Below are 63,067 nucleotides of genomic sequence, written 5' to 3' on the forward strand. Positions count from 1 at the left end.
TTTTTGTACTAATTTACAAGGAGATCCACACATCTATGTAAGGAATTTGATCCGGGTATCCCGGGAGGCCATACGCTATGGCTCGAACTCCAATTGTGGGGCCCATTTCCAGGGTCCTCTCAGCCAGCCACTTGACATTAAAAGTGGGTCACTATAGTTCACAAAACTTCCTTAGAGTGAAAGCATCTACTTGGATGCCATATCTGGCCGCCCTGGAAGAGAATTCTGAAAAGTTAGTTACCAAACACTCCAAAGGGGACGGTCTTTCCACCCTTGACTGTCCCGCTCCCATTTTTTGCTTGCGCCTGTTTCACTAGCACTGTTTGTTCCAGAACTGAGTAGAGAAAGAAAAGAGCCACACAAATCCACAGAAATAGAAAGACACTGTCGACAGAAAGACCATTGACAAACACAAATTCACAAAAATAGCAAGAGACACGACAAAACCTGAGTCCGAAGAACAGCCTCTCCCATCCAGCAAATGAACACTGTTTATGGCCTCTCCCATCCAGCAAACGAACTCTGTTGTTGACAAAAACCATGGCAGAACTTGAGTCCAGACTGACAGACCTGGTTCGAGGGGTGGGTTTCTCTCACCTCCCACCCGCCGAACGTCTGAGGTGTGGGCCTCTCTCCCCTGAGATTCCGAACTTGCGGGTCACCAGAGCGACGTGAGCTATTTCAGGACTTGTGGGTTAAACCTGGACTCTCGCATGCCAGTGGCCTCCACCCGAGAACCCAGACTTCCACACAAGCTGAATCCAGGCGAGCCCCCACTTCCTCAGACACCTGGACCTTGGCAGTCGTCACTGCCGCGGTCTTGGACTGGAAGTTATGCAGCGTCCTGCCTTCCAACTGTCCAATTTAAAAAACCAGGGTGCACCAAACAGAATACAGATTAACCAGTTATCAGGCCTGACTTACCAGGTAGGAAGAATCCTATAACAACGTCACAGTTACTCCGTTGGCCAGCGATCAGGGTTTGGATGAATTTAGGGAGATCTCGCTGGGGCCTCCAAATGTAACGGAGTGAGTCCCCAAAAAGATCACCGAGCCAATTAGCTGAATTAACAAAGTTTATTTCGAGTTCGAACCGGGGCTCCCATGTGCTGACACAGCAGCATCCACCCAAGAGCCCCGAATTGATGTCTGCCCCTCCTTTTATACCTTTGCTACTCCCCTGCCCAACCATACACGCCATGCATGATTGGCCATCCACAGTAGTTGGGGTATTTGTCCACCTTCAATTGGCTAGCCATAGCTCAGGGAAACAGTTTGGAAACCTATTTGAATCTTATCAGTTACTTCAGATACAGGAATGTGGAAAAATCCCTTGTGCCCTTAAAAAGAAGAATTCCACTTTATGGCAGTTGATCAATCAGGGTGGGATTTACCACAGTTGGGGGTTGTTTGTTTGCTAAAACCCACTCAAGCGGGTGGGGTGGGGTTAACTGTACTTTACCAGAAACTGAGTTTCTGATACCTGGCCCTTTCAGTTTTCAGCATCACAGCAACCTCGAGTTACCTCTGTACAGCAAAGCACAGAGCAGTGCTATACCACCTAGAAGAATGTTTTTTTTTGTGGTGGAGGTGCCGGGGATTGAACCCGGGGCCTCGTGCATGCAGAAGAATGTTTGACAGGAAAACAATTTGAATCTGGCTGAGGGCTGCAGGCCCAAGGGCCCTTTGGGCTTAAAGCCGCCTCCTGGCTCAAACCCTAGGCCCAGGCTGGCTAGCCTCGCTCCCGGAGACAGAGCAAACCTGCATGTAACAAACACATGCCCGGCTAGACAGTGAAATTATTTGACTGTATTTTGACATCCCCCCCCCCCCCCGATCTTGCAGCAGAGCCAGCCACCAAACCCTTCTGGCCCTAAGTGGTCACATCTAGTATTAGGTGGCTGAGCTATGAAATCTCTTCCAGCTCTAATGTTTTATGAGCTCTTGGAACTCTAAACTCTCTGATAGGTTAGAACTCAGATCAGCTTGCCAGAAATGGCCCATTCCTGGCAAAAGTTAAAAGCAGCCTCTTCCTATCAGCAAGAGAGAAGTAAGGAGGGAAGGCTCAGAATTCAGAGGACAATGTGGAGGATGTAATGGAGACCCAGAATTGGCTGACCAATTAGGACCCAGCCCAGGCAGTGAAAGGGAGGATTCTGAGAATGTCAGCTCTACAGATAAGACCTGATTATTCCACCCTCTTTGACAAAGCAATACTGAAGGAGTGAGTGTATTTACTTTGTTCTCAAGTACTGGGCTATTTTAATTTCTACTTTAGCAGACATATCTCAATGTCTAGTAAAAGCTCAGATATGAGTCTGAGTCTTCAAACAATTCGGAGATTGATCATAGATGAGAAAGGATGTTCTGTTATTTGACTACACCCTCACATTATGAGGCACTCTAACATTATGGAGGACGCTATAGCAGCCTACTGGGCAAGGAATTGTGCTGCCTACCTGCACTGCAATCCCAAAAGGCACGAGGTTCAAATCTGCCAGTTGCTCTGGATGGACAATCTCCTCCCATGTGATTACAGCCTCTGAAAACTGCTGGAAGGTCAGCTATGGGTCAGTTCCAACTTTAGGGTCCACAACACCACCATCCAAAGTCAGGTTCAAATTCACTAGCTGCTCCATGGGAAAAGATGAACCATCTGCTTCAGAGTGATTTCTTGCCTCTGCAAACCCACTGGAGGGTCAGCTCCAAAGTGGCTGCACTGAGAGTTTTCTAGTCACAAAAAAGGTTAGACTCTTTTGAAGTACTTTCCAATAAACAACTCTTTTATCTCGTATGGTGTAAAAGAATTGATCCATTCTACTTTTAAGAAGAGTCTTACAGGGCAATCCGTTAAGCCTATTTCTCATGTGAGATTAAAAACAAAGAAAAGAAACACACACAATTTTTTTTTAATTTTTGTTGTTTGGTGCAGAATATAAAACAACCAGTTCCTGTCAACTTCAACTTCATGGTGACCCAATGTGAGTTGGAGTGGAACAGAATAGGAATCCAAGTGGCTGGTTTTATAGAAGCAGCTCCCTTGGTTTTCCTTTTTGGGGTGTCTGTGAGGAGACTCGCATTTCCAACTTTTCAGGTAGCTATCTAGTAACATACCATTTTTAATACCCAGAGACTCCTGGTGCAGTGCATAATAGCTTATATTTCCAGCCTTGCTTTTAATAAAAACCATGAGAAGCCATAATTAGCCCTAGAATAAAGTAGACCAAATTGCTATAAATATGAAACTACCTATAGACAAAAAAAGATAGCACATTTTGAAAAATACTAGGGAGTTTGATATTGTTTTCACTTTCCCCAAAGCAAAACCTCCCAAGCTAAAAGTTTCACTGCATTTGTGATCTAGTGTTTGCAGAATTTGTGGCGGAATGGTTATCTCTTCTTTCGGGATGAAGAAGAATCCTGGTGCCACCGTGCCTAAGTCCATTGCCAGTAACCAAAAAGACCAGTGGTTTGAAACTACCAGGTAAAGACTTCTGCCTGCATGAACATGTCTGCTCCCACAAAGATTTACAACCTTGAAAATATGATGGTGCAATTTTACTTTGCTCTATGACGTTGCTAAGAATTGGAATCCACTCGATAAAAAATTATTCCCACCCCCCCCTTTGATTTTAGGAAGCAAAGCAGGAAGCAGATCATGAAGCTGGAACTCTAAGGCAAAAGTAGCATTAAACTCACTACCTTTTAAGTACATAAAACATTTGGATTTCAGAATATTTGATTATAAAGAAAATAAAGTCTCCAAAACCATATGTAATAAAAACATTTCTCAGTGAGCCTTTTTCTTCTTCCTCCAGATCTGTGACAAAGAACGTACTTCATAGCATAACCAATCCTGCATACTCTGTTAATTGGGGTGAGCAGTAGATAATTAAAACACCGAGATGAAGGATCTCTGTTCTCCCGTCTGAACGATGGCCCTTTGTCTCCTCTGCGCTCTGCACATCCTGTCCACTCAGCTCAGCTGCTGGAGATGCAGATTGATTGTATAGGCTCGTAACCCTCCATTCACCACCCACTTCCTGGAATGAAGATGGGGGTTGTGAGTATCTGGAATGAAAAGGCAATCCTATAGATTAACTTTATTCTGCAATGGAAATAATATTCAAAAGGAATTTTTCTTCTCATTGACACATTTCTCAATCTATGGAAAAATGAGAGGGGGTGTGAGTAAATGTTTCTTTCTTTGTGAAATTTAATCCTAAACTGTTCTCACAAACAAACATACACAAGGTTGTTTTTTGGTTTTTTTTGAAAACTTGAATGGACTTCAATTTAACCATGAAATATGTCTAAAGAGATTCTTTTTCTAGTATTTCCCATTAAAGGTATGCTACAATGGTTTATTTAATATGGCTTCTATAAAGCCACCATCATTGTTATTTTCACCACATGATTGGGAAGGACCATACAAACAATGTGTACAGAAAACAACACTTGGTCACTTCTCTGACTAGTGCGTAAATTGACCTACCTGAGAGGCAGGAAATAGGGGTCTCACTCTCATTAAGAAGAAAGAATCAGAGGGCAGAGCATCCTTTGGACCTGACATCTCCATGTGAACCAGAGAGGGAGAAATGTGGCATCAGAGAATTAGAGTGAGACCAAGACATGGAGCAAGACGGAGAGACGGAAGGAGACAGACAGTGAAGAGGTGGCTGCAGAGACAGCAGAGAAGCTGGGGCAGTTGAGGTGGCAGACAGCTGGAGATGGTGTGAGGCAGAGGTGTGGCTCCCAGCTTAGAGGCATAGATGATGAAACATTGTGTCAGGACCTCGGGACATGTCGACATGTCGTCAGGTCCTGGACAAAGACATCATGCTTGGAAAAGTGGAGGGTCAGAGAATGACAAGACCTTCAACAAGGTGGATTGACACAGTGACTGTGACAATGGGCTTGAGGATATCAGAGAGGGTTAGAGTGGAGCAGGATGGGGAAAGGTTCAGATCTGTTGTTCAGAGGGTTGTTATGACTAGTACTCAGCTCGATGGCACTTAACTACAGCCCATGAAGAAAAAGGGTTAAGTATCTGCTGGTGAAGTGAGGGCCTGGGGGTGCTTGAGAAGGTGGGGGGGGGGGTGGTGAGATCCAAGCCCGTTCAGGCCTGGGTTTACTGGCAGAGTGGGCATGGCACTTAACTGGCAAAACTAAGAGAGCTTTTGGACACTTTCCTGAGCACACCAGAGGCCAAGGCTATGAGTCCAAGGGTCAAAAGGAGGCCTGCCTACGAGCCCACCTGAGAAGAGACCATTCAGCTTAACTTATTATATCCTGAATGTGCCTGTAATTAAACTGCAATCTATCACTTCTTTACTAAGGCCCAAAAGTGTGAGTATTGTCTGTTAGTTCTCTGTGGCTTCCACAACAAATTAGTGAGTCCACTAGAGAAGCAGTGAGAGCCCACTAGAGAAGCAATGAGAGCCGGAGGAGGGACAGTTGGTGCTGGGTGTATCTGACCTCCCGGGACCAGCTCTGTGAGGCTGATGCTGTTGGCAGGGGTTCCTCACCTTTAGGGAGTTGGTGGAGGTCATACTCCACTGCCCTCATGTAAGCCACACTGTTTTTCCGAAGCAAGGTGGTGGTGGTATGCACTGTAACTATACACAGAACTGACCCACACCTGACCCTCCAGGGGGTTTTCAAAGGCAGTTAGTTACATGGGAGGAGGCTGCCCATCCCACCTCAGAGCAGCTTGTGGATTCAAACAGTGTTCTTTAGGACCAGACCTCATAAGTAGGCTATTTCTACTCTCTCCTACCTCATGAGGAGGTAGCTATGGTGGCTGAGTGGTAAGGAGTTGCACTACTGACCCAAAGGCACATGGTTCAAACCCACCAGCCTTCTAAAGGGATGAAGACCAGAAATGCCTCTGAAAATCCACTGGAGGGTCGGTTATGCATCAGTTCCAATTCGATGGCACACAACAAAAACAATGCCTGGTGTTCCCTTGCTTCTTTCTGTTAATGAACTGCCAAGAAAACAAACAGATCCATCCTAGAGAGGGTTAAACCAGGCTACTCCTTGGAGGCAAGGATTCTGGGGCTCCATCTGACATACTTTGGACATCATGCTTGGGAGGGTGGAGGGACAGCGCAGGAGGGGAAGACCCTCTATGAGGTGGATTGATTCAGTGACTGGGGTAATCGGGATGGGAGTGTCAGAGGCAGTGAGATTGGCACAGGATAGAGCACGGTTTAGGGCTGTTGTACATAGGATCGCTATGAGTCGCAAACGACTCGACGACACATAACAACAACAACAACAACAACATGAGGGGTCACCAGATAAAAATCCCTGATATACTAAGAGATTAAGCCTTCAGTTTAGCATTTAATTAGAGGGGCTAATGAGTGAAAAATGAACCAGACACTCATCATTTCCTTCATTGTAGGGAGGCCTTTAGGAAGAGACAGCCAAGACACAAAAGGAGAGACTTTGGGCACCTGCTTTCCCTCTTTTCACACCCTTGTTTGGGTTTTTGTTCGAAGATATGGCAAGCAAGGGGTCTGTGTAACTTCATGTCACAGTTTTGCCTCAAATTCCAGCAATTTAAAAACAACCAACCAACCACATACACAACAGACCCAGATTCCTGTATTATGTAGAGAAAGCGACTGACCTCTGCAGTCCTTTCCCACAGTATTATGTGAACTGCCCACAGAGTCAAACTTCACCGATTCCTCTCACAGCTCTCCCCTTTTGTTGCTTTTGGCCCTTCTGCCCACACTGGTGTCGACTGTGCTGCCAGCTGTAGTGGGTGAGGCAAGGCTTCCATGCAAACCGGTTGGAGGCAGCCTGAGGAAGCTGGTACAGGGGAAGCTGCTGGAGTGGTGGCTGCCTGGTTCATGTTCCCAAACACAGAGACCTCCAGACAAGAGCAAAGAGGAAGTGATTCGGAGTCCCTCACCTCAGCCCTCTGGCCGGGTTCCTCTCCTAGGCAAGGCGGTATTCTACATAACACTTCTGCCTGCCAAATGATCTCTGCTCTTTCTTTATGAGAGAAATGCCTTGGAGACACTGATGAGTAAGCTGGAATGTTAGGGGATGGTGATCGAAGACGACAGGGAAGACATCTCTCAGGAGACAGAGAGCTGGAGTGAGGTCCCTTCTGGTTGGTATTTCATTTCCCTTTCCTGGGCCCAGAAGCTTCTCAATTAGAAAGCAAACTTAAAGTCAGAGCTATCATGGCTACAGCCTGGGGATGGGGGTGGGATCCCAGCAAGATCTGTAAGCCCTTTACCATACAAAAGGTGGTGTTATTGATTGTCATAAGGAAACCCAGAGTCTCTCAGACAGAAGAAATCTTCACTGGTACAACCTATCAAAGTAGCATGGGAACAATGTTAGATGGATTTACAGAAAAATGGTTAAAATGTCATAAAAACAGACCCTCTTTTCAGGTGGTGGAGTAGAGAATATCCACTCTCTCATTTAAAAAAATTGTTTATTATTGTTTTTTTTTGTGTGTGTACCGTCAAATTGGATCTGACTAGTACAGGAGGAGACTGTCCCTCCGTCTCCAGCAGAGTATCCAGTGGATTCGAACCACGCACCTATGGGATTGCAGTGCAGCTTTTTGCCACTAGGCCGTCAGAGCTCCCCTCCTTTCTCTCATTTAAAAAAAAAATGTTTATTTTATATTGATTTACTTAAAAGTTTATATACAAAAGAGTATTTCACACTCTTCACTCACATTGTGTTTCATACAATCTTTCCCATTCATTGTTTTATAAGATTAATAATCATTGAATTATGTCCACCACCCACCATTATTACCCTGGCTTTCCAGATCTCTGTCGGATCTTTCCCATTTCCTTTACCCTTTCCTTCCTCCACCCACCAAATCTTTCTCTTCTTAAAAAAGAGGCAAATGTCCCATCAACAAACGAACGGATAGAGAAGCTGTGGTATATTCACACAATGGAATAGTACGCTGCATTGAAAACAAGGAACTCATACAATATTATTCAAAATGGGTGAGCCTGGAGGACAGTATGCTGAGTGAAATATCTCAGTCACAAAAGGACAAATATTGCATGGTGTCACTGTTGTAAAATGGGACTGAGATCAGGGTTGGAGTAAGACTGAGAAAAACTGGATAAATTGTGTATACTGCACTGAAAAAAAAAACAAACTTACTAGCTGCAACTTAGTTTGGCTTAACAGAATTTAAGAATGAGCTAATAGAAGAAATTTTACTTTAAAAAAATAAACTGAGTATTGAAGACAAAAAAACAAAACAAACAAACAGGCAAATGCATAAACTAAAAAGGGGGAACAGAGCAGCTGCTGTGGGGTCAAGCCTGACTCATGGCAACCCCATGTGTTGAGAATAGAATGGTGTTCCCTGGGGATTCTCAACAGCTGCCAGGCCTTTCTTCCAAGTCACCTCTATGTGAGTTCCTGCTGCAGCTCTTTGGTTAATAGTTGGGTCTATGATCATTTGCAGCACCCAGGGCCTCACACACAAATATGTGTGTATGTGGATACACACACACGATCATCATCATCGTCAACTTTTGATTTTGAAACCCAGGTGATAAGTAGATTTGCTTGTTTATTCACACATTCAACAAATCTTGCTGTGTTCCAGGCTCAAAGTACTTGGAGAGAAGAGCTCAGAAAAATAGTCTCACCCTCATGAAGCTTAATTCTAATAAGTAAATAAATTCTATAGGAGTCTTTGGGATTCTGTGCATGACTTGTGGGGCTGCTAATCATAAGGTCAGTGGTCACTTCACCAAAGAAGACATTCAGATGGCCAACAAGCACATGAAGAAATGTTCAAAATCCCTAGCTCTAAGAGAGATGCAAATCAAAACAACTATGAGATATCATCTCACCTCAGTCAGAAGAGCAAAATGTAACAGAACAGCAAGCAACAAATGCTGGTGAGGTTGTGGAGAAACTGGAACCCTTATTCACTGTTGGTGGGAGTGTAAAATGGTGCAACCCCTGTGCAAAGCAGTATGGTGCTTTCTCAAAAAGTTGCAAATAGAGATACCGTTTGACCCAGCAATTCCACTACTGGGAATATATCCCAAAGAGACCATAACTGACATCCACACAGATATATGCACACCCATCTTTACTGTGGCTCTGTTCACAATAGCAAGAAGTTGGAAACAACCCAGGTGCCCATCAACAAACGAATGGATAGAGAAGCTGTGGTATATTCACACAATGGAATGCTATGCTGCATTGAAAAACAAGGAACTCATGCAATATTATTCAAAATGGGTGAGCCTGGAGGACATTATGCTGAGTGAAATATCTCAGATGCAAAAGGACAAATATTGCATGGCGCCACTGTTGTAAAATGGGACTGATATCAGGGTGGGGGTAAGACTGAGAAAAACTGGATAAATTGTGTATACTGCACTGATACAGATGAGGGAGTGAATAATTTAAAAGCGATGTATGATAGGGTCTTATGGTTATCACAGGAGTCCACAATTAAGGTTGCACAGTGGAATGTACTTGGGGTGGTGGGAGGGGTGCAGGGGGATTATGTACCAGGGAGGGAGTGTTTCTTTTACTTCTGAAAGGAGAGAAGTGCAGCATGAATGGAAATCCAAAATCTCTGTAAATGCTCATTAAAATTACTAAAAAAAAAAAAGGTCAGTGGTTCAAATCCACCAGACCCTCTACAGGGAAAAGATGGGTCATCTCCTCTCTTGCATACATCCTTGGAAAACAAAGGGAAAGTTAGACTCCACAGCAATGAGGATGTTGAGGGTGATGTGTGCTTTGGAAAACAAAAAGGGGAAGAAGTATAGAGTAGCATGAATCCAAGAGTTGATGGGTGATCAGGTTAGACCTCAGGAAAAGCTAAGAATTTAGCAAACATTTTGTAGGAGGAGAGAATTAGCCAAGTGAAGATCTAGAAGAAGGGACTAACGTGGCCAGTTTTTTTCACATTCAAAGCAGAGGAACAGCTACAGCAAAAGTCTTTAAAGTATACAGATCTCTGTTGTTGTTGTTAGGTGCCATCGAGCTGTAGACGACTCATAGCGACCCTATGAACAAAAGGCCTGATGACTGTTCATAGAGTTTCCAGAGGCAAGCCATTTCGGAAGTGGATGTCACTCCTGCTTCCAATCTTGTTTTAATTGGGAAGCCCCACCAAACACTGTCCACCATGGGTAACCATTATCACATTTGGCACATTAGTGCCGGAGTGTTCAGCATCACAGCAACCACAAGTTACCTCCCTCTGTACAGCAATGCACAGACCATTGCTATACCACTTAGAAGAATGTTTGACAGAAAAACAATGTGAACCTGGCCTGGGGACCACAGATTAAAATCACCCACCTTGGGCTTGGTAGTATAACTTTCTGTCCACTAGGCCAACGTAGCTCTACGTCATCGTTGTTACTGTTGTTGGGTGCCGTCGAGTAGTAGACAACTCATAGCAACTCTATGAATAAAAGGCCTGAGCACTGTTCATAGAGTTTCATAGATCTTTTGGAGGTTCAAAGGAGACTTTGGTGGCATCGTCTGTAGGGAGTTGAGCAGCTAACCACGAAGATCAAAATTCTCTGGCTGTACGAACCCACCTAATGTCTACTGGAGAGAAAGATGGGCATCTCCTTCAACGGGAATGACAGCCTCAGACATCTAATGTAGGGTCAGCATTGATCTAGATCTGATTTACTGCCAATGAGTGAGTATGTTTAAGGAACAGCAGGAGGTCCATGTGCCTGGAATAGAGAAATTAGTGTGGGAGGGGGGAGAGAGAGGAGCAGAGAAGGTCACAGGTAATAGAGATCAGATCCGGAATAACCTTATGGGCCATTGCAAGAATTTTTAACTTGTACTTTGATTAAAATGACGAACCACTGTAGTGTTTTGAGCCAGGAGGGAACACAGTCTTACATTTTGAGGGAATTACCTTTCATGCTTGTCCTTGAACTTGTCCAAGAGGCTTTTAATGAAAGGCTTTTCCATGAAAGTGATGATAGTAGTTCAGATGCGGGTAGTATCTGTGGATCAGTGAAAACAGATTGCACTGTGGACACATTTTGAAGCTAGAGAAAACAAGACCTCTTAATGAATATGACATAAAGTGTGAGAAAAATAGAGAAATAAGGAATGGTTCAGATTTTTGGCCTGGCCAACAAGGAGTTGCAACCGGGCAGGGAGGGATTGGTGTTAATGAGCTTCCAGCAGGGGAAAATAAGAAAGAAGATGTGAATTATATCATTGGATGTATTAATCTTGAGTTCTAGTGGGAACTCTGTGTCTGGAGAGGTAAATTTGAGAGTCTTTATCTTATACACGGAATGTAATGTATTAAGGAGACTGGATGGGATCACCAAGGGAGGGAGTGTGGACAGAGAAGAGGGCAGGAGACTCCGACTAAGTGTCAGGGACATGAGGAAACCACAAAGGACGAGAAGCGGCAGCCAGTGAGACCAGGAAAAACTGAGAGACAACGGTAACCAGAGAGCCATGTGAAGCAGCAGCAGCGGCAGCGGCAGCAGCAGCAGCAGCAGCATTCAGGGGAGGGAACAATCAATCGGATCACGTGCTGCTGGTTGAGGAAAGACTGAGAATTCATCACTTGGTTTAGCATCAAGGTCATTGACGACAATGATAAAGGCAGTTTCTGTGTAACCATAAAGGAGAAAGCCTGACTGAAGTGGGATTTATAAGCGCTGGGAGGTGGGGGAGAAGAACTTAAAGCAGCAAATAAAGACAATTCTTTCAGAATTTTGCTGTTAAAAGGAGGAAGGGGATCGGGCAGTAGCTGGTAACGAGTGAGATTAAGGGAAATTTTTTTTAAATGGGGAAAATGAATACATTCAAATATTAATAAGAAAGGGTTAGAAAATCAAATGACTTTGCATTTCTCCATTGCAACACTAGAATCTGTTAGGCACAGGAGTAAAAGGCCTTTCAAAAACGAAAGGAAGATAATTTGCAGCCTAAGAATTTTATATCCAGCCAAAATGCCATTAGGTGAGGGTTGGTTTTTTTTTTTTCTATAATTATATTTTATTAATTTTCATAAACATTTAGTGAGGGTTGGTTTTGACCTGATGGTAGTGAGGGGTGTTGTGTCTATTTTGTCCTTTTCAATAATTCAAGCGTTTAGTTAGAACTACTTCTACTTTGGTATAAAAACTAATATGACAAAAGAAAAGTTCTATTTCCAAACAAGATCACATCCATAGGTACAGGGTCCAGAACTTCAACACATTTTTTTATAGCTATAGATATAGATATATAAAGAGAGAGAGAGAGAGAGAGATATGAAATTTAAATGTTCTGATGAAGAAAAGATGATTGAAGGAATAAAGTCTATATAGCAAACCCCAGAGAAGACAAGCTATACTTGAGGGCTTAAAGACCTAGACAGTTTCTACTGGAGACCCCAGTCCTGCTCAGCTTGCCAGAGACTCCCAAGATCCACTCAGGTTTCTCTTCTAAACACAAAACCCACAGAATAAAGGTTTCCAGCCGCAAGACTTCCTTGGTGCTAGGAATTCCAGGAGTTGGTAAAATATTAATGGTTTGAAAAGTAAAAATACATTATTACTAATCATTCACATGTAGAGCACTCAAGATTTGTCTGTCATTGTCCTAAGCCCTTTTACATGACTCATCCTATTGAATCTCTGTGGCTGCATTAGTTCCTTTTGTCCTTATTGTAACCCGAGCCTCTGAAATGTCAAGTAAGTTGCCTAAGGTTACATAGTCAGCAAACTGATACAAGTGGACTTGAACTCAGACTTGACAGTGTCCAATGCCTTCCAGGCTTCTGACTGCAATGTTAATGTATCATAAATATGTAGTCTGTAGCTATGCAATTTTCCACCAGTGTAACAGATCAATTCATGGATTAGAAAGGGGCCCTCTCTTGAAATGATAAGAGAACAGAAGCCTGAGTGTCTCAAGCGATTATTTCACAAGGTGTCCACTAGGTTAGTCTTGACATCATAACTCTTTCAAAGTGTGGGAATCAGCCATTCAAATATTCAATAGGAATTATTTTTGTGCTTCTTTTCCATATGTGGTTAAAAAAATTGGCTGCTAACCAAGAAGCCGGCGGTTTGAATCACCCGTTGCACAGCGAGGGAAAGATGTGGCAGTCTGCTTCCCTTAAGATTTGCTGTCTTGGAAAGCCTATTCTATCCTACTGGGTCCCTGGGACTCCATGGAAGGTGGCTTTGGTGTTTGGATTTCCATTTAGGTCGTCTGTGACAACAACGTTTGTTGGAAGTGTTGAATAAATGTTGACTAGATAAATGGAAGATTCAGTGTGAAGTCTTTCCAAATCACATGCAGAGCATCTCATTCAAAACATCCAAACTGTCAACTCAAGCCCTGCCAGCATTTTCTTACCAGGTTTATTCTATTTCCCAGCTGCTAACTTCCTGGGAAAAACTGTTCAAGACGCCGCTTTAAAAATGCGGAGGAGAACACCCAGCAGCCCTGGATGATCGGAACCCTGTAGATAGATGATCGGGTTTGAGAGTTATCTCGGTGTTCATTTCACCCAGAGGCCAGCGCTGCCCGGAGGTGCTGGGGGACCTGCGTCTATGCGGGCAGTGCAGGGATTGCACACTCGTCCGAAGGGAGGCAGAGCGGGCGCCCGCCCTGGAGCTGCCAGACCCGCCCTGCTGCGGCCCCGGGGCTGCGGGCGGGGCAGCGGGACGCGCGTCCCTACGGTGAGATCAGCGAAGCGGGGCTGCGGCACGGCGGCGCGCTCGCCAGTCTACGCAGGCGCCGCCCCTGCCCGCCTCCCCTCCGCCCGCGCGCAGCGCCTGCGCAGTGCGCCTGCGCGCTCCCTCCGCACTCCCTACTGGGCCCGGGCACCGCCCCCGTAGGCTCCGCCCCCTCCCGTGCGCCCCATATCCGGGTTCCCGCCGCCGCTGCCGCCGCCTCGCTCATTGAGCTTCGCCGGGCGCGGTGTGATTCCCGACCAAGATGGCGGTCGCGGTGCGCGTCGGCTCCTTCGGGTCCCCTCCGCCGGGATCAGCCTCGTCCATGGCCGGCGAGCTGGCGCCGGGGAGCAGCGGCGCCGCGGGCGACGACGAGGACGGCCAGAACCTCTGGTAACCACCCCACCCTCCCGGCCCCGCGCACGGACGCGGGGCTCCCGTGCCCGCCGGGGCTCGGCGCCGCCCGGGCCGGACTCAGCCTGTGCACTTTGCTCCCCGGCAGGTCCTGCATCCTCAGCGAGGTCTCCACGCGGTCGCGCTCCAAGCTCCCCGCGGGCAAGAACGTGCTGCTGCTGGGTGAGTGGCCCCCGCTCCGTCCCCGGGCCCCCGGCCGGAGCTCCGCTCGCTTTGTGCGGCCGGCGCGCCCCGCCCCCTGTCGGGGGAGCCCAGGGCTGCGGGTTCGAGGCCCTGGACCCGCCTGCCCTGCCCCGCCCTGCGTTCCCCGGTCCCCTGCGCGGGCAGGCTAGTGCATCCAGGGCCGCCGACCTCCCCACCCAACAAGCACGGGCTCCTTTCCTAACAGAAATGGATGGATGGCGGCTCCCTGCGGGCGGCTCCCGTGCAAATGGCCTGCCATTAATATTTAATAGCTGACTGTAATAATTGACAGAGGAGCCAGCGTGGAGCCCGGGAGCCGGGATGCGGCTGCTGTTTGATTCAGCATTTTCGGATGCAGTGCTCGCCTTGCAGCGGCGCGTTCCGCTCTCCCTGGGAATCCTGGCATCTACAAAGGAAAGGAGAGCACCTTGCTGGCCCGGGCCCTGCAGCTCGCTGGCTGGCGTGCGGGGGAGAAGGCTCAGATGCCCCAGTTCTCCTGACTCTCCCGTGCATGTCCCTCTCTGTTCTCTGACAGTTGAGTTTATATTGTGTGTCTCTACTGATGGCGATGGAGGACTGTGGGGAGAATATGCCCCAGGTTCATATTTTTGCAGATTGCACCCCTCAGTTATTTCCATGAGCAAGATTTCTTCATATTTAATTAGGAGGTTTTGGAATGTAGCGTGCAAGCTGGCTACATTTTAAAATTTAGGTGCCAGTGTCTCAAGAATATTTTCTTTTGTTTTTTTCCCCTTTTCTAAAAAATTTTTATTTCTTAAAATTTTTATTTTAATGAAAGTTTACAGAGACTTTGGATTTCCATTCATTCATTGTTGCCGTATTCTCCCAGCTCAAGAATATTTTTACGTAAATGCAAAAGCAAACACGAAAAAGTCAGTTCCTTTAATTCTTTTTTAATAGGTATGCTTTAGTGGAAATGACTTCTTTTTCACAAACAGTTCTCAGTCACAATAGATCTTTAAGGTTATGTGGAGCTGTGTGACAAATTAGACCTTACCTTTTGGGTTTGGTGTTGAAAGCATGTCCTGCAGATGATTCTGGACTCAGTAACAAACTAGCCCAAGATAGTACATTTCTTGCTGTCAGCTTCGTTTCTTCTTTAAAATAAATCCTTATTCCTGACTCTTGAGATTGCAGAGAATGTTGAATGAGATGATGTATTTAAAGTTCTTAACTACAGTGAATTTTTGTGATGGTTTAAAGAATATTTGTGAAGAGAACTCTTTAAAAGTTGAGTTCGGTTACTCAGTTCTTTGTGATGGAGAACCAACTCAAGGCTGACCGTCCCTCCAGTGCTTTTACAGAGGCTGAAAATCACACTGGTGGAGATTGCCCATTTTTTTCCTTTGGAGCAGCTGGTGGATTTGAGCCGCTTGTCTTTATTTTTTACCCACTAGGCCACCAGAGCTTCCCCAAAATGGAATTTAATAGTCAGTGTATGCACTATTTATAGGGATAGAATTTAGGATGCAAAGCAATCCAGCAAATGTTTTCAACTTGCTAATTTAAGTGAATTGTCACTTAGTACTAAACTAAGTTAAGACCCTCTGGTATCATTGAGATGGGTTTTGTAAGACTTCTTTGCAAATACTGTCATTTTCATCTTATAAATTCCCTCAGCTTTCTGTGCCTTAGCCCTGCCTTAGATGGTTTTGTTTGCAGTGAAATAACACATGGCAGTTTTGCTTCTAATTTCCACTGAGAGGTTTGGTAGCTTAGTGGTAAGGAATTTTGCTGCCAGCACAAAGGTATGCAGTTCGAATACACCAGCTGCTCCGCAGGATAAAGGACACCTGTAAACCTATTGGAAGGTCAGCTGTGAGTTCTGACTTGACAGTACACAACAATTTGGACTCAAGTTGCACCAGGCCTTTTTTTTTCACCCTCCCATTGACAGTGGCTTATGCCGTGTGGTTGTTTTTAAGGCAACCCTCTCAAACTTGGAAGAAATTAAATTTCCTTTATTATAACTTTAATGGTGCATAAAATTCCATCCACTGTCTAATTGTATGAGCTTAGAATTAAAGATTTTTCTTTTGGTCCTGTTGGAAATTTTCATTTTTCTTTTTCAGCTTGGGAAGACTCTAGGAACAGATTCACTGCTAATTACATACATTTTTAATTTACTAAATACCTCTAAGGATTTCTTGGAGTCATTTTGCCTTTATTTATTGTGGCAACATTCAGGCTGTGCTGGAGGAGGGAAGAAATGTAGAATAGAGATTGTAGTTTCTTAATGAGTGTGAGAATGTCAAGTCAGAAGGGAGATACTTCACTGTAATATGTCTTTCATGAGTTACAGTGGTGTCTGAAATGATACTATTTTGAGGTTAAAAGATCTGTGTCCTCCCCTGTATTGTTGTGTACTGTGGAGTTGGAACCGACTTATAGCTGACTGTCCAGTGGGTTTTCAGAGGCTGTGAGTCACATGGGAAGAGATGACCCATCTTTCTCCTGTGGAGCAGTTGGTGGATTCAAACCACACGCCTTTGGGATTGCAGCACGCTTCTTCCCTCTAGACCACAAGAACTCCCTGCAGTAGATAATGATAGAGGCCTTTGAATCCACCAGGCAGATTACAGTTTAACTGTAGCCTTCACTTGGACTCACTCGCAGTCCTTCATGGGAGAAAGGGTCAGGACCAGGAATGTGTATGCATGAGCTCTTTTCAGGGCTTGCTCATCTAGATCTCATTTTATCTGTCCCCTTCCTTGTCAGCACTAATTATAGATGAGGCAATGAACTTGAGACAAGGTTAAGTTGTCAATGGACTGGTTTTCAGTGCCTTTGGCTTGACTTCCTGACTTAATAGAAGGTTCTACAAGGAATAATTCCAGATACAAAATCCTGCCTATTACTTAACTTTAAAAACAACAACAACAAGGAAGACTGTCTTTCAAAAGTAGTTTTTTTTTAAAGGAAAATCGAGATATTTACTGAATTCCTTGGAGTACCTTACTGAAGAACAACACTGGTTTAAGCAGTCTTTCCTGATCCTGTCGTGATGACACCCGGGAGGAATTTAGCATTAACTTTTAGTCATTCTCTTTGTGGAAAGATGTTCAGAATGGGCCTCAGGGACATTTGGTTTTTAACGTTAAGAACAAGACCTCTGGAGCATTTAGGTTAAGTCAGATTTCATATATTCTCATCTTGACCCCTTCCAGTTGGTCTCTAAGTTATGTGTATCTGACTTACAAGCCTCATTCTCTGCCAATTGGAACCTACTCCTAGCTGACCTTCCATCAGGTTTTCAGAAGCTGTGCATCTCACAAGGTTGCCCATCTTTCTCCTGAAAAGCTCCTGGTGGGATTGCACTGCCAGAGAAGTGCTGTTTGGGTCCGCAGCACAACTCCGGATGGATTACACCACCAGAGCTCCATGAGTTACATACCTATATTATATAAGGGGCTGTAAAGCCTGTTCTGTTACTCATTTGAGGTACATACCCTGATTCATGTTACCAAATGGATGCTACTTTGTAACATGTAGCAAAATGTTTTAGTATTCTATGTTGTGTCAGGGAGCTCTGGTGGCCTAGTGGCAAGATACCGCTCTGCAGTCTTCAAGGCATAGGGTTTCAGTCCACTCCCTGCTTCATGGGAGAAGGCTGGGCAGCCTCCTCCCATGCGATTAACAGCCTCTGAAAACCCTATGAAGGGTCAGTTCTGGGTCGGTTCCACCTCAGTGGTACACAACAACAGTAACAACATAATGTGTTGAAGATGTTTTAACATATCTCGGGCTATTTTTAATGCATAGAAAGGTAAATTAGATATCATATACTCAAACATAATTCGATTAACTAATACTAAATATGAATCATACATAACTGTTGCAACTTACATCAAAATTATTCTTGAAGACGGACTTAGGAGCAGAACTTGTTCGTGATCTGGGGACTGCCTGCATATCTAATAGGGTCCCTGGGTGGTGCATACGATTAGGATGCTCAGCTGTGAAGTGAAAGGGCACAGGCTCTAGTCCCCTCAGAGGTGCCTCAGGAGAGAGCTGGCTTCCTTCTCAGTAAGTCAGCTTTTGAAGGCCCCAGGGAGCCTGGTTCTTATGTGACGTGTGGGCTTACCCAGAGTCGGAACTGACAGCCACCACCAGTTGTATATATATATATATATATATATATATATATATATATATATATATATATATCACTATATACTTTATCAATTTTTACAATGGTTATAGTTATATCTCAATAGCTCCTTCTTAAGCTCTTGATTATTTGTGTTTTCATACGAACACTCCCTTAGGAAGTTAATAATAACTAATAAAAGCTAATATTATTTGTAAAGCACTACATCAAACATGTGAGGATTGTTTATATACTCTGTTTATCTGCTGAAAGATCAGGAAACAGATACAGAGCTGTTAAGTAAATAGCTCAAGGTTACAAATACTAAGTTGTATAGCCAGTCTCCAGGCTCTGTTAACCTTAACCTCTGTTGTTAAGTGTGTTACTGTGTGCTGTGGAATTGGAACCAACTCATAGCTGATCCTCCAGCTGGTTTTTAGAGGCTGTAAATGCCATCTTTTGTTGTTGTTGTTGCCTGTCTTTCTCCCTTAGCAGAGCTGGTGGGTTTGAACTACCTTCCTCTGAATCAGCAGCCACCAGAGCTTCTACTCTTACCCACTGGAGCGTCTTGCTAAAGGGAAAGGGAGCTTTCTTAGAGGAATATAAAGAAGTTGCTTTACAGTTTTTAATGAATTTAGTCAGATTCTCCCACATGTGCCTGTTTCAGTACTGAGAAAGACTCTCACTGACTGAGATTCATTGGTTTTTATTCTCTGGTAAGAGTCAGTTGTAATCCTGCCCTCCAACATAGTTCTGCCTCATATACTCACTGCCGCCCCTCAGCACAGTTCTGCCTCATATATACCCACTGCTGTTGATTCTGACTCCTGTCATTGCCCCTATCAAGTTTTAGGGGATGTTCATCTTTTCTCTCTCTGAGTGGCTGGTGTATTTGAGTTGTTGATCCTTCAGTTAGCAGCCCGATGCATTAATGCAGTATATCACCAAGGATCCTTCTGTATCACTGTAGATCCTTGTATATCTGTATCATTTTCTAGATTTTGATCATTGAGAGACATGTAAACCTAGTGCTCTCTGCTCTGGTGACCTAGTCTGCAGGGAGTTGTGTTGCTAACGATGCCTCTGTCATGGTTTGGATACATGATGGCTCCCAGGGAGAAAGGTGAGCGGTCTCCTCAAGTGCCATGTACAGCTTCCAGGCCTGCTAGAGGGCCACTTATGACTTGACTCTGAAAAGCAGAGAGAGAAAGGGCATGCACATATACTGATCTAAAAGTTTGTGGTTCTCTGTCTTCTGCATGTACACACACACACACACACACACACATACATACACACCCCTGACACCTACAACACCTTGGAAGAAAGGTGTGGAATATTTTGATTCCATCAAGAATATACAAAGAAAACCTGGGGAGCAATTCTACCCTATAACTCGTGGCATCGCCCTGAGTCAGAACCCATTCAGTTGTTGATGGTAGTGTTAGGAGCCGTCGAGTTGAGCATGACTCCTAGCAATCCTGTAAACAAAAGATCTGAACCCTGTTCTATGCTGAGCCATCCTCACACTTCTTTTTTTTTTCTATATTTTATTAATTTTCATAAACATTTACAGAGATTTTGGGTTTCCATTCATTCCTTGTTGCACTATTCTCTCTACCCTCCTCCCAGTTTGTTCTTGTCCAAATGCCACAGTGCTTGTCAAAGCCAGTTCTGATTAATCTTCTTTGTCAGTGTGTCCTTTGCCATTCCCTATCACTCCTCCCTGAGAGAGACTTCACCCTGAGTCATAAGGAAAAGGGGATGGCTCCAGCGTTTCAGAGGCTGTCAACATGATGGAGGGACATATGAGCAGAGTTGATGAGATGGAACACAGACTCAGTGAAATCGAAGACAAAATTGTCACCACTGATCTGCTAGAGCAAAAAGCAGACTCAAAAAAGAAGAAAAACTAAGAATAATGTGGGACAACATCAAGAAAAATAACATGCGCATCATTGGAATCCCAGAAAAGGAAGAAGCAAGTAAAGGCACTGAAAAAGTTGTGGAAGAATTACTAGAGGAAAACTTCCCAGACATAATGAAGAATGAGAGAATATATATTCAGGAAGCTCAGCGAACACCATATAGATTCGACCCCAAAAGAAAAACATCAAGGCATATCATAGTTAAATTTGCCAGAACTAAGGATAAGGAGAGAATCCTGAAAGCAGCAAGGGAGAAACAAAGAGTAACCTATAAGGGAGAACAGATAAGATTAAGTGCCGATTTCTCAGCAGAAACCATGCAGGCAAGAAGGGAATGGAAGGACATATATCAAACACTCAGAGAATACAACTGTCAACCAAGAATACTGTACCCAGCAAAATTATCCATCAAATATGAAGGACAGATCAAGATATTCCCAGAAAAGCAAAACCTAAGAGAGTTTGTAAAAACAAGACCAGCACTGCAGGAGAAACTCAGAGATGTCCTTCTTACAGATATACCACAGAAAGCTCCATGGTCTAAAGTAACTAGCAACAACACCAAAAAGAACTCAACACAATGATAGCAATAAAACCTAACCTTTCAATAGTCACACTGAACATCCTCACACTTCTGACAACCAAGAGCCCATTGCAGCAGACACCGTGTCAGTCCACCTGGTTGAGGGTCTTCCTTTCCTTTGCCGAACTCTACCTTTCTGAACATCATGTCTCTCTCCAAGGAATAGCCCCCCCTCGCAACATGCCCAAAGTATGTGAGGTGAAGCCTCATCATTCTTGCCTCCAAAGTGCACTCTGGCTACATCCTCTCCACGACGTATCTGTTTGTTCTTTTGGCCGTCCATGGGATGTTCAGTGCTTTTCTCCAACACCACAACTCAAAGACATCAGCTTTTCTTCTTTCATCCTGCTCTCAGATACATTGTAAATGATCAGAAAGACCATTGCCTCAATCAGATGCATCTCAGTCCTCAAACTGGTATCATTACTCCTCAATAGTTTGGAATTGTCCCTAACTACAGACTTTCCTTGTGCAATATGTCTTTTGATTTACTGACTGCTGATACCAAATGTGTTAATCGTGGATCCAAGATGAAGTTGTTGACTGTTTCAGTCTTTTCTCCATCTAACACAGTGCTAACTATTTGTCCAATGGTAAGAACCTTTTTTCCTTGACATTGAGCTGCAATCCATATTGAAAGCTATGTTTGTTGATCTTCTGCAATAAGTCCTTCAAGTCTTCCTCACTTTCAACAAGCAAGATTGTGTCATCTTCCTAACACAGGTTATTGAGTCTCCCTCCAATCCTGATGCCACATTCCTCCTCATAAAGTCCAGCTTCTTGCATAATTTGCCCAGCATGCTGATTGGATAGGTATGGAGAGAGAATACAATCTTGGCACACTCCCTTCTTAACTTTAAACCATGTGGTGTTCCCTTGCTCTGTTCACTCAGCAAACTCTTGGTTTTTCATGAGCACAGTTCTGTGCTGTGGAATTCCCATTCTTGTCAGTGTTAGCCATAACTTGTTATGATCCACATAATCAAATGCCTTTGCATAGTCAATAAAGCACAAATAGACATTTCTTCAGTTATTCCTTTTCTTTGAGCCAGGATCCATCTGACATCAGAAAGATACTAATGGTACCATGGCATCTGCTAAATCCTACTTGAACTTCTGGCAGTTCCCTGTCTATGTACTGCTCTAGCCGCTCTTGAATGATCTTCAGCAGTATTTTGCTTGCATGTGATATTAATGATATTGCTCGATTCCACACTCTGTTGTATCACCTTTCTTGGGAATGGGGACAGACAGGGACCTTTTCCAATCCTTTGGCCAGACAGCCATCCTCCAGATTTCCCAGCATGTACCCACTCATTCAGTTGGCTCTATGACAAGCGAGTTCAACCTAGTGTTTCTTACCTGTAAATGAAACTGTTTGGATTTATTGCTCTATGAGATCCTGTTTGAGCTGACATTCTGTAGTTTTTTATGTGATTCTAAAATTTGTGAGTTATTAAAACATTTTCGAAGACAGTTGCAGTTGGATTTAAGTTGATAAAGTGCTTCCTTGTAGATGTAGGTCGTTTGATCAGCCTAGGAAGAAATCCAGAGTCTACATTGTGTTTGCTTCCAGAACGCACCAGCCCGTGGTTGTGTGCACCAGAAAGGTCCCTCATTGGCTGAGCGTCGTAAGGAAGTGTGTTTAAAAGAATCTCTTAAGAATGAAGACAGTCTGTTACACAAGTTATCGCATGTATGGGACCTCAAGATCTACACAGTGGAGCTAGAAGACGTGATAACTAGTAACTGTCGAGAGAGTGGTTGACTTTCTGTGTAAGGGCTGGCTTTAAAAGTAATTGGATTGTTCAGTCTGAAACAATGAATTGTGTAAGGAGTTGGAATTAAAGATCATCAGGGTTCCATGACTAGTGGGAAAATTTTTTTAAAAATTTTTAAAAATTCATTTTAATGAACATTTACAGAGATTTTTGGATTTCCATTCATTCATTGTTGCACTTTTCTCCCTGCCCACTCCTTTCCCCCCAGTTCGCTATTGTCTTTGAAAAGTAAAAGAAAAATTCTTTCATTGTTATACAGTGTCCCCCCTCCCCAGTACACTCCACTGTGCAACCTTCATTCTGGACTCTTGTCATAACCATAATACTCAATCATATATAGCTTTTAAACTGTTCTCTCTCTCATCTGTTTGAAAACATTTTTTACTACTTGAAGTATGTGAATAACGTGCAAAGAATTGAATGCTATTAAATGTGATAAACCCTACAAATACCAGAACCTGTGTAAGGCATAAACCTGTCAGAGGAGGAGAACTCAAATATTTCCTTCCAAAGAGAGTGATAGAAAAGTGAAGCCTGCACCCAGTCATAACTGGAAAACTTTGGAGACCTGGAAAAATGAGGCCGTCCAAGAAAGTTCAGCTCTGAAAGGTTTTCTTGTACACAGGTTGTACGGTATTGTAAATGGTGATTTTCAAAGGTTTAATACAAAATTATTGCATGTTTGTTAAGTTACTAGTAAAAATAAATGTACAGTATTTCTTAAGAGTTGTGTCTTGTAATGGCTCGCACTTTGGTTTATGTGATTATTATGAAATTTTGTTGTTTCAGTGAAGGTTTACACATCATACTGGTTTTTCATACAGTCATTCATAGATATTTTGTTTTATAATTTTAATTACCATATATTAATCAGATACAGTATCTAATGGGAGCAAGCTTCTTTCCAATTAGGCGTTGTGAGCTATGCTGTCCCAGTTACAGATAATGAACTCTTATCTTTGTGGCCCCCAAACGAGTGTACACAGTATAAAAAGGCATGAATACAGTGGTATTTCAGCAAAATTTTATTTACAAAAGCAGGAGACACCCCAGGTTAGGCTTGTGTGCTGAGTTTGTGGGCTTTTGCTTTAGTTTGTTGTGAGTATCAGTTTTATTATGAACACGGATGCCAGTTTAAAGATATGTTCCTGGTTTGTAGAATACAGTGTGAGCAGATACTAAGCACCCAGTAAATGTTGGATGAAAAGGACCACTTTGGATTTAGACAAACCTGGTTTTCAGTGCTAGTTAAACTGTGTAGTTCAAAAGCCTCAGCTGTAAAATTGTTAACAGCTTCTCACAAAACAGCAATATGCAAAGGAGGAAAAAAAACCCACACAGCAATATGCAAATTGATAAATAGTGGGGCATTGTATAAAAAAAGGGCATCACCTTTCTTCTGGGTAGGCACCTGTGATGTATTGGAAGTTTGCAGTATTTTTTAAAGTTAATTTTTATTTACTCCTCCATATACATTTTGTTTTATAACAAAATTAATTACAATTGATTGGTGCTGTTTATTGTAAGATACAGATAATCACTGTTCCTTGCCTTTCCCTTCACCCCAGCCATCCAGCCACTGGTCTCTGTTCCCTTCTCTCTCCCTCCCTATCTCTGTCTGTAAACCTTTCCTTAGCTCCCCCCACCCAGGTCCCCCTCAGTAACGCACCTCTTGTTCCGTGTCATTGATTACAGTGTACACAGTGTCTGATCACCCCTTCATTCCCCGTATGGAAAGGTGTAACCTTGGACAGGTACACGTGAGCGTTTGCTTACACTCATCCAGGGGGCACCTCCTGCTCCTGAGCCACCAGCCTCCTTACGCCTACCCAGGGAGGAGAAGCCACCTGAAGAGGACAAGCCCTGGGTGAGGTGAGGAGCAGATCTCCAGCTCCCTCCCCGGTCCTCCAGGTGATGCACAGATGAGATACAGAAGGCCGCCGCAGGAGATCTGGGCTGAGAGAGAGTTCCTGGGAAGAACCTGCAGCTTGTTACAGAGCTTTCAGAGAAATGGTGGTTCTTGCAGCGTGCTGTCAAATTGACTCCAGGTTACAGCGACCCTCTGCACAGCAGGTCTAAGCCTTGCCCGGTCCTTTCCCATCCTCAGGTGCCCCTGTGCTCGAGCCGCCATGGCAGTGCATCTTGCTGAAGGTCTTCTTCTGACTGCCCACTTTGCTAAGCATGGCGTCCTTTTCCAGGGACTGGCCCTTGCTGACAACGTGCCCATCTGGGAGACACTCTCCCATCTTGGCCTCTGAGGAGCCCTCTGGCGCTATTTTTTCTGGCATGGATTTTTTGTTATTTTGGTCTTTTGTGATATATTCAGTACTCTTTGCCAGCACCACAATTCAAAGACATTAATTGTTAGGTCTCTTAATTTTCAAACTTTCACATGGATGTGAAGCAACTGAAAATAGTATGGCTTAAATCAGATGCGTTTTAGCCTTTAAACTAATGTAACAAATGATGAATGAATTGAGAAAAATGGGAATTCCAGAACACTTAATTGAGCTCTTGAACACTTGGACATGAACAAAGAAACGTTGAAACAGAACAAGGAATACGGAATGGTTTAAAATTAGGTAAGCTGTGTGTCAGGATTGTGTCCTTTCTCCAAATTTATTCAGTCCAAATGCTGAGCAAATAATCAAGAAGCTGAATTATATGAAGGAGAATGTGGCATCAGGATTGGAGAAAGATTCATCAGCAGTCTCTGGTACGCAGATGACATAACTTTGCTTGCTGAAAATGAAGAGGACTTGAAGTGCTTTCTGAAGAAGATGAAAGACTACGTCGAGCTTTCAGTGTAGTCATTACTACTGGTCCAGTAATCAGGATAGATGGAGAAAAGACATTATCCAGGGTTTAACTTCAGTTGGACCCATAGTACCCAGGGAAGCAGCAGTCAGAAAGATCAGAAGACACATTTACTTTGGGAAAAATCGGCTGTCAAGGATCTCTTTCTGAGTCTTACAATCCGATAGGATACGACAAGTTTATTTCCATCACATAAGGCCAAATAAAAATGATAAACCTTTACGATGTTGATTTCTCATTTGGATGAGGAAGGGACTTGGCAAGCTGAAATTCCTTCTGCCGTGCTTATCCAGCAGAGGTATAGAAATGCCAGTCAAATCTCAGCAGGCAGTGGGCATACGGTAGTGGAGAGATAAGAGAACATGCCTCAGCCTTCCATGACAGGAAATTCAGAGGAGGGATTTTCCTTTTGGATTTAGAATGGTAAGTGATTTCCTTTTGGATTTAGAATGGTAAGTGAGCCTTAGTGTCCGTTATTCATGGTGAACAGAAGTTCTGTGACGTGCTTGAGTCCTGTACGTGGTTCACAGAATTAGCAACATCAGACAGTCATTGAGAGAACAGGGTTATTTGCTGTGGAGAATTTCACAGCCACCAGATCCACAAACTTCCTTCTTTGGTTGAGCACGTAGAAAAAGGATTCTGTTCATGAACTACTTTTTAATGACCTTCTAGCTAGAAATGGTTTTTATTTATTTAAAGTGTTAATGAGGGGTGAAGGGCACAAATAGATGCTCTAATGAGACCGTGTAAAGTCCAAAATAGCTGTTGAAAGCAGTCCTGCGCACAGCAGAGCAGCCTCCCTCCCAGTTGTATATTTGAGCCCTCAGCTGTAGCTTGTGGTGGGTAACGCTGTGGATCAACTTGGCTGCCCGTGGTCTCTGGTTTAGCTCTTAGGATCTAATCATTCCCGTGATGAGAACTAATATCATCACCTTAACTACATGAGGAGATCGGCCATAAACAGCCCATCAGTTAAGAGATTGTCCTCTGGGATGCAACCTGAAATAGAGACAGACAGACAGACAGACAGACGTACACACATTCTGCAAAGTTGTTTTGTTATTGGCTTGATCAGGACCTTCCACCTGGCTTGTCACCATCTGACCTTCACTTCTTCAGGTATGAGTCAGCGACCTGCCACATTGCCCTTCCTTCTTGCATTCATCACCACCTTCTCTGACCCTCTGCTTTACACCAAAGATTATGTCCTTCTCCAGGGTCTGGCTCATCCTGTAACATGAGGTTTATCCAGCCTTTCTAGTAAGGTACGTTCTGGCCGCACTTATAAGATAGATACATTTGTTCTTTAGACAACCCGTGGTATATTCATTATTCTTCACCAATGCCATGATCCAAGTTCATCAGTTCTTTGGTCTTCCTTATAAGTTTTTCAGCTTTGTGTACCCAGACTGTCACACAGTCCTCATCGGGTTTCCAAAGCTGCTTATCTCTTGAGGAGCGGCCAGTAGCTTCAAACCGCTGACCTTTCTATTAACAGCCCCAGTACGTTATATAGAATAGCGCCGAGGCTCCTCACACACATATAAGGTAATTGAATGTACTGTAGCTAAGGTTGGGGGCACCTTAGTCCTGAAAGTGCTACCTTTGCCTTTTAATATTTTGGAGTGATCTTTTGCAGATTTATGTAATAGCTCACTTTATGTCTTCTTTTTTTGTTCTCTTCATTGATGTTTATACAGCAAATGTTTCTGTTCATTGGATGATAGGCACATTGTCGTGTGTGTTGATTGTGACTCGGGCAGTGCTAGCTCCTTTCCCATGTCCATGCGGCTCTGTTGTCATACAGCCACTTCACTCTCTTCCAGGCCCTCGGTGCTCAGGACAGATGCTGCCCTGTGGGTCTCTTTGAGCTGACGGTTCTGAAGAGCATATGCTCCACCCCCCACCCACCCACCCAGTTTGTAGTGCTTATTTTATGGACCAGCCGGTAATTTAGCTGAGAGGTCATCTCTGGAAGTAGCTTCAGCTCAGAGTTGGCATTTGCCTTGAGGTAGTCTTGGAGGTTCTGCTAGTGTATCAGACCACCCAGTCTTCTTGGCTTTCTTAATGCCCTTCATTCTTTTCTGGTCAGAAGAGCTGGTAGTGGTTGCTTTCATTTGATTTCTCAAGTTCTGCCTCTGTGGACATTGATTGTGGATCCAGTGAACGGAAATCCTTGGCAGGGTCAGGTTTTTTTTTCTTTGTTTGTTTGTTTGTTTTTTTTTATCCATTTTAATGAACACTTATAGAGATTTTGGATTTCCATTCATTCATTGCTGCACTTTTCTCCCTGCCCACCCCTCCACTCCAGGTCGCTCCTCTCTTTGAAAAGAAAAAAGAAAAATTCCTTCTTTGGTACACAATTCCCCCATCCACCCCCACTCCCTGCAACGAGTACACTTCTCTATGCAACCTTACTTCTGGACTCCTGTGCTAACCATAATACCCAATCATATATTGCCTTTAATATGTTCTTTCCCTCATCTGTTTCAATACAGTATACATAATTTATCCAGTTTTTTCTCAGTCTTACCCCAACCCTGATGTCAGTCCCATTCTACAACAGTGGTACTATGCAGTATTTGTCCCTTTGTGACTGAGATACTTCACTCAGCATAATGTCCTCCAGGGTCACCCATCTTGAATAATATTGCATGAATTCCTTGTTTTTCAATGCGGCATAGTATTCCATTGGGTGAATATACCACAGCTTCTCTAACCATTTGTTTGTTGATGGGCACTTAGGTTGCTTCCAACTCTTTGCTATTGTAAACAAAGCTGTGATAAACATGGCTGTGCATGCCAAAGCCTAGTTTTAACCACAGAAAAGTATTAGAGAATTGATAAAATTTCAGGTTTTTTTTTTCCCATTTATAACGTTGCTTATTGGGAAGCTGTGAAGATTTTTGTTTTCTTTATGTTAAGATATAACCCATATTGAAGGTTTACTTGCCTCATGCATTCCATTATCTGGTTACTGATGGTTTACACAGCGATTTCTCCTCGTTTTGAGTTGAACTACATCAGTAGACAAAGGTCCCTTGCTCCGTCTCCATCGTTAACAACTGACGCCTTTGAGGAGGCACCGTATTACCAGACGGTGTTCTGCTGCTCCCCCTAAGGTTTTAACTGGCTAATCTTGATGATGATGGTGGTGATGATGATGATGGATTTCCAGGACTTTCTTCTTAGTCTTGGACTAGAAACTATGCAGAAATCTGTCCATCATATATATGGGCACAGCTTTCAGCATCACAGCAACATGCCAGCCACCACAGTTTGACAAACTGAATGATACATGTTGGGTGTGAAGGTAATTTTAAAGTGGTCTTTGCCCTGAGAGTTTTTGTTTTTAAAACACCTTTGAGATTGGTGGCATGGTTGGTAGAGAGGCAGGATGTTAACTCAGAGACTGTGCACCGCATCATTGTCGGCTCTGGAGACAGATGGACAGTCTCCTTCCCTCGGACGTACAGCCATAGAAAGCCGGCGGAGAGTCAGCTGGGTGAGCAGGGAGTGAATGAGTGCCGCATAAAAATGTAAGTTTAGAGGTTGGGACACGGAGGGAAGAACATGTATAATGCATGAATTTTTTTTTTTAAATGTAAGCGTTCTTTACTCTGCTTTCTTCTTTGTTTAAACAGGAACTCTTTACTCATATAAGTGTGTATTTACAGATCATTAACTATTTGGCTGGCAGGCTTAAAGATGGTATGTCTGTTTCACTGCCAGCCGGAGGCCAAGGAGCTGAGATTTAAAGCTTTCTTACAACTTTGGAAGATAGCGAGATGATTTTTTCAGTCTTGTGTACCAAGATAGATCAGTTTGTTCTTTTGACAGTCCATAGTATATCCATCATTCTCCACTGACATTGCAGTTCTTCTCTGGGCTACCAGAGGTTAGACACGCTGAATTAAGCATTTTATCCTCTCCAAGTGCACACACAGTACACCAGCGGCAAAGGGATCTTGGTTGGTATTTTAATACTTTCAAAATGTGGTTTTCAGCTTGTGATAAGGTTGTTGTTGTTGTTAGATGCTGTTTGAGTTGCAGATGGCTTAAAACCACCCTATGAACGAAAGACCTGAGTACTGTTCATAGAGTTTCTGGAGACAATCTAAGATTGGATAACATTTTTCTAAATTTAGTGGAGGAGGTATTCATTTTGAGTTTACAAAATTACTGTATCTGATATGAGAGATGCCACTTGATTATTTATAAATATAAATAATTCTTTGAATCATTTCTGGTCAGTACTTTGAGCTGTGGTGCTGAAGAAAAGTTTTGAATATACCATGGACTGCCAGGAGAACAAACAGGTTCAACCTAAAGAGGGTGAAACCAGGCTGCTCCTTGGAGGCAAGGATTCTGAGGGTTCGTTAGGCATACATTGGGTATGTTGCAAGGAGGGACTAGTCCTTGGAGAGAGAGTGACATCATGCTTGGGAGGATGGAGGGACAGAGAAAGAAAGGAAGACCATCGATGAGATGGATTGATTGAGTGACTGCGGTAATGGGGGTAGGTGTTTCAGAGACAGTAAAGTTGGGACAATATAGAGCCATTTTCAGGACACAGGGTCACTGTGAGTTGCAAGCAACTCAGTGACACACGACAACACCAAAACAGGCTTTTTTTTTTTTTTTAATTTTAATGAGCATTTACAGAGATTTTGGATTTCCATTCATTCATTGCTGCACTTCTCTCCCCCCCATCCCTCCCCCCACCCCAGTTCGCTCCTTTCTTTCAAAAGTAAAACAAATATTCCTTCCCTGGTACACAATCTCCCCGCACCCCTCCCACCACCCCAAGTACATTCCACTATGCAACCTTAATTGTGGACTCCTGTGCAAAACAAGCTTTTACGGAAGAGGTACAGTTATAAAAATAGAGACTGTGCCTAAAAAATGGGAATGTTGGTTTAAAGACTAAAGGATCTTTACTGCATAGGGTGCTGTTTCTGATTCTGGTGAGCAAGCAGGCTGTTAGATAATAGGACAATTTCTTGTCATAATCTCCTTACCAAGCAAGGGCTTTATAGCCTGCTTACTTGTTAAAGGGAACCTGCTCAAGGAATGGTTGTTCTCTGAAGGGGGTCAGACTTGACGCCTTCAAGTCTATCAGAAGATATAGACAAGTAAGCTGGTACACTGTGCATCCTTAGAGTGTGCTGTTGGGAGTACAAAAAAGAGGTAACAAAACTAGACGGAGACAGTCAAAGAAAGCATCCTTTTGGAAACAGTTCAGAGCAGGAGAGTGAGCCAGAGTTCTCATAAGTGAGGTAGGGGAAGGATGATCCCAGAGAGAAGTGACAACATGTGAAGATTGAGTTGGGGAGGAGTAACACCCCTTGACAGCTCTGAAGAACTAGCATATGGGAGGGAAGTGAGAGTGGACATGGTGAGAGAAAGGCAGGAAAAGACGAGGGACCTTTGTAAGTGGCTGTGACCATTGCAGTTTACCTCACAGCAACGGGAGACATGGACGGTCTCCTGTCCCATTACAGCCTCTGGAAACCAGCTGGAAGGTCAGCTTTGAGTCGGTTTTAGCTGGACAGCACACATAGCAACAAAACCCAACTGCTGCAGGAGAGCAGAGTTCCAGAGGGGCCTCTTTCTGACTTAGGAAGCATTTCAAACATGGACAGAAAAGTTGATACATACTTACCTGCCCAACCTAGAGTCTGCAGTTAATATTTAGCTCTTTGCTTTTATACATATGTGTGTATCAAAATGTGATCCATTTTCTTGATGCATTTCAAGATAAGTTGTATCAAACATTTTCCTTTAAATACTACCTTTGCATAGTGTTAACTGGAATAGCAAAGGGTTTTAGGAAGGATGTTCATTATGATATTATTTCAGCATCTTGTTTGCTTTATGATGGAAATGAATCTGAGAATAATGGGAATTTAATGGAGTCCTTGGGTGGTGCAAACAATTAAGCACTCAATTATAATAAAAAAGATTGATAGGTTGGACCCACACCAGAGCTCCTTGGGTGATAGATCTGGTCATCCCATCTACTTCCTTGAATATCCTGGGGGCATTCCTGCTCTGTACACCTGGGTCATTATAAATGGGAATTAACAGAGACCACTAGCAACAATAACCCATAAACTTAGGGAGTGACATAGGGGAAAAGATGAGAATTTGGGGGACAGGACTAGGTTAATAAAAGTTTTCACACAAAGACATACAAGGATAGGTTGAAATCCACCAGATGCTGTGCTGGAGAAGGAGGGACAGTCCCCTCCTGTACCAGTCAGATCCGATTTGATGGTACACACACAAAAATAATAAAAAAAAATACAAGGATAACATTCTCACATATAATATACTGAAAGGTTGACATTCATAAATAGATCATAGCTACATTTTTTTAAAAAATAACCTCCAGTAAGATTCCTTAAAATAGTTGTTGTTATAAAAGAAACAAAACAGCAACAAAAGAAGTAGTTGTTGTCAGGTGCCATCAGGTGAAGCCCATTGCCAGTCACTGTATCCACCTGGTTGAGGGTCTTTCCTTTGTCGTGCCCTTATCTTTCCAAGCATGATGTCTTATCTCCAAGGAATAGTCTCTCCTGATAACATGCCTGAAGTATGTAAGATGAAGCTTTATGGTCTGTGCCTCCAAGGAGCAGACTGGCTGCACCCTCTTCAAGACACTTATTTGTTCTTTTGACAGTCCACGGGATATTCCGTACACTTCTCTACCACCATAGTTCAAAGGCACCAATTTGTCTTTCGGCATCCTTGAAATAGGTTAAAAAAATTTTTTTTTTGTTTGTTTATAAGACCTTTTTCTTCATTGACCTTTAAGACTTTTGAAGTAGATCTATTTCCATATGTCCACGTTTGCCATCAAGCCAAATTGTGTAGGAATGAATTTAGATGTGGAGAAAGTTAAAACTACAGAAAATAGTAATTACAATGGAGGTTTAAAACCACCAGTGACAAGAAGGAAAGGCTTAAAATCAGTGTAAAAGGAAGATTCTGTATTCAACCAACTCTGACTTCTAAGAATGACAGATGGCAGAGGAGGAGGAGAGTAGGTGATAGAACTTTGCCTCCCCAAAATATTTTGTTTGAGTAAGCACAGTACTTAGCTTTTTCGAGAACCTTCTCTATGCCAAGCACTGTTACTTTTAAGATGAAGACTGTTTCTTCTCATTCCATTTGTGCCTGAGAGCTAAGTGGGCTTGGGTTCTCTTGGGAGACGGGTTCCTGTCCTGCTCCCACCAGCTTCTGTGATGGTAGCCTGCCTCAAGTTTCCTCAGATTTAAGCCTGGGGAATGCCACTTGGGCGCCTCAGAAATCCCTCTGCCCTCAAGTCGAGCCCCACTCGGCGTGCCCCTGCAGATAGACTGAAGTGCCCCAGTTTCCGAGGCTGTAGATCTGTCTGCAGACCCCAAGCTGTAGCTCTCCGCAAAAGCAGACTGCTGCGTCGGCCGTGCGTGGAGCGGCTGAAGGGCTGAACTACCTTTTGGTGAGCGGCCTCATTTATTAACTGCAGCGCCTGTTTATGAAACACCCTTTGTTCTCAACATGACCACTTCTAACCGGATTCCAGAGGTGAGAGATTTCTAGGGCGCAGAGTAGGAAGGGCGTTCCTATCTCGTATGTCGTTGACAGTATGCTCTTTTTCAAGTTAAAGTGTCCTAAAATTTGGCCTAAAATCCATAGGTTCTGAATGTTAAGATAGAATTATTATCATTTAAAAGTCCAGTAAAAAAGAAATTATCAGTACAGTAAAATGTCTTTTTCTGACCTTTCAGGTAAAACCAGAACGTTAGGAATGTGCCCACCACTTAAAGGAAGTTGCCCAGCTTAATCACGGAGCTTAGACAGGGAGGAGACTGGCAGCACGGCACTGTCTCAAGTCACCCCCTAGGGCTGCTGCCCCTGCTGTGGCCACCACGCATCACGTCTCCAGCGTGACAGGGACCTCAGGCCACAGTCTGCACTTGTAGCCCTCCTTTAGCGATGGCAGTGAGATCTCTGTTTTCCAGTAGGGGTAGGAGGGTGGCAAAACAGGCCAACTCCCACATCAAGTCTCCTTCCTGAGTGGATCTGGGGACAAAACGTGTGTCCTTCACGCAGGTCCTGCTGTGCTGTGATTGAGTCAGCCGGACTTGTTATTTAAGACAAAGTTGCTGGTGACTTTCCTGTGGGGTGTTTAGGAATATATGTATTTTACCATGAAAGGAACAAACTTAATAAGGACTTTAGTAACAGCTACTTTCTACGCACTGAGAACACATAACAACATTGAACAAAACAGACAAAAATTCGAATAGTGCAACAATGAATGAATGGAAACCCAAAATCTCTGTAAATGTTTATGAAAATTAATAAAATATAATTATAGGGGGGGGGGAAACCCAGACAAAAATTCCTGTTCCCTACATCATGCTTTTGGGAGGGGGAAAGGGAAATAGTTACATACACTTTGTGTTAGAAGTTCACTGGAGGAAAATAAGCCGAGAAGGTCTGAGGTGGTGATTTGAAATGAGGTGCCTGCTTTAAGTGGGAAGGAGTCCACCCTATCTGTGCTGTGTCATCCCCCGGTCAGCTCAGCCATCTGTCCACAAGCCCCACTGCTGGTGCCTTGGTTCAGGCCTTGTTTCTTCCTCTAGTCATGTAAATAGTTCACTGTCCAGTCTTCCTTACTCCCAGGTTCAACCCAGTCAGTCAGTCTTCCACACTTCTCCAGTGATCTTTCCAGAATGCCTAAACTCCACCATCTTTAGGATAACGCCTCACTAGTCCTGGTGTGAAACACCCTTCAGTGATTGCCCTTCCCTTTACGTTCTCACCCTCTGTTTCCTTACCTCCTCATGCCTTATTTGTCCTTCCCCAAAGCTTCCCCTCAGGCCTCTTTTCCTTGCATGTTTTCCTTGCCAGCTAGAATGACTAACTCCATGCTCCATTAACTTTGCAAAATTTGGCCTAGTGTCAGTTGCCTTCTCAGGAAAGGCCTTTCTATGTCCAGGCAAAGCCAGACTCTTGAATTAGGGCAGGCTTCCTGATGTGTTCCTTTCTTTTGCTTCTATTGGTGTTGACACCCATCACAGTCTCATGCACAGCAGAGTAGCCTAGTCCCCACCCTGGGACCACCTCACAGTCTGCCTCCGATGGTGTGATCCTCAGGGTTTTCTTCACTGGCTGCTTTTCAGAACTTGACCGCCAGGCCTTTCTTCCTAGTCTTACCCTGGAAACTCCACTAAAGCCTATTCAGCATCCTAGCGACTTGCATCTCTCCGTTGACATTTCCATGGAGTTGGAATCGACCTTTTGTTGGGTTTTTCAGGTTGTACGTGGAGCATGAATATTTGTGATCGTCATGCATGTATGGGACTTTTCGCCCTTCCTTCAGTAGCTTCCTGTTATTAATGCTGCAGTCACAATTCTCTGCCCTAATCAGTCCTGTCGAACCTTCAGGATGGTCCCCGATGAGATTGGTCCATGAGTGTACATTGGCCCACTTCAACTGAATTAAAGAGTCTTTTTCTGACCTCTCTGTGCCTCAGGCTCCTCACCTGCAGAATGGGGCTGACACCAGCTCCTGCCTCACAGGAGGGGCTGCAAAAAACATGGGAGGCTGCAGAGGCACACTAGGAGGGCAGTCGAGCGTGGTGGGGTGCTCAATAAATACTTGATGTTCTCGACTGGTCTTGGCCAATTTAAAAAAAAAAACACAACAACCTCTTTTTCTGAAATTCTTTATACTGAAAGCCAAAAGGGAAGAGAATCTTATTCCTCATAAGGTAAACGAGGATAAAATCTGGATGGAACATGCAGTAGCTGTCATTTCCCACTTGGCTTTACACACACACACACACACACTCTCTCTCTCTCTCTCTCTCTCTCTCTCTCTGCAGTAGCTATAATTTCCCACTTGGCCTTACACTCTTTCTCTCTCTGGCGAGTCCATGGAGATCTTAACTGCTAACCCAAAGATGACACGTCCCTGGTGGTTTGAAGCGACCACCAGTGCCCGGGAGGGAGAAAGATGAGCACTCTCCTCCCTTGTAAGTTACAGCCTTGGCAACCCAGGTGTGTGTCGGTGCGGATGCCACAGCAGTGAATTGGGTTGAATTTCCAGAGGCATAGTGCCAGGCCTTTCTCATGCAACACAATGATGCGTTTAAACTGCATTGTTGGATTGAGAGTTGAATACAAAACCATTTGCTGTGGACCCAGATCCTGAAAAATACCCACAGAGGAAGCTGCCTGTGATAGGTAGTGTGAAATGTGATTTAACAAGAAGAGCAGAGGCTCGGTGAATCCTGGTGGCGGTGGACTCCACGACTCTCATTATCTGCCACCTTTTTGATTAACAGTCACTCCAGTTGGCTTTCCTCTAGATACCAGACATCATGCTAACTAATCCATATTATAATTGAAAACCTATTTCCACCCTGTTTTCTTGTGCTTTCAGGTGAAGATGGAGCTGGGAAAACAAGTTTAATAAGAAAAATGCAAGGCCTAGAGGAATACAAGAAAGGAAGAGGATTGGAGTATCTGTACCTGAATGTGCACGATGAGGACAGGGACGGTGCGTGGAGGCAGCCGCCTGGTCCCGAGGCTGTGCTGGCGCTGCTGCAAACGATTTTCTTTGACTCACCGTTGTTGGTTTGCACTGGGGTCCGCTGTGCCATGTCTTTCAGGAAATACTTTGTTTAGGCTTTTTTTTATTTGTTTGAGATTGAAATTTAGAATGATACTTGTAAACATATTGGAGTAGTCCAGCTTTGGTTTCATTATGAATGAATATTTCATTCTCTTTTCATAAGTGAAGTAATACTGCACGCACACTGTAAATGCTGTGTGCTTGTGTGCACTGACTCCCTTTCCCCTTCTCAGTTTTAAAGTGAAAATGTCATCTCCTCGCAGCTTTTCTCATCTGATCAGCCACGTTTTCTTCTCTAGATCACTTGTCTTCTCTTTTCTGTATATATTATCTTGAATATGCATGACCCTGTCTGCTGATGGTAAGACTATATCTGCTGATGGTAAGACTATAAATATGTTATGCGGTCTCTGGATTGGATTGAGAGGTATGAAGTAGAGGATGCTGGTGCTGTGGTTGGCATGAAATCATTTTCAGGAATATTTTTAGTAGATGTGACCTAATAGTTGGTTCCTGTCAAAGCCAGTAGACATCTCCTGTGGAGATGCCCTAAAATAACAAGTAGTGTTAGTTGGATGGTGGAAGAAAAAAACCAGTCCACCCCACAATCCAGTTGCCTTGGTAACTCTCTCTTGTCTGTTGCAGATCAGACAAGATGTAATGTCTGGATCTTGGACGGGGATCTGCACCACAAAGGCCTCCTCAAGTTCTCCCTCGAAGCCGTCTCTCTGAAGGACACCCTGGTGATGCTGGTTGTTGACATGTCAAAGCCTTGGACTGCCTTGGATTCTTTGCAGAAATGGGCAAGTGTTGTTAGAGAACATATTGACAAACTGAAAATTCCTCCTGAGGAGATGAAAGAAATGGAACAGAAGCGTGAGTAATCTGGAAATATTAACGTACATTTCAGACACAGTACCTTTTGCTAATAATAAATTTAGGCATTTTTTTTAAACTATGAATAACGTTTCATAAAGGAAACATAATATGACCTCTTTGAAATTCAGTGTATTGGCGTGCTAGATTTCAATATAGCTTTAACATAAAAATATGTATATCTGTTAGGCATATTTAAACAAGTATGCGTTCTCTGTGCCAAAGAGCTATGTGTGTTCATTTTGGAAAGTAAGTTTTTGGGGTTAACAAAAATTAGTGTCTTCAGCTGTTCATTTTTTAACCTCTTTATTTCTTGATAAGTGATCTTACCAGCCTTGTAAAAATTAAATATTTCTGCTAGAATGTTAACGCATGAAGAGGTTATCATAGTTTGGAGATTTATATTTTTCTATTTTATGTGTGCCCTTGGATTGGAAATTTTCATGAATACTATGAAAAGGATATGGTTCATATTTAACAAGTTTTATGAGCTAGTCACATCTGAAAGTTTTACTGAGTACTTTTCATTTGCAAATGATGTATCTGCTTAAAAATATATAATGCAGATGAAATGTTACTTTGTTATTCTTAATTGAAATGATTTTTAGATAAAAATTTATATTCCCAGGAATTACATGAAAGAAATAATAGAAATTATGTGTCCTAATTCACTGAAAAAGCATCCGTGAGATTTTCCCTTCTTTATCCAAGTTTATATACTAGAACAGTAGCTCTCCAGTGTGGTTCCTCAACCACCAGTATCAGATGAGAACTTGTCAGAAGTGAAGCCTCCTATGCGTCACCCCAGCTCCTGGGTTATAACTCCTGGGGTTGATGGGACGGATTCTGGTGCCTATTGAGGGTTGAGAACCACTGTTTGCAGCCGCTGATGTGAAGGTCGTAGCTAAAAGCACTGCTGTGGTGTGTGCCCCATGATCCTGGAGGAAACACTCCTCTGCTCAGGACCCACATGCTTAAGATGCTTAAGGCACCCCCACAAAACAGCTCAGTCTCCGTATTCTCAAGAGGATCTGACCCAGCGTTATTGACTTTTTTCTAATTGTGGAAATTAAAAGTAATTGTGTTCCCCCGCCCAGTATATTCCTTTTCATTTCTAAGGTGGAGTTAGGCCTTCGTTTGCCAGGGTTGATTTTGTTGGGTTCCCTCGCCTTCCCCTCTGAACATTTTTTGTTTCCTTCAGATGCCTTTTTTTGATTCAATGCTTTGGATTATGTAAATTCTTTTCACATTTGTTGTTTTGCTTTTAAATATGATAAATGGTGCTAAATGCATATTTCTTTGTGTGTACCTATCATTGATTATTTCCTTAAGATTCTTAGAATAATTTATGTTCAGAGTATCCATTAAGGTCGCTTACAACATGCATGTTTACTTTTACTTCTTTAAAGTGAAGCTTCAAGCAAGCTTGGAAAAGACATTTGACCTTTTATTAACATTGGTAGTAGAATTCCTACCAGGGATACAAAATGAACATGGTCTGAGATTGAACCTCACTAGAAAGGGAAAAAAAACCAAAGCCACCTGATGGCAGTGGTTTGTGCCCATGAGAACTGAGCAGGTCAGAGTAGAACCGCCCAGAGAGTTTCTAAGGCTCAAGATCTTTCCAGAAACAGACTGTCTCATCTTTTCGCATGGTTTCCTGTGGCCTCAAACTGCTGACCTGTGAGCCACGTACTTTAATCACTGCCATCAGGGCTCCTTGGCAGAAATAAAGAGACCTGACTCAGAAGTTCTCATATTAAAAATCCAGAACTGTTTTAAATTATTATTAGTTATTTGGGAAGGGGACAGGGCTTTGTTTAGAACTTGCTTTCTTTTCTTCTAATTCAGCCTTTTATGAAGTTGAAGCACAAAAGCAGCTTGACTTGCACAGACTGGATCAAGCCTGGTCAGAGCTCCCCTGCATAGCCCCCCAGAGCTGTCCTGTGTCTCCTGACACTCAGTGTGGGTCCAGTGTCTGTCCTGTCCCCGAGGGACACTTCCCAGTCTGTTTTTCTTCTCTTATTCCAAAATAAGTGAAGTGTATGTTTAGACAATGGCAGAGAATTAGATCTACTTAAATAAAGCTGTTCTCTGAACTATGTATTAAATTCTTTGATTTTCAGTCATTAGAGACTTCCAGGAATACGTAGAGCCAGGAGAAGAATTCCCAGCTTCCCCTCAGAGAAGAAACACCATGTCCCAGGAAGACCGAGACGAGAGTGTGGTTTTACCTCTGGGCGCGGATACGCTCACGCATAACTTGGGCATTCCAGTCCTGGTTGTTTGCACAAAGGTGAGTTTGCTCCTGAGAGATCCTGCTGCCTCTGGTCGCTGAGAGGGAACATTTGTTTTTGTCTTCCAGGCTTTTTCTTAGAACACACATAATAGTTTTCCTAGATTTTTTTTTTAAATATAGTTTAAACTATTGACATGTTGATCTTGTGATCTTAATAATTCCTTGGAAAGAAAATAGTATTTCAGATTTTTTGCATGATTTGTTTTTCTCATTCTAAGTAGATGTCATCGTCCAATAATAGTTTATTATTCAGCTTTGGAGAGGGTGAAACCAAGTCTCTCTTTGGAGGCTAGGATTATGAAGCGCTGCCTCACATACTGTGGGCACATGGCCAGGAGAGACTGGTCCTTGGAGAAGGACATCATGCTTGGGAGGGTAGAGGGACAGTGCAGGAGAGGAAAACCCTGGAAGAGATGGACCGATACAGTATCTGGCGCAGTGGGGGTTGGTGTGTCAGAGTTAGTGAGACTGGCTCGGGACAGGGAGGGGTTCAGAGCTGCTGTACACAGGGTCACTATACATCACAGGCGACTCAACAGCACATAACAGCAACATACTATATTGGTTGTTTTTTATTTAAGCCTCATGTCTAGAGTCGACAAGACCTCAGGGAGGACCTTTATATTTAATGTTGGTTTTTATTATATTTTGGAGGAACATTCTTTTAAGTGGTACAGCACTCTTAAAATGCTGTACTGAGGTAACCTGGGGTTGCTGTGTGCCGAACCTTGTGCCATTTGGGTTTCAAATGCCTTAACGGTTATCCATGGTGGACAGTGTTTGGAGCGCCCAGTTTATGAAGTTTGGAAGCAGTAGTGGCATCTGCTTCCTAAACAACATGCCTCTGGAAACTCTATAAATGTTGGTAGTTATAGAAAGTCTTCAGGCCTTTTGTTTGTAGGGTCACTCTAAGTCATGCTCAGCTCAGCAGTAATCAACAAGAAGAATAGGACTTTTTTTTAGCCAAAATGATAGTTTTAGCTTTTGGTAGCTAATTAAATATTTTCAGCACTGAATTTTAATTTTTTCATAAAGTTTTATTGTAGTGAAGTATATAACCAAATATGTACCATTTCAACCATTTCATGTGTGTAATTAAGTGACATCATTATATTAACCATGCTGTACAACTGTTATCATTATACATTTCCTTTTTTGAAACATATTCTGATAGAATCATGATTATCAAAGTTTGGTTACTCTGTCATTACTTTGTAACTAAAAGACAACATTTCTTTAGGAATAATTGATAGTTGATCTTCTCTTATTGTCCAAGTGCTGTGTCTTCACTGTTTGTAATTCTTTGACTAGTAAGACAATGACAGTCTGTTTACCCATTTGAGACTTAGAATTATGTTTTATGTAACATCTTAAATTTCCACACAAAAATAAAAAGACACAGAATTTTAAAACATCATTTTTATAGCATTTAGAGTAAAATTAATCAGTAAAGTTCATACTGGAATCTTTCTGCATGTGACTTATTTTGTTTGAAAAAAAGCTGCTCATTTACAGATATTTTCCAATTTTCCTACAACTCACTTGGAAATAGCAATCTTATTTCCCAGAGAAAATAATAAAATGTACAAGGTCAGTATCAAATTAGGTATTGATTCATCACATTTTTAATCTGGAAACGACATCTGTTCCACCAAAAATCTTTAGATTGGAGTGGTTAATATTTTGTCTCATTTTTCAGTTTGCCCATCCAAAACTGATTTATTCAAGTAACTTTCTGTTGACTATTTAACCTTTCTCTTTTTCCTTGTTTTACCTCAACAGTGTGATGCCATTAGTGTATTGGAGAAAGAACATGACTACAGGGATGAACATTTTGATTTCATTCAGTCCTATATCCGGAAGTTTTGTTTACAGTGTATCCTTTTAACACACTGGTTGGTGCAGTGTTTCTTATCTGATTTTGTTTATTTCTTTATTTGGTAGCAATAGAATTGGATGGCTTTAGAAAATGTTTTTCTTCATGGCTCAGATCAGAAATTTCATTCTGGATCTCAAGTTTTCATTTCAGGTTTCAAATGATTTATATCTGGATATTTTGAAATAGAGACTGTTAGTTTGCTGTGTACAATGCCTAAAAAGTACCTTGTATGAAAAATCCTGATGAGTTGACTTTGTGAGCATTTCTGATTAAAAAGTCGTGTATTCTTTTAGTGAGGAGATGAGTGAGAAAGATCAGCCTTTGTTTTCATTTTGAGTATGTTTCGTTGATTACCACCATCTCTTTGTATATTTTAACATAATGGGTTTAAAATCTGGTGATGCATCAGAACTTCAGATCAAAGACCTACTAAATAGGAGTATTCAGGGGTTAAGAGGGAGAAATTGCATTTTTTTAATTTTTTTAAATTTTTATTTTTTTTTGTGTGTGAGTGTACCGTCAAATCAGATCTGACTGGTACAGGAGGAGATTGTCCCTCCTTTCCCAGCAGAGCATCTGGTGGATTCAAACCTGCACCTCTGGGATTGTAGTTGCACCTCCTTGCCACTAGGCCACCAGAGCTCCCCTAGAAACTGCATTTTTAAAAAGCATTCCAGAAGGATGATTTTGATGATCCCAAATTGGAAAACCTTTGGTGTGGCCATGGGACTAAGATGTCTGTTTGTGCTCACGATACCCCTTTCCCTCACAGGCTCTTGACTTTTTTTTTTTTTTTAAATCTCTTGATCTTTTGACCAAGCATATCTGTTTTGGATAAAATATATAAGTTAGGATGTCCTTTAACGAGTACTTCTTCATTTGAGGTGACTTTATCTCAAGTCTTGGTCATGAAAGTTACTTTGGCCTGAGGTCATCCTTGATGGGCAGCTGCTGGTTCACCTTCTCTCATCAGTGGGTCTAGGGTCCCCTTCTTTCAGTGGGTTTCGAAAGCTTTGTCCCCAAAGTCCTGCTGCTTAGAATTAGTGTCAACTGCAAGCTTGTTCATAGGGTCGTGCTCGGCTCAGTGGCAATTAACAAAGAGGCAACATTCGTGTGTGCCGTTTTTGTTGAAAAGACAGAATCATGAAATATAAGAAAGTGACATAAAATTTTGCTGCTTCACATTTTTAGTTGTTTTCTTTTATTTACATACAGCCGTATTAGAAATGTAAACTCCTTCTGGTGTTAATGTCTGTTTGCTCTCTTGGCTTAATGACAGTCTCATCCTCCTAAATGAAATCTATTACATCAGAATTGTTTTACTTGTATTTTAACTGCTGTTTAAGTATTTTATGCTTTTTTTTTAAAAAAAAAATCCCTATTATGCTATAAAATAACTGGGCTTCGTTTGTTTTATTGGATTACTTTTGTGTGTGTATCGTCAAATCGCATCTGACTGGTACAGGAGGAGATTGCTCCTCCTTCTCCAGCAGAGCATCTGGTGGATTTGAACTGCTCACCTCTGGGATCGCAGTGCAGCTTCTTGCCACTAGGCCACCACCTCTTTTTTTTAAGCTAATAAACATGTAGATGAAAATTTTAAAAATTTAAAACACAACTTTGTGGTGTCTATTCATGAAATTTGTCCAAAATTTTCTTTAATTTCTGCTATTACTCAGATGGTGCAGCACTTATTTACACTTCAGTAAAGGAAAACAAAAATATAGATTTAGTATATAAATACATTGTCCAGAAACTATATGGATTTCCCTATAAGATTCCTGCTGTTGTTGTGGAAAAAGATGCTGTATTTATGTAAGTACAGTCTTTTCTTCTTTCAGTTATTTATTTTGAATCAGAGTTTGTAGATTATATGACTTTCATTCATAATACATTTTGTTTTATAACATTGTAATTACAGTTTCACGGATCATACATATACATTTTATTTTATAACATTAATTATCATTGATTAATATTATTAATTATAATGTCTAATGTCAACCCCCCTTGGAAGGAGGAGTGGCATCCACTTCCATAACAGCTTGCCTCGGAAACCCTGTGAACCTGGAGAGAGGATGAAAGGCACCCAAGTGTCGAGGACTCTCCTTCATAGGGTCACTATGAGTCGCCTGTGACTCGACGGCACTTAACAACAACGTCAACCCCTTAGTAACTAAGTCTCATTACACCCCTTAAATGTTTTATAATGTAGTCATGTGTTGATGCTACTACTATTTGCTGTGTCCTCACTTTTCCAGTCTTGGAATGAGATCAGTAGACTTTACCACATTGAATAGATGAGAATCTCTTCCTAGATTTTTATATTTTTTATCTACTTTGATCTATTTACCATTGCCTTATAGTCTCACAGTTGGCCCAAGCCTTTACCGAAAAGTCTGCCAGTTTCGTAAAACACTTGTTGAGTGTATGTCGGTATATCATAGCTGTTCATCCTTTAATTGATAATATGTGTAACCTGATGTGTAATATAGATTGCTATATTATATTGCAATATAATGATTATGTTATCTTAATAAAATTCAGAAGTAATAATTACTCCCTTCTCCTGAAAAACCTCTAATGGCATCTTCTTTTATCAAGAAAATTGGTATAATCATTTTAAGTACATAATTAGTAAGCATTACTCGGGCATTGCACTGAAAAGCTGATTAGTTTTGCGTGGTTTGTCAAACTGGTTTATGTAAGTGTGGATTGAGTTATTACATACCTGTATAATGCTTTAAAGTTTACCATGCATTTCTTTTCAGTCCGGCAGGGTGGGATAATGATAAGAAAATAGGAATATTACATGAAAATTTCCAGTCATTAAAAATAGAAGATAATTTTGAAGATATCATAACGAAACCACCTGTCCGAAAGGTAACAAGCACTTTTAGTATCTAGTCTCAATATTTAGACTTTTAGATGGAGAAGGAACTTCATAACTCTACCACTAAAAAAGAAAAAGACCAGGTTCTCTTTCATCAAGAGGGTTACAAAGTGTAATTTGAGTGTTTCTAATACATACATAGTTTATAAGAAGAATTTGGTTTAGCAAATGTAAGTCTACTCCTCAGTTACTAAGTTAATGTTTGGCATGTAGTACAGACTCGTATTCTAATATAATCAAAACCAGACCCATTGTTTTTGATTTGATTCCAGCTCACAGCCACTCACAATAGACAGATTTAACCGCCCCATAAACTTTCCAAGCCTGTGCTCTTTACTGCCGCAGATGCCACATCTTCCTCCTGAAAGGTTTGCTGCCTGGTGGGTCGAACCTCCAACCTTTCAGTTCTGAGCCAAGAGCTTACACCTTAAGGGTTCTTCTCATATTGGGAAAGCAAGCAAAACAAAGCACACAAAACCATCGAGTCCATTCTAACTCCTGATGACTTTCCCTGCAAACCCCGGACTCCGTGAGAGACTCTGGATCTTTAACAGTTGGAATGGCCAGAGTCTGAGAATTCACCAAACCAGAGCGCAGCCAGGGTCCCACAGTTGTCTGAGTGCCCCCAATTCCTAAATTTCATTTTCACTGTAACTGCAGCTTGCCTTTCTCATGACTGAAAAATCTAGTTCCACAAAGTACTCTTCTTGATCTGTCCTGATTCCATGTTAAGGGGTGTTTGATAGCTTATAGTTAGATACAGGTGTTTCTGTTAAGTTGTATAACAAGAATCATTGTAGGTGATAATTCTCACTGGCTTTTAATTTGGACATGTGTTTTAGGAAAAATAATTTCAATTTAACCTATGACAGCATAGAATGTCTGGCTTAATTTGTGTATAATTAGAAAAGTATAATAGGAAGTACGTCAGGTGAAAAAGAAATTGTTTTCCTTTGATTTTGTTGTTGTTGTTGTTGTGTACTGTCAAGTCAGTACCAACCCATAGGAGACCCGCCAGGGGTGTTCAAAAGTAGTGAATTACCGAGGAGTTGATTGCTCTTCTTTTTCCCGTGGACGGCTGGGTGAAGTCAGGTCGCATACCTTTGTGTTAGCAGCACAGTTTCTTCCCACTAAACCACCAGAGCTCCCCCACTACATCACTGTCGTCTTCGAGTTGGAACCAACCCTTAGCTGACCCCTCCCGCCGGTTTTCAGAGGCAGTAAATCACACGGGAGGAGACTGCCCATCCTTCTCCCGCAGAGAGGCTGATAGATTCGGGCCACCAGTAAACCAGCAGAGCTCCAGTATTTGGCTTGGACGGCTCTTAATGAACTGTATGCCTCCAAAAACAAGAGCCATCGGGTCCCAGTCTCCTGCCAACTCACTCGTGCTTTATGTTGTCAGTCAGACATAAGTATTTATGGAGTATGACTCGGGCACTGTTCTACTTAATAGGTTGTAGTTATTGTGCTGTCAGGTCGGAGCCGACTCAAAGCTAACCCTCCTGCAAGTTTGCAGAGGCTGTCAATCGCCTGGGTGGAGATTGCCCATCTTTCTTTCTCAGAGCAGCTGGTGGATTCGAACCATACACCTTCAGGTTGGCAGCACAACTCCTTACCACTGAGCCAGCAGAGCTCCCTACCTGAGGAGGAGGTGGTGCTAATAATAAACCACCAGTACATATTGAGGTACTAGGTCCTAAGTAGATGATGCTAATAATAAACCTCGGGCCATCTGTCCAGTGATGATGATACTGTGAAAATAAAGCCAGTGAAGAGGGCTGTCCGGAGAGGCTGGGACGGAGCTGGAGTGAGAACGGAGTTCAAATGCAGTGAGGCCTCGTCCCGAGGTTGCAGTAGGGATCTTGCATTTTGTTTTAGTCTTGAGTGAGATAGGAAGTCAGTGAAGAGTTGAAGTAGACGTCATAGACTCCACTAGCTGTTTAAAAGGATGGCCCTGAAGGAGCTCTGGTGGCGCAGTGGGTAAGCGCTTGGTGAGGAACGGGAGGCCTGGTGGCCCAGCCCGTCACGTCCGTGGGAGGAGCCGCACAGCGTGAGGAGAAGCTGGAGGCAGTTACTGCTGCTCTTTACAAACTTCTACCCCGAGCTGTTGCTGGTTATTCCTATTTCCCCGTTTCCGTTGCTTTTCCGTGACGTAGGACACAGTACTCCGTTGCTTAGCGAGTTGATACATAATAGGAACGTGCGTGTGGCCTCAGGAGTTACAGCGTCCGACACAGCAGTCACTGACCACATGTGGCTTTTGTCATTCCTTTGTGATATCGGCCGCATAGCGAGTGCTTAGCCACAGGTGATGAGTGGCTGTTACTGGGTAGAGGAGATCTAGACTCTTCACATCATTTCAGAGAGTTACCGGCTGCTGTGTGAGCGTGGGTGGACAGTTCACCCGTGTGAATACTATACGTGATGTTCCTATTACTGAGCCAGTTTGTAATTCCTCTAATCTAGAGAGTAGCACAGTATATTAAACCGCATTTGTGCATTGCTCATTTCAGTTTGTGCATGAGAAGGAGATTGTGGCGGAGGATGACCAGGTGTTTCTTATGAAGCTTCAGGTACGTATTTGTATTGGCAGAAATTACTGGTGGATAAACTGTTCTTGACACATTTTTCATTAAGAGTACAGCAGTACACACGGTGAATGTCTAAACTAGAATTCTTTCTTTTTCCCCTGCAGTCCCTCTTAGCAAAACAGCCACCAACTGCCGCTGGAAGGCCTGTGGTCAGTATTACCGAGTTGACAGCATTCTTCCGATACAGAAGAGAGCGTGTCACGCCTTATCCCCTTCTCCCCCTTCCCTGTGGACGTGTGTGTGTGTGTCTGTGTGTGTGTCTGAAATGTAAACCCGAACTTGGAAATCTAGATTTTGGTTTTGTGAAGTTTTGAAAGATGACGTTTATTTCCTTCTTGGATATTTAACTCATGTAAAGTTCTATTTTGCAAATATTATGTGTCAGCTGTGGCGAGCCATTTCCGTGCATTCACAAATTCTCAAGAACTCTGTGAGGCTAGTTCTGCTCTTAACCCTCTTTTACAGATTGGGAAGGGAAGCTTTGGAAGTGGTAGTGGCTTGTCTTGAGATGATTCAGCTGGTAGGACAGAGGTCTGGGCTGGAACCCAGATCTGACCCTCAGGCTTATACTTTGAGTCATTCATCATTTCTCTATGCATTCTTTTTCCATGGAAAGAAAAAGTAGTGTTCTAAAATGTTTAGGTCTGGAGTATTCTGTAGCAGTGAGGACACCCATGGCTACCATTTCTGTTAATGTCTCACAGTATGTGGGCAGTTGCAAAGTCATTTCTTTTAAAATAATAACTTTGTGAAATTGAAACACTTAGGTCTTTGTAATTGTGGTTTCCCTGATTTTTCTTAGGATGCCTCGCCCAGAGTTCCCGGAGGCTCCCCCCGGACGCCAAGCCGGTCCGTGTCGTCCAATGTTGCCAGCGTGTCACCCATCCCTGCGGGGTCAAAAAAAATTGATCCAAACATGAAAGGTATATTTTTCTTCTTTTTTGTAGAAAACAAGACTGTTTTGCAGAGAAAAGAAACGTACCTAGAATTCTACTTTAGCTCTTTTGATTTTGTGCGGTGCCCTCCGATCTCTGTAGATACCATCTCGTAGTTGATCAGATCAGATTCTAAACTGTTGTACGTTGTTAACGTTCTCTATCCATGATACATGCATCTTTTTTTTTGTTGGTGTTTTTAATGTTTTGTAATAGATTTAGTTGTTTTAGGGTAAACTTCAATTAAATGAAGAGACTATATGTGTAATAGTTCTCTCTAGAAATAATTGCTGTAAGAAGGACTAGAAGGTATACATTTTAAACCTCTGACATTGTTGTTTAGATAGATTGCTCAGCTTTGCATCTCATCAGTGTTACATGCTGTCATTTTCCCACACCCTAATCGGCATTCTTGAATTACTAATAAGTTTTCCCCACTCCCCCGGTGTTTCCCTCCCATTTGTAGTTCCCTTCTTTGAATTGCCCTTTTATCTCTAGGGAACCTCTGCTGGTTTTCATATAGGATCAGGTAACATTTCACAATCCTTGATGCAGATATTTTTTCATTAGTCATATTTTTGAAAAATCCCTTTTAAAGGGGAAGATAATTGCATCTAACATCTGCTTGTTTAAAATGGTCTTAGCCTTTTAACAATAACTTTCCAATTATTTTTTAATAATTACCAAGCTGAAATTAATTGAATTTGGAATGTACAGCTCTTAAATTTAAGTATAACACTTGTTTTTTTGTGTGTAATTATTTTCATCGTAATGTATGGAAACTTATGACTGAGTGGGAGCATTTCTTTTTATAGCTGGAGCCACAAGTGAAGGGGTCCTGGCAAATTTCTTCAATAGCTTGCTGAGTAAGAAGACTGGCACTCCAGGAGGCCCTGGGGGAGGGAGTCCTGCAGGTGGGGCTGGAGCTGGAAGCAGTGGCTTACCTCCGTCCTCCAAAAAGTCAGGTAAGGTTGTCCAGAATAGAAGCAAAGAGCTTTAAGGAGGGAGAATTGAGATACCATAATGGTAACTCGCTTAAATGGTTTAACTCAGTGAGTGGTATCTAGTAAACTGGAATATAAGTTTAAAACATTCTCATTTCCCAATATGAAGCCTTAAATCCTGCCCTTCACTGCTGCACCACCTGCCCCCTCTGCTCCCTCCTGATAACCTCTAAGAACCACTTCCTTCGTCTCTGTGAATTGCCAATTCTGAGTCAGCCCATTGTTTTCAAGATTTGTGTATATGATAGCCTGCATCAGTGTGTACTTTTTTTAATGGCTGAATAATAAACCTAGTAATAATTGAAGCCTAAGGTGTGCTTGATCAAGCTGTGGTGTTATCATTTGCTTTCTGTGCATCTGAAAGTTGGACAGTGAATAAGGAAGACGGAAGAAACTTTGATGGCTTTGAATGTTCAGTTGAAAAAGAGTACTTCAGTTGAAAAAGAGTACTGAATATCCCATAGGCTGCAAAGAGTACAAATAATTCTGTCTTGGAGGAATTGTGACCAGGATGTTCCTTAAAGTTAAGGAGGGTGAGACTTGTCTCTCATTCTTTGGGCATGTTTTCTGGAGAGACCAGTTCTTGGACAAGTCCTCAGTCTTCCTGCTGAGAATGGTAGAGGGTCACAGAGGAGAACCGGAGCACACAGGTGTCAGGACAGTGCAGGGGACGGTAAAGGTCAGCTCTGTTACTCAGAGGGTCACTGAGTTGTAGGAGACAGCACAGACAACAAAAGCAGGAACTGAGGTGTGAGTGTAACGTATTTGTCCCTTGTCTGTTGTTGGCGGTTTGGGTTCTTTGCATTTTTGCAGTTAGGAAGAATGCTCCTGTGCACTCACACACAGGTCTTCTCGTGTGCCCGTGTGCTTCCATGGCTTCCGAGTATGTTTCTAGAAGTGAAGGTGCCGGGTCCTCTGATAACACTGCTGACGTTCTGCACTGGCTCGGTCCTTGGGTCCTCGGTTCTCCGCGTCTCGGGCAGCACTTTGTATCCTCGTTGCTTACAGTTACCCTAGTCAGGGTGAAGCCCTGTCCCCTCGTAGTTTTGATTTACATTTCCCTCGTGGCTGATAATGAGCAACCTTTCCTGTGCCATTGAAATTTCTTCTTTAGGGAGCTCCTTTGCCCATTTTTTAAACTAGGTTTTGTCTTTTCATTATTAGATACTGTTGTTGTTGTGTCAGAACCAACCCATCGCTGATCTTCAGCAGGTGTTTGAGGCAGTAAATCCCACTGAGGGCAATCAGGCATCCTTCTCGCATGGAGCAGCATTCAGACCATGCCTTTGGGATTGTAGTGCCGTTTCTTTCTTTCTTTTTTTTAAAATTTTTTGTGTGTACCGTCAAATCAGAGATCTGACTGGTACAGGAGGAGACTGTCCCTTCTTTACCAGAGCATCTGGTGGATTTGAACCGCGCACCTCTGGAATTGCAGTGCAGCTTCTTGCCACTAGGCCATCAGAGCTCGCCATAGTGCGGTTTCTTAAGTGGGAGTCTGATTTGCTGTGTAAACTTTCAACAAAGATAAAAGAATTTTTTTAAAACCTACATGCTGCTTCGCTGTCCCTCCTTACGATTCTGCTCAGGGCCACAATAAATAGACCCTCATAGAAGGGGAGAAGAACACAGACTAGAACCTCAGATTCCTGAAAACAAAACACAGACTGGACAGGTCGCGACTGCAGGACTCAGAGATTTGAACAGAAACTGGCCCCTCACTCCTTTTTAACAAAACAGAGAATGTCATCTGTGAATCCTGTTCTCCTGGTTTTGTGACTTTAGAGCTCTTTTGGTGCACTGTTTGTTTGGGTGTTTTGTTTTTTTAAGCAAATAATTTACACTCAGTGGTCAAAGTAAACAGTTTTTAAAGATGTAAAAGGGCAGGGAATCGAGATTTAGGGAAACAGAATAATTAGAATAGGAAGATTGAGAATGATCACACGGAATGAAGACTGACCAGTGTCATTTGCCTCCAAGTTGTTGAGTGGGAACTGGAACGGCTGTGTGCACCTCACTGAAGACACAGAACAGTCTTCACTCCTGGGCTGCTTTTCTCTTCATGGCCTTGCCACAGCTTGAAAATTCCTGATTAGAGTTCTGTATGAGATTAAATAGTAAAAGTACTAGTCTTCTGTTTAATAACGATTTAACTAAAAAGAAGGTAATTTCTTTAGAAATTTAGGATGCCTGTACAATTTAGATAAAATTAGTAAAACCATTTATAACTTTAATGTAAAAAGCTGTTTGTGAGAAAAATCTTAATGACGCCTCAATCTTGTTTTCTTTTCCCACAACGTAGGCCAGAAGCCTGTCCTATCAGACGTTCATGCAGAACTGGACAGAATTGCACGGAAACAAGTTACTGTTTCTCCTACAACACCCACATCCCCAACGGAAGGAGAAGCTTCTTGAAGATACCAAATAAAGCCATTCAATTTTTTGGGATAATGTCAACTTGCCTCTGCCTTTTCCTTCAGGAGTGAAGTAGGGAGCTGGAGTGCTTTTTCAAATGGACTAAATTCATGTCTGGGGGGTTTTTGTTTCTTTGTTTTGTTGTTGCCACTTTTTTATAAAAGGGAGCCATACAGGGGGGAAAAAAGTTCTACATGATGTAGAATTGGAGGTCGCGTTGCCATGTTGCGTAAGGAATTCATTTTGGTATTTTGAAAAATTCAAGATTTCTAGAACTGAAATACAGATCATAGCCTAAAGGCTATTTTAAAAAAGACAAGAAGGTTTAAGGAAGGGAAAGTATGAAGCAGTTTGGGCATTTGACCGACGTGGACATCCAAGGTTATTTTACAATCATTTAAAAATTCTGTATTTTACTGGAGCAAAAATGATCAATTGTCAGAATTTTGCACACCACAGTAAGCGAATGCAAACAGAATGTATACCACACATGGGATCTGCTGAGAAAACGGTCTGCGTTTGATACACTAGTCATTGTCCAGTCTATGACCCTACATGTTGTCATTAAAATATGGCTTAGAAATATTGGCCAAAATTTGTCTCTTTAACTGGAAAGAAAGGAAAGCACACTGCCTAAATGTGTAAAAGAAAAATGCAGAGGTTATTAAAATGTAAAGAGTAACAGTCTCTGGATTTGTCTATATGTATATGTCTCTGCCTTAATATATCCTTTTTTTGTTTGTGACTTTCAACTGTAATCAGTTAATAAAGTATTTATTCTCTGCATTCAGGTTCACATAGTTTATTGCATTTTCTGCTATTTAAATTTGTATTTATGATAGTGATAAGATTTGGTAGACATTCTGATCTAGCTTCTAAGAGACAGGTGAATACTTGATTGGCTTTTTCATAAGTTTTCTTATTTGGGGAGTTTGCTTTTTTTGAGCACGTTTTCTCCCTGAGCGTGTCTCAGACTGCAGAATCTTATATCACGCTTCCTGGGAGGTTAAAATACAGTGTTTTATTGTTCTTTAATGGGAAGCAGCAGTGCTAAACACCTGGCCAGTACACGGACCCTTAGCAACTCTCTCACGGCCAGAACACCTGTTAACAGTTAGATGGCTTTGAAACTTTCTAGTGCTTGTTTTAAAACCTTCTGGAGCACAATTTGAGCTTTTTGTTGATGTTTAACAAAGGAACACCTCTGCATTGGGCTTAGAGTCATTTCATACAATTGGGAGAAATAATCGGTTTCCATGTCCTACATTCAGTTTGTTAACTCTCAGACACTATATACATCAAATGGTTTTTAAAGAAAACATTATGCACTATCTAGCATAATCCTTTGTTAGAACTTTAAAATTTATTTAGTGTTATGATGCTATTTGATTAATTATAGTTGAATATAAATGCTAAAAATAGGGGAACAATTTCTTTCCATGTAGAAGAAACTTGTGTTTATGAGCATGAAAAAGTTTTATTTGTTAAAATATAGGTTTAAAATGCGACTGATAAAATCTTTAGTCCAGCGAAAGTTCTGCAATTAAGTTTTGCAGAGACTGGTTTTTCTAAACTAGTACTCATTGAAACAGCTAAACTTTTAAGAAAGAACATTGCAAACTCTGCTTCCTGAGACACTTTGAGATCTGCTACTGTTTATGCATGTGTAGACCAGTCCAGTGCACGCATGTGTGTATGTGACACTGGGTGTATAGTAGGAATTAATTTAGTTGTTACCTGAAATTATTGTAATGGTTCCTGATGAGAGTCTGTTTTTCTGAAAACTTTGCATTTTACTGTGTTTAAACTTGAAATCTATTTTTGTACCAATTTTTTTGCAAGGAAGGAAAGTTGTTTTTAAAGTAGGTTTGGTTTTGGTTTGTTTTTTTTTTAATTTATTTCCAAGTAAATTTTTTATTGGAGCATAAAATGTACAAGTTACAAGTGTATGGCTTGAAATACCACACAATGAGCACACATGTACCCAGCAACCCAATCAAGAAACAAAACATACCCCTGCGACCAGAAGCTCCCCATGTTCCCGCTAATAGTCCCACCAAGAGGAGCCACACGTGACCTTCTAGCCCCACAGATTGGGTCCATTTTTATGCTTTATACTCTTAGCATTTGTGGCATGTAGCTGGGGTTACTCATTCTCATGGTAGTATAACTCCATTGTGAAAATATAAATTGATCTTCTACACTATGTGATGGTTGTATATTTTTTTTACTGCAGCTTTAAAATGATCTAGATTTAGTGACTTAAAACCAAATTTATTATCTTACCATTCAGAAGTGTAAAACCAGTTACCACTGAGCTAGTTCTGCAGGGATGGGTTTTCTTTTCCAAGAGGCTCCAGGGAGGAGAAAAGCCATCTCTCTCTCTTTTTTTTTTACTCTGGAGACACCTGCAGTCTGACCCCTTAATCATCTTCACACACCATCAACTCTGCTTCTGTCGCCTTCCCTCTGACCCTGACCCTTCATACTTCCGTTTTATAAGGGCCCACATGATGGGTCAGCTCAGAGAATCCAGAATAATTGTCTGTCTCAAGGCCCTCCCTCCACCACAGTCCCTTTGCCAAGGGAAGTAATACGTTCACACCATTGGTGAAGAGTGCCTTTATTCAGTTTGTCACAGGATGTTTGAGTTTTTCAGTTCTTCGGTTACTATTGAGAAAAATGGGAGCTTAGTGGTGTAGTGGATAAGGACTTGCGCTGCTAAAACAAAGGCCACTGGTTTTAATCCACCTGCTGCTCCACAGGAGAAAGATAGGCAGTCTCCTCCCTTGACTTAACAGCCTCTGAAAACCCATGTCAGCTGTGAGTCGGTTCCAGCTGTACCGTGATCAGAGAAGGATTAAGATGAGAGATCTGGTGCCTGTGGAGTTTTCAGTACCAACCCAGAGGCTGTGTCTTTGACTGTCCTATAGGGCTGGGGCCTCTAAGTCAGAATTGATGGCAGTGAGTTTGACTTGGTATTATGGATACATATAAACAAGTCTTAGTGAAAACCTGTCCTCATTTTTTATATATTTCTAAAAATTTCACATTAGTAGGTAATGCCAGTTCTAGAAAATCCTCTAAATTAGACACCTTAGTCCAACAGTCACAGAAATAAGGCAGAGCTACAGTGAACCGGTTACCAACTTCTGAAGGTGAGTTGCTAGTAGGTGCAACTCAGCGACTCTGTGAACAACAGCTCCAAACCCTGCCTTGTCCTGTGCCGTCCTCATACTCTGACATACTCGAACCCATTTCTGCAGGCACTGTGTCAATCTGTCTGATTTAGGGTCTTCCTCCCTCCCTACCACTGACCTTGCCAAGCATGTTAATCCCCTTCCAAAGAATGCCTCTCCTAGCAACATGTCTGGATTATATGAGATGAAGTTTGATCACCTTCTAAGAATCACTCTGGCTGCACCCTCTTCAAGACATACCTGTTTGTTCTTTTGGCAGACCATGGGATATTCGGTACTCTTCTCCAACACTACAGCTCAGAGGCATAAATTCTGTCATCCTTACTCACTGTCTAGCGCTCAGATGCATAGCAAGTGATGGAAAAGACCATGTTCTGAATCGGCCACAAACTGAAAAATAAGTCCCTAAACTGATAACGTTGCTCAATGATTTGGAGAGGTCCCTGACTGTAAAACGTTACCAGTGCAATCCATCTCCTGACTGCTGATACCAGGATGTTAATGGTAAATCTAAATGAGATGAAACCATTGACATGTTTAATCTTTTATTCATCGATTATGATGGAGCTTTTTGTTCCACAGGTGAGAACTTTTGTTTTCTTGACATTGAGAGGCAATCTGTATTAAAGGCTGGATTCTTTCATCTTCTGCAGCAAATGCTTCAAATCCTCACTTTAAGCAAACAAGGTTGTGTCATCTACATAACATAGCTTATTGATGAATCTTCCTCCAATATTGATGCCACATTCTTCATAGAGTCCAGCTTCTCAAATAATTTGCTCAGCGTATAGATTAGGTTCAGAGAGAGGACACACTTTATGCACACTTTAATTTTAAACTATGTAGTGTTCCCTTGCTCTGTTTGCACATTTATTTTAATGTGGTCAAGTTTGTCAGCTTCTTTCTTACTAGTCTTTTATTGGCTTGTTTTAAAGAAATCTTTGCCTGCCCTAAGGTCATGAAGATACTTTTCTATGATTCCCCCCCCAGTCTACTTTACAATGTACCTCTTATTCCAAACTGTTTTCATACATACAATGCATAATCATATATTCCTTTAAAATTATTCTCTCACCTGTTCCAATGCAATGTTCATTATCTATCTACTCTTACGTGTTTCCTCCCAACCCCCCCATATCAGTCCTGCTTTATAACAATGGGACTATGCAGTATTTGTCCTTTTGTGACTGAGATATTTCACTCACCATATTTCGCTCCAGGGTCACGCATGTTGTGTAGCTTTACAAGTTCATTGTTTTGCATTGCTACATAGTACTCCATTGTGTGACTATACCATCGTTTTTCTATCCATTTATTGATGGGCTCTTGGGTTGCTTCTATCTCTTTGCAACTGTATTAAGGAGCAATAAACATGGGTGTGCATACATCTGTTTGAGTGGCGGCTCTGGTTTCTTTAGGGTATATTCCCTGTAGTGGAATTGCTGGGTCAAATGCTATTTCTCTTTCCAACTTGTTGAGAAAGCACCAAGCTGCCTTCCACAGTGTTTGCACCATTTTACACTCCCACCAACAGTGGATAAGGGTTCCAATCTCTCCACAACCTCGCCCGTATGTGGTGTTTGCTGCCTTGTTGAACTTTGCTATTGTTGCCGGGAGTGACTGCTAGTTAAACCCACCAGCTTCTTCAGGAGAAAGATGGGGCAGTCAGCAGTCCAGATTGACAGGAAGGTTTAAGGTTCACAGTAGGATTTACAATTGGGCTGCTCTCAGTCAAAATCAACTCTGGCAGGGAGGGAAGGAGTGAGTTACAAGGGATCTCTGAAATGTTACTGTATTTCATTCTAAATTCATGCAACACTAGATTTTATTCTCTCTGATAAGAAATATTTAACAATCCAAGAGCAGTCAAGATCAGTGGGAGAGAAGAGTTTTCAAAAAATTCCCATTTTTCTTGAATGCCAGAAACACCATCAGGGTGTATTCCCGTACGACAAGACTCATTTTGTTCATCTTTTTGAGACAGTGTCCACCAACCCAAATCTGAATAAGCAGCTGCCCTGGTCAGAGTTCTCCCCAGTGAAAGGAGTGAAGGTCTCGCTGAGAACTCAGTAGCAGCCTTGCCCGCCCCCAGGCCAGCAGCCATGCGCCTCATGTACAAGCAGAAGGGTTTCCTGGGGACTTCTCCCTTTGCCACCCACAGTTTTACAGCAGCTTGTACTAAGAGATTGTAACTTCATAAGTTTCACTTCATCAAAAGGGTTTCTTAAGTGAAACTGGCTTTCCTTGCTTGCCCCGTGGTTATGACACACGCCATGACAGCCGGTGCAGTTTGGTGTCGCTCCCTGGCATGGCCCCACAGTCACGCCATCTGTGGAGGCTTGTATTGTGCTGCTTATGTAGGACCGCGGACTGCTAACTCAATGGTCAGCGGTCCAGGTTCAAATCCACCAGCTGCCTTTTGGGAGAGTGATCGGCAGTCTCTTCTCATAAACATTCACAGCTTCAGAAATCCAGGAGATAATTCAGGGTCCGAGGGTGCTGGGGATTTCAGCAGAGCTCCAAAGAGGACGAGGAGGAAAGCTTGGTGACTTCTGTTTAAAATCAGCCTGTGAAGATCACTGTAATTGGATGTACAACTGGTCACGGGTGTCGGGGCCTGGGAGAACAAAGGAACTTGGAGACCGGGAGCCAGGGGAGAAGCTGAACAAGGGCCCAGAACTGCCCTCCTGCCTGCTCCACAGTCTTGCACCTGAAACCAGAGACTGCATGATCACAGCCACTGACATGACCCTGAAGAACATGGGCGCTCAATTACCCTGGGAGCAGGACGGGTGCCTCACCATAACTAAACAGAAATGGGGCTCGTGGGAATGTGGATGTCAGAAGGAGGGAGAAGGGCCCACGCACATCAGTACTCAGCCCCTAACCCAACATTCCTCCTTGCTCACCAGAAGGTCCCTGCTGTCGTTTAGACCTTGTGCTGTGCTTGGCTCTTTGAATTTCTTTCTTTTGCTAACAAACCTGGTATCACTCATTTTTGTGTCTGGGGTAACTTTCTTCTGACAGAACATATTAGACCTCTTGGAGGTATTGGATCCTGAGCATGTCCCTCACACCAGAACCTGACAAAAGGGGAGACACGGGGCAGGGCAGCAGGCACTCCACGATGATGGGTTCACAGTGACCTGGGACCCACCTTCCCACAGCTGACTGCCAGCTGGTTTGCCCCGCTCTGACTGCACTGCCCGGACACTGCAGGGCATTGCGAAAACGGTTCAACCCTGAGGAGCACTTGTAAAAACCTGTTAAGGTTTCTCTGACAACAGTTGAGGAAATTGAACTCTTAACCCTTCCCAGAATCGACAAACTCCTGGTGAAGACAACTCTGGGCAAAGTTTCAGAATTAGACAATTCATAATTAGTTTACAGGATGCACAAGCACTCAAGCTTAATCAATCAGTTCAAGTGACCTCCTGCAGATTAAGTGGCTGACGACCTTGCGTTTTAAATTCCCCTAGTGGGAAGTTCCCTATCAGGTGGAACTGTACATGAGCAGATGAAAATTGTAATATAATGGCCAACCCCTGAAGAAGGTCATCGTGTTTCCTAAAGGAGAGTCAGGGAAAGGAGGACGAACCTCAATGAGATGTGGTGACACAGTGGTGGGTGGCTTCAACAGGGGACTTGAAAGGGGTATATGATTGGGTATTATTGTCATGACAGGAGTCCAGAGTGAAGGCTGCACAGGGGAGTGGACTTGGGGGGAGCGATTGCATAACAATGAAATAGTTTTTCTTTTCAAGGAGAAGAGTGATTTGGGGGGGCAGGGAGAAAGGTGCAACAATGAATGACTGGAAACCCTAAGTCTTTGTAAACTTTCATTAAAATTAATAATAATAAAAAAATTCTTAAGGAGCTCTGGTGGCCTAGTGGCAAGAAGCTGCACTGCAATCCACCACATGCTCTGCTAGAGAAGGAGAGACAATCTCCTTCTGTACCAGTCAGATCTGATTTGATGCTACACACACAAAATATAATAAAAGAAAATTTTTAAAAATTCTTTTAAAAAAAGATCAGGGAGTGCTACACCTCCCACTTTATTCTTGTTTTTCAGAAGCACTTTGCTTATTTGAGATTCCTTTCCTTTCCAAATAAATTTGCCATTTGCTTTTTCTATCGCTTTAAAAAAAAATAAACCACTAAAAAACCCCTAGTAGGTTTGAACAGCAACAACTGTGCCCAGGTGTGGGCAGTGACTTCTGGAGTGCTTAGGCTTGAAGTGGAACTCATGGCATTTGAGTGTACCTGACAGTAACACACCTGTAGACGCACTCTTATTTGGGAATAGAATATTCTTTGTGAATTTAGTGAAGCCATATCAGTGCGTGCCATTTACTATCTCTGAAAACCCACAGGAGGGTCAGCTATGACTCAGTTGTAACTTGACAGAACACACAAAGCATGAGAGAGCTCTGCTGGAATGCTCTGTAGGGAGTTATGCTGTGACCGACAGGGAGTTTGAGGTTTTGAAACTGTCAGAAATGAACTTCTGACTGAAAACCTGCCCCTTGTGGTATTTCTGGTATAACTTCACTTGAGGATGAAGATGAAAGTAGGAAAAGTAACAATTCAGTCCTTGCAGGAGCCCTGGGTCTCTTAGACACCACTTCCCTTAAGTGGGCTTGTAAAGTTTTAAGACTATGTTGTTTTTTGTTGTTGTTGTTGTTATGTGCTGTCGAGTTGCCTGTGACTCATAGCGACCCTAGGTACAACAGCCTAAACTCTGCCCTATCCTGTGCCAATCTCACTGTCTCTGACATACCTACCCCGATCACCCTCATAGAGGGTCTTCCTCTCCTGCACTATCCCTCCACCCTCCCAAGCATAACTGATCCCTCCTTGCAACATGTCCAAATTATGTCAGACGAAGCTTCAGAACAAACAAAAAAAGAATACAGGTGTACAGGATTTGTAATGCTGAGGTGAGGTGGAGGACTAGGGAAGAGCCGGGAGACCTGGACTGGTGTAGTCACTGTTCTCCAAGCTTGTTTCATCTTGTAAACCTTGTGAAGTGTTGAGGACCTCTGCAGGCTGGTGGAGGGATAAAGTTGGTTGAAGACTTACAGGTACTTTCCAAAGTGTAAAGTGATATGCAAATGTAAACTTTTATAGCCATTAGGAAAGGGTCCTAATTTATGTAAATTTTCTAACTACTAGTCCCTTGAGTAAATTATTCAAGCAAGCATTTTACTATCAAAATGTTTTCATTTTGTAAAGCTTACTGCCATGTGTGTTTGTCTCTATTAGGGAGAGAAGAAGTCATAAAAACTGAACTACCAGACCAATGCAGGCTGGCTTTTGTAAAGATAAAACGGATTCCACTCCTCATGTTAATCACAAGAAGAAACTCCAAATTTGTATTCAAATTTTGTACATAAACTGGTAGAGGAAAAAAAAAGGAATAAACTCCAAATATATGACATTTAAGTGAACACTTTATAAATCACAAACACAGGAAATGACACAAATACTTAAAAATTGTTGTTGTTATGTGCCGTCGAATCATTTGCGACTCATAGCGACCCCATGTACAACAGCCCTAAACCCTCCTCTATCCTGTGCCAATCGCATTGCCTCTGACACACCCATCCCGATTACCCCAGTCACTGAATCAATCCACCTCATAGAGGGTCTCCTCTCCTGCAGCGTCCCTCCACTCTACTCAGCATGATGTCCCTCTCCAAAGACATCTCTCTCCTTACAACATGTCCAAAGTATGTCAGACGAAGCCCCAGAATCCTTGCCTCCAAGGAGCAGCCTGGTTTAATCCTCTCTAGGATGAATCTGTTTGTTTTCTTGGCAGTCCATGGTACATTCAATACTCTTCTCCAGCACCACAGCTCAAAGGCGTCAATTTTCCTATTCTCCCTAGTCATTGTCCAACTCTCTGATGCATAACAAGTGATTGCAAAGACCGTGGCCTGTATCAAGTGCACCTTAGTCTCCAGAGAGACACTGTTGCTCTTGAGTACTTTAGAGAGGTCCCTAACAGCAGACTTTCCCATCTTGAATAAAAGATTTTCAAACTCGACTGCATTTTAAAAAGAATGACAGCCCCTTTCCCCCTCTTCTGATTGTTGTTGCTGTTGTTAGATGCTATCAAATTGAGTATAACTCATAGGGACCCTGTGAGCCACAAACTGGACGTTATGCTATTCTGCGCCGTCCTCACAATCTGTGACACACTAGTGTCCATTGCCACACTCACTGCATCAAGACACCCAGGGAGGGTCTTCCTCTCGTTAGTGGACTCTTTACCTTCCGGAGCCTGGTGGCCCTCTCCAAAGAATATCTTCTAGCAACATGTCCCGAGAATAAGAGAGGAAGATTCCCCATCTTTGCTTCCAAGGAGCTTCTGGCTACACTTTTCCCAAGGCATACAGATTTGTTCTCGTGGCAGCCCATGACTGGGATTAGGAGTCCTATTGATTAGGATTCACCTATTGATCCCCTGAACATACCCTGGAATACATACGCAGAATAACATGTTTACAGTTACGCATTGTGGCTTTACTTGTGAAATACTGGAGGCAACCTAAGGCCTATACACAGGAAACTGGCAGAATAAACTGTGCCATGGTGGGTGATTGTGCAATTTAAAAACAATTCATGGAAGTTGTTTTCTATGAACGATATGAATTACCTTGCAGGTTATAGTGATACATGAGAAAAAGTACTGGAGTATATACAACATGTGGCCTTTTCTGCACGAAAAAAGGGAAAGAAAAATACCTATTTACCTGTTTCTTTTCACTAAACAAAATGCAGGACAGAGGGATCCGGAACCCAAATTTGTGATGGACAGAGAATGAACGCTTGGAAGGACAGCGACAGAGGGAAATTTTCTACGTACATGCTTTTGTGTGTTTTTACTTTGGGAAATTTTGTTAGCATTTCCAATTTTCAGAAAGAATGTAATCAGGTAGGTGGAGTGGAAATCCTAAGATTGATTTCTACCCTCACAAACAGCAAACAGTGCCATGGGACAGGGCTTTGTTTGAGGGTTCCTGGTGATAGCACGGATGGGACACCCCTTCTTTTCCCCTGATTGGACCCCACCCTTTCTCTTCCCCTGGTTCTTAGAAGCTTCCTCCTTGCTTCTCTCACTGTGCTGAACTAAAACCCCCAAGTACCAGCTAGACACTAACTCGCAGCAAAAGGCTAGGACAAAGGGCACTTCTGAGCATTCCTTTGTCTCTGCAGCCCTCTGCTGGTTTCAAGGAGGTAAGGCTGATGGTGCACTTCTCTTCTGGGGAGAGAACATTTAATTAAAGGTTGCCTTTGGCAGGTTGCTCATCAAGGCGATTCTCTGCTTGTTGGGGGCCTTGCGTACCCTACACTGTTTGGAAATGTTCTTTCAAAGAACTTCAGACTTCCCTCTTCTATGACGGTCTTTCCTGTGTTCACCTCCTGATGTCTGCTGACTGCTTTATTTCTCCAACTCCTCATTGCCTTTAAAACTCTCCCTAAAGTTCTACCTTACATTCTCTTTTATGGCTCTACGTACTATGTATGTATGTTGTTGTTAGGTGCCATCTGGTCGACTACACTCATCGTGACCCTACAAACAGAATCCCGCCATCCTCAAGATCTCTATGCCCACTGTCACAATCGCGGTGTTAATCTATCTCCTTGAGAGTTTTCCCTTTTTGGAACCTCCACCGTTCTCGGCATGATGTCTTCTTTCAAGGACAGGTTCTTGCAAATAAGTCTGCAGTAATGAAAGACATTACACCATCCCTGCCTCCAAGGACCACCCTGGTCACACTTCCTCCAAGACAGACTTTTTTGTTCTTTGGGCAGCCACCAATGGGATCGCCGACATTCTTCTCCAACAAAGTATCCGTGCTTCTTAAAGTCTTCCTTATTCATCTTCCAGGTCTCAGATGCATAGGAAGCAACTGAGAAAATACCATGATGTGGACACTGTTTTTGTTTTTATTTTTTAAATTTTATTATTATGTGTGTGTGTGTGTACCGTCAAATTTGATCTGACTGGTAAGATTGTCCCTCCTTCTCCAGCAGAGCATCTGGTGGATTCGAACCGCGTACCTCCAGGATTGCAGTGCAGCTTCTTGCCATAGGCCACCAGAGATCCCTTGGATGCCGTTTTTGTGTGAGGATCTTCCAAACCATCTCCAGTGCTTCAGGTCCACATCTGAGCCAAGAACTCCACAAGGCACCTCGGAGTGACTCCATTTGAGTTCTTCATCTTGCCTTTGGTAAAAATCTTATATAAAACTTGGAAATAAATGAAAGGAATACTGAGTGTCTTTTCATAGTTATGCGAGAACACTGGTTTTCAAAGTGTGAGCCACAGACCAACAGCATCTGTATCACCTGGAGCCGTGTTAGAAATGACAAACCATGAGCTCCACACCAGTTACGGAATCACGAATGCTGAGGGTGGGACCCAGAAATCTGTGTTTTAGCAAGCCTTCCAGGTGAGCCTAAAGGCCACTTACACTTAGGACTAATGGACTAGAGCAAGGGTCAGCCAGCTCACTGCTTGTTTTAGAAATAAAGCTTTATTGAAATATGCTCACAATCGTTTAAGTATTACCTATGACAGCATATATATGGCAAAGGTAGAGTTGCCTTGGGGAAGACTGGCTCTCATGTTGTAAAATATTTACTCTCAAAACAACTATGAGATATCATCTCGCCCCAGTAAGAATAGCAAAATATAACAGATCAGCAAGCAACAAATGCTGGCGAGGATGTGGAGAAACTGGAACTCTTGTTCACTGTTGGTGGGAATGTAAGATGGTGCAACCATTGTGGAAGGCGGTGTGGCGCTTTCTCAA

The 63,067-nt window shown here is 42.6% G+C and overlaps 1 protein-coding gene across 1 annotated transcript; it reads left to right on the plus strand.

The window, feature by feature from the left end:
* The first annotated feature begins 13,959 nt into the window (after positions 1-13,959).
* DYNC1LI1 (dynein, cytoplasmic 1, light intermediate chain 1) lies at positions 13,960-51,078 on the plus strand. Its single transcript, XM_006890621.1, has 13 exons — positions 13,960-14,087; positions 14,197-14,270; positions 35,956-36,072; positions 36,793-37,023; positions 39,150-39,319; positions 41,105-41,198; positions 42,881-43,016; positions 43,973-44,084; positions 46,611-46,670; positions 46,793-46,837; positions 47,491-47,611; positions 48,439-48,588; positions 50,927-51,078. Exons 1-13 carry the CDS (start codon positions 13,960-13,962, stop codon positions 51,037-51,039), a joined length of 1,551 nt encoding a protein of 516 aa, XP_006890683.1. The 3' UTR covers positions 51,040-51,078.
* Positions 51,079-63,067: the final 11,989 nt, after the last annotated feature.

This window comes from Elephantulus edwardii, unplaced genomic scaffold (assembly GCF_000299155.1).
Source record: "Elephantulus edwardii isolate Elephantulus edwardi_28Jun2011 unplaced genomic scaffold, EleEdw1.0 scaffold00091, whole genome shotgun sequence".
Taxonomy (NCBI): domain Eukaryota; kingdom Metazoa; phylum Chordata; class Mammalia; order Macroscelidea; family Macroscelididae; genus Elephantulus; species Elephantulus edwardii.

Coding starts and splice junctions, on each gene's coding strand:
- DYNC1LI1 (XM_006890621.1), top strand. CDS start 13,960: ATGGCGGTCGCGGTGCGCGTCGGCTCCTTCGGGTCCCCTCCGCCGGGA. Junction 39,320..41,104: donor TCCTGGTTGTTTGCACAAAG/GTGAGTTTGCTC, acceptor TTACCTCAACAG/TGTGATGCCATTAGTGTATT. Junction 46,671..46,792: donor TGTTTCTTATGAAGCTTCAG/GTACGTATTTGT, acceptor TTTCCCCTGCAG/TCCCTCTTAGCAAAACAGCC.